Source organism: Bos mutus, chromosome 2 (assembly GCF_027580195.1).
Source record: "Bos mutus isolate GX-2022 chromosome 2, NWIPB_WYAK_1.1, whole genome shotgun sequence".
Taxonomy (NCBI): domain Eukaryota; kingdom Metazoa; phylum Chordata; class Mammalia; order Artiodactyla; family Bovidae; genus Bos; species Bos mutus.
In genome coordinates, this window is record NC_091618.1 from 89,528,049 (window position 1) to 89,600,137 (window position 72,089).

Below are 72,089 nucleotides of genomic sequence, written 5' to 3' on the forward strand. Positions count from 1 at the left end.
AATTAGTATGCTTACTCATGAAACCTAGATTGTAGTAAACCCCAAGATGAAGACTAATGAAACAATTACTTATTTAATCATTATTAAAAATGGGAACAGTGCTCAGATATCTGACAGTAAATGCAGCAAACTGTGGAAGTAGACAAATGAATGTGTTCTCCTTGACTGCTCTTTCATGAAAGCAAGATTATTGTCACCTGCCGGGCATTTTGCTTTCATAGTCAACATTTTCCCTAGGGAAAGAAAATGTCTCTTCTTACTAGGAAAAGGGAAAATCTAATTTCTCCAATAGACTTCTTTCTTTGAAACTTTAGCTATTCTGACTCTGACTTTTCACAATTTAAGATGTATTTAAAAGTGTTCATAAGTCAACGCTGTAGATATTTATTATAGGCATCTATATTAGAAGCATACATATTCACTTTATGTATTTTTTAAAACAAATTGAATTTTTAAATTTAAGTAAAACATGCATTAGAAAGCAAAAGGTACTACAAGACTGATATTGAAAACCCATAATCTTCTCCATGTGTCATTGCAGCCACCTTCCCTGAGCCTTCTGCTAAGCTGCTGCTAAGTCGCTTCAGTCGTGTCCACCATATTCAATCATTCCTGCTTTTAGGTCTTTTGGTGGTTGCCATAATGTTTGACTTCCTTTCTTATTTCCCAACTTTAGAGATGATTAGCATTTTTCTGCTATACTAGCTGAAGATTTTATTCACACTACTTAACTATAAATATTATATTAAAAACTTTCTGTTCTATCAAATTCAAAATACCATCTCTTGATTCTCCATAGAGTGAGGTGGGAAATTCAGGACTCCGAACACTTCTTTACTCTTCTTTCCACCATGTTTGGTTACTGGATAAAATATAATATACCCAGTTTAAATTTGAATTTTAGATAAACAGCTAATGTTTTTAGTAAAATATGTCCAACTCTGTATGAAACATTTATATGGAAAAAGTATTCATTTGGAAAATGGAAAGCTCGGTAAGTATTTTATTAACTAGATGTGAAAAGGAGGAATTTATTGAGGAGATACAAAACCAGGACAACCAGTTTACCTACATAATCCCAGTGTTAGGGGCTTGGGGTACCAGATATGTCTACATTGGGTTTAGGAGATGAGGCCAAAATCATGAAGATTGGTAAGGTAAGTCACTTCAGTCATGTCCGACTCTGTGCGACCCCACAGACGGCAGCCCACCAGGCTCCCCAGTCCCTGGGATTCTCCAGGCAAGAACACTGGAGTGGGTTGCCATTTCCTTCTCCAATGCACGAAAGTGAAAGTGAAGTCCCTCAGTTGTGTCCGACTCTTTGTGACCCCATGGACTGCAGCCTACCAGGCTCCTCCGCCCATGGGATTTTCCAGGCAAGAGTACTGGAGTGGGGTGCCATTGCCTTCTCCGATGAAGATTGGTGGAAAGTTCTATTTAAGGACCAGGCTAAATCCCAAGTCCCATTCAGCAGAGGAAATGAAGTTTTTGTTTTGGCAGATCTCATGTAGGGAGACTCTTAACTCAGGGAGAGCAAGCAAAACTAAGCACAGGGTGTGGCCCTACATAGGGAACAAGATTAAGTGAAAGTCTGTATTCTGTACTGGGAGTCTTCCAGCTCTTTTTTCCTTTTTGGCTCTCAGAAGGCTGATGGCAGCACAATTTATCAATAAAAGTAATGTAGGGAGTTCCTTTTCTGGGCTCAAAAGACTGGTTCAAAACAAGAGATTTACAAAACTCTCATTAGGTCTTCTCAAGTGAAATAGCATGGTCTCCACTTTACCACTCGTGGTAAAAGCCATCAATCCACAGCTTTTTTTTTTTTCCAGAGTGTTAGGCTATTACTCTTAAATATAAATTGCTGGCCATGGGAAACCAAACATTGAAAATCTCCAATGTAGAAGGCAAAGACCAAGAAGAACAAGTAGAAAATGGAGACTCAGAGAAAGCAAATCTGATAAAAGAAAGAGAATACAACTTAAAATATAAAAGAGCTACAAGTAAAGTTCTTGGTAAGATAAGGTATTGCATTTGAAACAAGAACAGGGTACACTCACAAGGGAGCATTACTTGAACATAAATGATTGTGTCTGGGGAGTTTATAATTTCCTTGGTTCTGTCTCACCACAGCAAAAAGTTGAAGTGACAGATGGACTGCTGTTATGGCTCAATTTTATTGGCAAGCAAAGGAAAGGAAACAACATCCTGCAGGCATGAGGATGGGCCGACGCAAGAGACGAGAAGAGAAGCCCCCCCGCTCAATTTTGGCTCCTCTTTTTGTTTCTTCCTCCTCTCCCTGAGCCTGCCCTCTGTAAATTGGCTAGCCAGGAGGGCTGTTATTTTACCTGAGGTCCTCACTCTGGTCCTCAGACTTTCCTTTGTTCTATTTTTGTGGGCTTTTCCCTTCTTTGCCTTTTAGCCACTGCCATTCTGGACTCCTTTTTCCTATTCTAACCACCTAATAATATCATATAATTCAAGTATTGGCATTTTTTCAACAGAAACATTGAAACCTAGAAAACGGTAGAGCGCTGTGCAAAAATCCTGATAGAAAATAATTTCTATCCTAGAACACTGTAAAATAAATAATAGTATAAAACCATATGAATCCAGTTTAAAAAAAAAATGCATCACAGTAGTTGCAAGTATACAGACATGGACATTTAATAAGTTAGAGGAAAGGTAATATATTGGGTTGGCCAAAAATATCATTCATTCAGGTTTTTGCATAACGTCTTATGGAAAAACTTTGAAGGAACTTTTTGCTTAGCCCACTATTTTTCTGGAGCAATTAACAATAGTGCAATTTGAGAGTGGATAAGAAATAGGAAGTAAACCATGAATATGGCAGTTTCTTTGTGCTCACAGCACTGTGGCCTTTATGGGGAGCAGGAGTAGGTCTGTGTGAAGGATTCTTGTTGAGTAGAAAGGCAGAGATACCACCAGGGTTCCTCTAGTTAAAGGAGCCATAGACACTGATGACTCAGAGACTTGATGCAGTGCATCCTTTTTCAACTTGGTTTTCAAAAGCCTGGAAAATGTGTCAACACTGAAATGAAAACAGTTGCTGCCTTTTGCAGACCATGGCAGTTCTTTAGGATTCAACAATTTGGGGTGATTACCAACTGTCACAGAAAGACCTGGTTTTGTTTGGTGGAGTCTTGAGGCAAAGAAAGGAAAAGGAGATGCATGTATATATATATATATATATGCTTGTTATGGGATAGGCCTTAAGACACTTCCACATACTCTTATATAATAAATCTTCCCCAAGGCAATGGGAATTTAATACAATACTGACACATATGGCAAAGAAAAGTAACTCTTAAATTTACTAAGCAATATTATAGTTTTATTAAGCCAGTGCTGAGCTGAGTAGAGGGCTCCCCTGATAGCTCAGTTGGTAAAGAGCTGAGTAAAATTCACTTTTTAAAAATATGGTTAAAAAAAATTAAAAAAAAAATAAAAATATGGTTAGTAGGATACCACTAGCAATGCAAAAATTAAGCTGCACTAATAAAATTATAGGGTCCAGATCAAGGAAGACAATGATTTCATTGTTCTTTGCCTGGGTCATACCACATTTGGAATGTTGTGGGATCTGGTCAAATTGGGGCACAAGCTGTATAAAGGAAAAAGAACTGTGAAGAGAATCAAAATCAGATAGTATTAGGAATATTTAGAAGAACCAAGGTTATGCCTGGAAGAAGGAAGACTGATTGAAACACATTTTTGCTATTTTGCCACATTTAAAGCACTCTTGTGTAAAGAAAGGAATGGATTTTATTCTGAATTACTTCTGAGACTGGAAATGACAAATGGAAAATTTAGGAAGCACTTGAGGAGTGATTTCTAGTAAGTAGAAGTGGTAGAATACCATGTCTCACATGTTACTTACTGACCTTCATGGAATTGTTTAAGGAGCAAATCATATTGATCATCAGTATACACTTTGAGAGAGGATTCCCATGTTGCAATAGAGGTTGGACCAGCTACAACTTAAAATCTGATCTAGGCCTAATATTCTAGGTTTTTATGCATGTAAGTCTTGATACTGTCTCCAAATGCTGATTATTAAATAAATAAATATTGGACATCTGTATGTCAGGGAACAAAATAGACCTTGTCCTACCTTCTGGAATGTTAAATCCAACAGAAGAGCTAGTAATTAAGCAGATAATTTTATAAATAATTTCAATTGTAATGAACATTATGAAGAAGTCAAGAATAGTATAGCAACATATAACACAAGATCTAATCAAGTTTGGAGGGAGGGGAAAGATTTCATTAAAGAAGTTATGTGTAAGCTGAGACCCAAAGGCTGAATTAGCCAGTGGGAAACTGTTGCAGATTCAGAGTCAAGGTCCAGAGGAGTTAGAAAACTGCCCACATTGAAACAAGAAATTCTGTTTTAGCACTCAGCTAATCTTAACAATGTCCCTTAGGACCACCCTTGTCTGTTGATGTGCTATTGATGTTGGCTGAAGGTCACCGTCTCTGCTTTATGGGACGTCCTTTTTTTTCCCAGAGCCTAGTTGACTTCTTTGGGTTCATATTTTGAGTCCTCTTAGTGTGATTGATTTTGTTGTTGTTGGCTCTGATTAATACTAGGATCTACCCCTCTGTACTGTAGGTACTCAAATGAGTCAGATTCTGAATTATAGCCATAGAAGCAGGTGAGATTTTTTTCTTGCTCTTGCTTTAGAGCTAGAAATACTGTGCTTTAAATACCACCTGCAAAACAAAGGAGTGAGTGAGGAATGGCTTTAGGAGTAAATGAACCCGTCCTTCTCCTCAGTGTGTTTCAGAAACCTACAGAATGAAATCTTTCATCTAAATTAAAAATGGACCCTCACGAAACTTCAAAGAATCTGATGGTATGAAAGGAGTAACCAGGGCTTATGAAATGCTGGTGAATAATTACAATCTGAGATTTATTGGTGACCACTCTTGTGTTGTTAAAAGGTTGGCTGATCAGGAAAAACAAAACAAAACAAAACAAAACAAAAAACAGACATTGGCTAGAGAGAGGACTCTTGAGCTACTCAGTCTTTCGAAATTTCTACAGAGTTTTCCAAGGGGAAATTTGGCATTTGGACTTTGTGACATTGGCAGGTTAATTAGAACTGGGGGCTATGATCACTTATCTTAATTGCCTCTGTTTTCTGGTTGATATTAGACTTGTATACCAGGTGGCTGGTGACTTGTAACAGGTAAATAAAGAATGTAGGGGGAAAATCGTGAATGTCGTTTTTAGTAACAATTAGATAATCAAGGTTAGAATTAGGATGAAGACCCCTTTTTAAACAGTCTCTTCTCTGAAATATATCATTCTTCAAGGTCTTGTAGGCTTCCAGGAACATAGTATAATATATTTTCTACTTGTTCTGTTAGATAAGATCAAGAGACTTGAGAGTGATGATGACAGCTATGCTGGGAGACAAGAGAATCTGACAAGAGAGATTAGCCCCAGCAAAGTGGAAATTGGAGCAATAATGTAGTATTTGGCCAAATTACATAAATTATTCAAGTTCTTCATTTTCTGAATGGATTTTTCTTTTCCATCGAATGATTTTACAGTTTTAAGTATTTAATATATTTTTATCCAAGTGGCTTTTATTGGATACTTGCCTATACAAGTCTAATATTGTTGAGTATTTTTTTGTATTTTTGAAGTTCGGTCACCCACTGATAATATCTTCAAACTTAAATGAATGGTTGAAAGAATGAGGCACAGTTATTGTTTCCCCCACCTCACACTCTTATTATGTAGTAATTATAGTATGATGTTCTTGGGCAAGGAAGCAATTTGCCTTGATATTTCACCAGACCAAAATTATTTTTGATTAGGCATTTATTTGCTTCTCAATTCTTTAAGGAATTTAAAATTTCACTCGAATACAAAATGTGTATCTTGAATACAAAAATACTTTGAAATTCTTATATGAATGAGGTTTCTGATTCAAAGACTAGGTTCATGCAAGGGTCATTGTTTTGTTAATTTTTCATTACAGTGTCCAAATTGATGGGTATGTATCAACGTAACAGATTTCAGAGGCAAAATAAGTCTGTATATTTGATTCTAGCCACAATACATTTCAGTAGTTCAGTGTCTGCTGTGTGGCAAGACTGAGAATGTTTCTTAATCAAGTTTTCTACAAATCTTTGATGTCTGCTTATTTATTTTCTGCACAACAGCAGTGTCTTCACGTTTGATGTCCCAGTAGCCAGAGCCGGTCGCTGTTAGTCTGATTCTAGAAAGAGAGGTGTCCTCACAGGGAGCCCAGTTGGGTGTTTCCTGCTTTCTATCTTAGTTTCTCTCATGGTTGGAGAGAAAGGAGGAAGAGCACATGATAGAATTTGTAATTGTTTGCAGTACTGGCAGAGCCTCAAATGATATTTATTCTATCAGAGTCACTTCCAACCAGAGGACTCATTTTTTGCAGCAGATGGAAGGGGGACCACATGCAAATCCTTGGATTAAACATATTTTAGTGCTTTGAAACCCTGTCCATGTAACAGCGTTGTTTTTAGATCTATTTTGCTGCTGTCACATTGGTGCTTTAATTAGAATAATTAGTAAGGAAAAAAAAAAAAAACAACTAAAGTGATTTGTTTGGCTATGGTTCCCTACCAGATATTTGAATAGAAATCAGGTGACTATTAGGATGGAAGGAAAAAATACAGAAGTTTAGGATTTGGGCACGTTTTAAGAATTGTTATGTTTTTATGATTCTGGTTCTATATTCACCTTTTTAAAAGATTATGGGACTGATATTTCTCCATTATTTATGAAAGAGAATTAGATTAATTGTTAGTGGATACCACTGGGGAACCTTTACTTAAAATTTACTTTTGAGTTTATTCCTGGAACGGAATGGAACTGGCAAGAATAAGTCAGTTTTCTATTATATTTGATGACTGTTTCCAGGAAAGTTTGGTTAGCCAAGTCTCATGGATTATTAAGTCTCTATTGTAAATTGCCAAAAGAGATGTCCCCCCATGGAAATTATTAAACTTATTTTTATAATATTGGCATCTGTAAGCTCTTCATGGTACAAGGAATAAACTCTTGAGAGGGAGACTGAAAAGATATATATCCCAAGATCCAACAAATGGAAAACACTCTCTCCCACAATTGGAAGATCTGACCGTCCCCACTGTTGTATACTGGATAGTGGGAAAAATCATTCCACACAACTTTGTGAATCAACTATATTTCAATAAAAAAATTTAAAAAGGACCTAGGGAGTGGAGACACACAAAATAGTGTTAAATGAGAAATCAAGTTACTAAACAGTTTGGATTGCAAGATCCCATATGTGTACATGCAAAGTATATGTGCAAAGAAAAGACTAGAAATAAACTTATCAACTATAAAGAAGTAAAAATAAAAAAATCATGCCAGGATCCTTGCAGTTAGAGGAGCAAGGTCGTGAGGCAAGGAGCGGTAGGTTTGCAGCCGCCATTTCTTCCGCCTCCGGTCTCTGGATCTTTTGTAGAGCGTCCAACAGCGCTGTGTTGGGACAGAGCATCCGGAGGTTCACAACCTCAGTGGTTCGTCGGAGCCACCATGAGGAGGGTCCAGGGAAGAATATACCATTTTCAGTGGAAAACAAGTGGAGATTACTATCTTTTTAAAAAAAAAAAAATCATGCCAGAAGTGAGATAGGCATTTTGTATTCAATGTTTTTCATGATCTCTGATTAGATTTGACTTGACTTTAATTCTTATATTCTAATTTAAAATGATCAAAATCAGTGATTTATCATAATCATTAGACACCTGAGACATTCAAATTAGAATAAGGGTGGATTTTATTCATTTATATAATCATTAATTCAACAGGTATTTATTGAGCATCTGGTAAGGACCAGATGCAGGTATTTATGGGAAAAGTGAGTGAAATAAACATATTTCTACTTTCATGGAACTGAAACTTTTCACTATAATGAATACAAAATCATGGGAACCATCTTTTTAATGTCATGCTTTCTGTTAGAAAAGGAAAACTTTGGGGTAACTCTTAGCAGGTCATGCATTCAAAATATTTTGAGGATTTGATCAAATATGCTAGTATTGATCCATGCACCATTTTAGTTTCTGATTTACTTTGATAACATTTTTTAGACAGGTGCAGACTTTGTTTAATGTTGGGCCCTACAATAATGTTAATTTACTTAAAAAAGATTTAACTTATGTCAGTGACTGTATTGGTTCTGATGCTTAAGGTGCTCAGTTGCAATATTAGCTAAACTCCTTTCATGGCCTTGTAGAACTTAGAATTTACTGAAGATTCATAATCATGAGTCCTGCAAAGCTATATCAGCTTGCTTTTTAAAAATTCACTTAGTAGCTTTTAAGAAGATACAGTCAATGACTTTGCACCCATTCAATGTGGATATTCTTACTAATAAATATGGAACTTTTTGTTTTTTTATTTTTATTTTTTGTTTTTAAACTTATTAATTTTATTTATTTATTTTATTTATTTTTAATTTATTTTTTTAAATTTTATTTTATTTAACTTTATAATATTGTATTGGTTTTGCCATATATCAAAATGAATCTGCCACAGGTATACATGTGTTCCCCATCCTAAACCCTCCTCCCTCCTCCCTCCCCATACCATCCCTCTGGGTCGTCCCAGTGCACCAGCCCCAAGCATCCAGTATCGTGCATTGAACCTGGACTGGCGACTCGTTTCATATATGATATTATACATGTTTCAATGCCATTCTCCCAAATCATCCCACCCTCTCCCTCTCCCACAGAGTCCAAAAGACTGTTCTATACATCTGTGTCTCTTTTGCTGTCTCGTACACAGGGTTATTGTTACCATCTTTCTAAATTCCATATATATGCGTTAGTATACTGTATTGGTGTTTTTCTTTTGGGCTTACTTCACTCTGTATAATAGGCTCCAGTTTCATCCACCTCATTAGAACTGATTCAAATGTATTCTTTTTAATGGCTGAGTAATACTCTGTTGTGTATATGTACCACAGCTTTCTTATCCATTCATCTGCTGATGGACATCTAGGTTGCTTCCATGTCCTGGCTATTATAAACAGAGCTGTGATGAACATTGGGGTACACGTGTCTCTTTCAATTCTGGTTTCCTCAGTGTGTATGCCCAGCAGTGGGATTGCTGGGTTGTATGGCAGTTCTATTTCCAGTTTTTTAAGGAATCTCCACACTGTTCTCCATAGTGGCTGTACTAGTTTGCATTCCCACCAACAGTGTAAGAGGGTTCCCTTTTCTCCACACCCTCTCCAGCATTTATTGCTTGTAGACTTTTGGATCGCAGCCATTCTGACTGGTGTGAAATGGTACCTCATAGTGGTTTTGATTTGCATTTCTCTGATAATGAGTGATGTTGAGCATCTTTTCATGTGTTTGTTAGCCATCTGGATGTCTTCTTTGGAGAAATGTCTATTTAGTTCTTTGGCCCATTTTTTGATCGGGTCATTTATTTTTCTGGAATTGAGCTGTAGGAGTTGCTTGTATATTTTTGAGATTAGTTGTTTGTCTGTTGCTTCATTTGCTATTATTTTCTCCCATTCTGAAGGCTGTCTTTTCATCTTGCTTATAGTTTCCTTTGTTGTGCAGAAGCGTTTAAGTTTAATTAGGTCCCATTTGTTTATTTTTGCTTTTATTTCCAATATTCTGGGAGGTGGGTCATAGAGGATCCTGCTGTGATGTATGTCGGAGTGTTTTACCTATGTTCCCCTCTGGGAGTTTTACAGTTTCTGGTCTTAGGTTTAGATCTTTAATCCATTTTGAGTTTATTTTTGTGTATGGTGTTAGAAAGTGCTCTAGTTTCATTCTTTTTACAAGTGGTTGACCAGTTTTCCCAGCACCACTTGTTAAAGAGATTGTCTTTAATCCATTGTATATTCTTGCTTCCTTTGTCAAAGATAAGGTGTCCATAGGTGCGTGGATTTATCTCTGGGCTTTCTATTTTGTTCCATTGATCTATATTTCTGTCTTTGTGCCAGTACCATACTGTCTTGATGACTATGGCTTTGTAGTAGAGCCTGAAGTCAGGCAGGTTGATTCCTCCAGTTCCATTCTTCTTTCTCAAGATTGCTTTGGCTATTCGAGGTTTTCTGTATTTCCATACAAATTGTGAAATTATTTGTTCTAGCTCTGTGAAGAATACTGTTGGTAGCTTGATAGGGATTGCATTCAATCTATAAATTGCTTTGGGTAGTATACTCATTTTCACTATATTGATTCTTCCAATCCATGAACATGATATATTTCTCCATCTATTAGTGTCCTCTTTGATTTCTTTCACCAGTGTTTTAAAGTTTTCTATATATAGGTCTTTAGTTTCTTTAGGTGGATATATTCCTAAGTATTTTATTCTTTTTGTTGCAATGGTGAATGGAATTGTTTCCTTAATTTCTCTTTCTGTTTTCTCATTATTAGTGTATAGGAATGCAAGGGATTTATGTGTGTTGATTTTATATCCTGCAACTTTACTATATTCATTGATTAGTTCTAGTAATTTTCTGGTGACGTCTTTAGGGTTTTCTATGTAGAGGATCATGTCATCTGCAAACAGTGAGAGTTTTACTTCTTCTTTTCCAATTTGGATTCCTTTTATTTATTTTTCTGCTCTGATTGCTGTGGCCAAAACTTCCAAAACTATGTTGAATAGTAATGGTGAAAGTGGGAACCCTTATATAGTTAATATGACTAATTTGTTCCAGGTCTCAAATGAGAGACAACATTTGACGGCTTGTAGAGCATGACAACCATATGTTTATTCCATTTCCAGATGATGTTACTGTTTAGAGTACATGTGACCATGGTAATTGGTATATAATATATTGTTCATTCTAGTCTATTTTTTAGGATAATGGTTAAAAAGTATACATATTATGTCTGTGTGTTCAAAGTGAGGTGACAACTCTGACAATTATATGGTTCATGAAATTAGCTTAAGCCATAAATATCCATATGTTACATTATAATATAAATCTTTGATTAGTTGTTAGCTCTGCTGCAACTAATTATTTTACTAAAATAAAATATCTAAAAATTGGAATTATTTAAATTTTAAAATTAATTAGAAAGGATTCAAGGTTATCTTTATAATAATCTTGTTAATTATTATATATTATAAACCTTCTTGAGAAGAAGAGAAAGAAATGGAATTTGCTTATAAACCTGAGTGTTCTTCAGGGAGGGGGTTGAATTTATGACTTGTATTTGTGCAGTGTACATGATGGAAGCATGTGTGATATACTTTGGCCCAGGCAAGCCTGGAACACCAGTACTATCAAGAAGAGATCTGCTTCTCTGACTGCCCAAAGCCCCTTGCTCCACCAATATACTCTCATTTAACATTGTTCTGAAATTTGTATTTAAATAATTTATAAGAGATAGTCACTAACTATACAGACTCAGGAAATGCCTGGGGGAAAATTTTTCATTGCACACAGAAAACATTTAATTTATAATTTTCAAACCTTCTATCTCTTTATTCCTTAACCACCATATTTACATCTTGATTTAGATACATTTTATTGTCTTTTGTTCTAATGGTCCTGTGCCTTTATTATGGACTATCTCAAGTCCTTTTTGGGAATAGGTTACTTATTCAAAGTAACCTTAGTTACTTAGTCAAAGAGTAGGCAAAGCTGACTTTGGCAGTAGTGGGGTCCAAACCTACACCCCCAAAGAGATTGGAATTACAACATACTGTGTAAAAATAGAGAAATATATAAAACCTGTCTGAATTTGCAAACTTTAAATATGCAAACTTTAATATGGTGTAGCAGAGCATTAAGTATCTATTCATGTCTGGAGATTTTCAGAATGGAAAGTAGGGAGTTAGAATGATTCTGAGAGTTTATTTATAGAGGAAAAATACTCCCTACTACATTAGAAAGAAAAGTTACATCCTACAGAGTATTTGTAATATGTAGAGTTTTGGTAAAATTCCGTTGATTGACATTGAACTATGGGTGAATGTCATGAAATTCAATGCAAAGCTTTGGAACACATGCAACAATTTTCTCTTTAGATAACTATTATAACTGGCTTAGGAATTTGGTTCAAAATAGAATCCCCAGATTGTTCTCACTTACTAAGGGAAGATTATGCCCTCATGCCTTTAAAAATTGAATAAAGCACGAATACATTCTCCCAGAAGACAGATGTATTTTATTAGAATCAAGCTGGTTTACTAATATTATATTAAAGCAAAATTCCAACCACAATTGACAGAATACAGTGGTTTATTACAAAAAAAGTGGTTTATTTAGAATAAAGGAAAGATAATACTCTTTCATTCTTACATTTTTTCCATCTTCCTTTTTGCAACCCATAGACACTCAAGAAAAAAAAAATGTCTAATTTAAAGGTAGTGGACAGCAACTTTGGTAACTATAGATTTCTTTGCAAAGAAAAGTTATTCTTGACATTTAGACTTTTTCTATTGAATACTAGTCTCATGCAAGATCCTTTACTAGAGGGTATTGAAATTCTTCCATTGTGGTCAGATTGTACTATGCAAAGAGAATGATGATAGTATCTCTCATAATGTTGCTATAACTGTTCATATTTATAAAGAACTCAGACTAGCATTTGGCACATGGTAAATACTAAAGAAGTCCTTGGTCACTCAATCAGTCCCTATTCTTTCTATGGTATATTAATTTCTATTTCCATTCTAGAGTGCATAACATTCTCTCTGCTTGGATTTGCACCCCTCTTTCTGAAAGAGATGGGAGTACCAGACCGCCTGACCTGCCTCTTCAGAAACGTGTATGCAGGACAGGAAGCAACAGAACTGGACATGGAACAACAGACTGGTTCATGATGTATTCTGCATGATGCAGAATACATCATGCAAAATGTCGGGCTCAATGAAAGACAAACTGGAATCAAGATTGCCGGGAGAAATATCAATAACCTCAGGTGTGCAGATGACACCACACTTATGGTAGAAAATGAAGTAGAACTAAAGAGCCTCTTGATGAAAGTGAAAGAGGAGAGTGAAAAAGTTGGCTTAAAGCTCAACATTCAGAAAACAAAGATCATGACATCTGGTCCCATAACTTTATGGCAAATAGATGGGGAAACAGTGGAAACAGTGGCAGACTTTTTTGGGCTCCAAAATCACTGCAGATGGTGATTGCAGCCATGAAGTTAAAAGATGCTTACTTCTTGGAAGAAAAGTTATGACCAACCTAGACAGCATATTAAAAAGCAGAGACATTACTTTGCCAACAAAGGTTCATCTAGTCAGTTCAGTTCAGTCTCTCAGTCGTCTCCAACTCTTTGCGACCCCATGAACCGCAGCAAGCCAGGCCTCCCTCACCATCACCAACTCCTGGAGTTTACCCAAACTCATGTCCATTTCAACCACCTCATCCTCTGTTGTCCCCATATCCTCCTGCTGTCAATCTTTCCCAACATCAGGGTCTTTTCAAATGAATCAGCTCTTCACATTAGGTGGCCAAAATATTGGAGTTTCAGTTTCAACATCACTCTTTCCAATGAACACCAGGACTGATCTGCTTTAGAATGGACTGGTTGGATCTCCTTACAGTCCAAGGGACTCTCAAGAGTCTTCTCCAACACCACAGTTAAAAAGCATCAATTCTTCTGCACTCAGCTTTCTTTATAGTCCAACTCTCACATCCATACATGACCACTGGAAAAACCATAGCCTTGACTAGATGGTGCAGGAGCTACTCCACGTCCAAGGTCGGGGCAGCGGCCGAGAGGAGCTACCCCATATCCAAGGTAAGGAGCAGCGGCTGCACTTTGCTGGAGCAGCCGTGAAGAGATACCCCATGTCCAAAGTAAGAGAAACCTAAGTAAGACTATAGGTGCTGAGAGAGGGCATCAGAGGGCAGACAGACTGAAACCACAGATAACTAGCCAATCTGATCACATGGACCAAAGCTTGTCTAACTAAGCCATGCCGTGTGGGGCCACCCAAGATGGACAGGTCACAGTGGAGAGGTCTGACAGAATGTGGTTCACTGGAGAAGGGAATGCAAACCATTTCAGTATTCTTGCCTTGAGAACCCCATAAACAGTATGAAAAGGCAAAAAGATAGGACACTGAAACATGAACTCCCCAGATTGGTAGGTGCCCAATTATGCTACTGGAGATCAGTGGAGAAATAACTCCAGAAATAATGAAGGGATGGAGCCAAAGCAAAAACAACACCCAGTTGTGGATGTGACTAGTGATAGAAGCAATGTCTGATGCTGTAAAGAGCAATATTGTATATAGGAACATGGAATGTTAGGCCCATGAATCAAGGCAAATTGGAAGTGGTCAAACAGGAGATGGCAAGAGTGAATGTTGACATTCTAGGAATCAGCAAACTCAAATGGACTGGAATGGGTGAATTTAACTCAGATGACCATTATATCTACTACTGTGGGCAGGAATCCCTTAGAAGAAATGGAGTAGCCATCATAGTCCACAGAAGAGTCTGAAATGCAGTACTTGGATGCAATCTCAAAAACAACAGAATGATCTCTGTTTATTTCCAAGGCAAACCATTCAGTATCACAGTAATCCATGTCTATGCCCTGACCAGTAACACTGAAGAAGCTGAAGTTGAATGGTTCTATGAGGACCTACAAGATCTTTTAGAACTAACGCCCAAAAAAAGATGTCCTTTTCATTATAGGGGACTGGAATGTGAAAGTAGGAAGTCAAGAAATACCTGGAGTAACAGGCAAATTTGGCCTTGAAATATGGAATGAAGCAGGGCAAAGACTAATAGAGTTTTGCCAAGAGAACACACTGGTCATAGCAAACACTCTCTTCCAACAACACAAGAGAAGACTCTACACATGGACATCACCAGATGGTCAACACTGAAATCAGATTGATTCTATTCTTTGCAGCCAAAGATGGAGAAGCTCTATACAGTCAGCAAAAACAAGACTGGGAGCTGACTGTGGCTCAGACCATGAACTCCTTATTGCCAAATTCAGACTTAAACTGAAGACAGTGGGGAAAACCACTAGACCATTCAGGTATGACCTAAATCAAATCTGTTATGATTATACAGTGAACATGAGAAATAGATTTAAGGGACTAGATCTGATAGACAGAGTGCCTGATGAACTATGGACGGAGGTTCATGACATTGTACAGGAGACAGGGATCAAGACCATCCCCAAGAAAAATAACGCAAAAAAGCAAACTGGCTGTCTGGGGAGACATTACAAATAGCTGTGAAAAGAAAAGAAGTGAAAAGCAAAGGAGAAAAGGAAAGATATACACATTTTAATGCAGAGTTCCAAAGAATAGCAAGGAGAGATAAGAAAGCCTTCCTCAGTGATCACTGCAAGGAAATAGAGGAAAACAATAGAATAGGAAAGACTAGAGATCTCCTCAAGAAAATGAGAGATACCAAGGGAACATTTCATGCAAAGATGGGCTCACTAAAGGGCAGAAACGGTATCTACCTAACAGAAGCAGAAGATATTAAGAAGAGGTGGCGAGAATACACAGAAGAACTGTACAAAAAAGATCTTCATGACACAGATAATCACGATTGTGTGATCACTCACCTGAGCCAGACATCCTGGAATGTGAAGTCAAGTGGGCCTTACGAAGTATCACTATGAACAAAGCTAGTGGAGGTGATGGAATTCCAGTTGAGCTATTTCAAATCCTAAATGATGATGCTGTGAAAGTGCTGCACTCAATACACCAGAAAATTTGGAAAACTCAGCAGTGGCCACAGGATTGGAAAAGGTCAGTTTTCATTCCAATCTCAAAGAAAGGCAATACCAAAGAATGCTCAAACTACCACACAATTGCATTCATCTCACACACTAGTAAAGTAATGCTCAAAATTCTCCAAGCCAGGCTTCAGCAATACATGAACTGTGAACTTCCAGATATTCAAGCTGGTTTTAGAAAAGGCAGAGGAACCAGAGATCAAATTGCCAACATCTGCTGGACCATGGAAAAAGCAAGAGAGTTCCAGAAAAACATCGATTTCTGCTTTATTGACTATGCCAAAGCCTATGCCTTTGACTGTGTGGATGACAATAAAATGTGCACCAAACCTGCACATTCTGATGAAGGTGTACAGTGAAACTGATATAAGTCCCCAGTCAAGATACACTGATCATAATTATCTCTTGTTGTAAGTATGCGAATTTTATTTCTCAGTGACATTGTAGACTCCTTGAGGACATGGACCATGCATTGTTTTTCCTGTGTATCTTCCCACAATGCTGGGAGCATGTCCACTGCTGAAGAACATTCCTTTTTCTTGTTTGATTACAAGATCTCTCAGAGTGAGGCCCAGGATATGAATTGTTAAAGGATATGGAGGGACTGAGAAATACACAGGTGGATCATTCAACTCTTGCCACAGTCAGTGCTGTGTAATAAATAACCGCAGAGTGACATACAACAATAACCATCTGTTCTTCATGTTTTTTGGAATCAAGAGGGATAGGCCAGGCATCTCTAGTGATCTTACCTGTGCTTACTCCTGTTTGGGGGGTTGAGCTAGGCCCACATAGTTGCCTGCATGTCAGCAGCTCATTAATGTACTGGCAAACTAGCTCTGTTTCATAAGATTTTGATGTTCCTTCTGGGACCATCAGGCTAGTCAATGGAAATACTAAAGAACAAGGGGCAAGACCAGATGCAACAAGTCCATTCCAAGCCTCCATGTGCGATGGATTGGTCAAAGGAGAAGGAGAGTACAGCATAGTTACAGGGGAAAATCTGTGGATACTAAAAAATGGGAAAAAGTGGTGTCATTTTCCCAAACTTCTCCAGTGGAATGTTTGTTTGTGTCTCTTCTGTGCAGAGCCTGCTCTGATGCTTTACTGAAGGTCAGTTCTCCTTGTACATAATCTCGATCAGGATGTCTTTAAAACAGCATTACCACCCTTGAGTAAGCAAGCCAGTAATCTTGTTTGGAGGGGGAAATGTTGCAGGTAAACAATCACATAATGCCACTTCATTTGCCATTAAATAGAAAAATATCACCTTACATTTCACAGACTTGACATCACTCAGATAATATGTCACACTTCATTAAACTAGAAGATCAAATGCAGAAAACAAAATATCTGCTGTTCAATAAGATTATCTACTACCTGAACAAGGTTTGTGGAATTGTCAACATGATGTGTCTGAATTCAAGAGATTAAACCAAGAAGTGTGACTGGAAAAATGTTAAAAACAGCACAAATTTGCTTTGAAATGATACAGCATCTCATTGTCACTTGTGATTTGACCACTGGTTCTGTCTTTATTACTTGTGCTTCTTAGTGAACTGTTGCAAAGCAAACCATGCAGTCTATTGTGGAAGTTTAATTTAGAGAATCATCTTGGGGCTGAAAAAGAGTTTCTGCTAAATTCCTCGGCTTCTAGTAGGCCATCTCTCTGTCTAATGGATCTTATCTCCTAAAGAGGCAGGGAATTAATTATAGCATGTTATAGCAATCATATGATTTATACTTTTATCTGTTTGTCTCTATCTACTTATCCATCTATCATATCTATGTGTGTGTTCATCACCAAAATAATAGCTAAATTTCTATGACTATTTTTTCTAAATTAAGGTGATCTTTTTCCATATTCAATTATTTATTTGCTCTTATGGTAGGTACTTGATTAACTCCTGACAAGTGAGATTGATCAGCAAGACAAATATTACATAAACTATAGTAAAAATTACTTTCCAATCCTGCTTTATTCTTATTCTGTTATGGGATTTTAGGCCAATCCCTTAAGATTCTTATCAATAAAAGTAGACAATTTAGATATTTTAATAACAAGAGTTCTTGCCTATGTAGCCAAATAATAGGTAAAGATCTAAGGTAAACTCTGGGTAAATCAGATATATATTGATGTCTGTATTTGTCTATCTATCTAGATATATAGATACATATTTATTGTTGTTTCTGTTTATACAGGAGAAGGCATTGCATAATCACCCTGTAGGGTAAGTTTATCTTTTATTAAAGGTGTTATGCTAAGCTTTGCTTGATCTTCCTTTCTAAGAGGAAGGACACCGACTTGTAGGATAAAGAAAAGACAGTATAGACACAAACTAAAACGTGGCCTTATGCAAGATACGTTCTAGAGTTCAGTTTCATCACCTTGTATCGATGGACAAAAATACAAATGAGGCAAATTGGGATTTGGATATAGCCAAAAGGTTTCTTTTGAGATTTTTCTACTTGCTAAAGGAGAGAAACACTGAGTGGGGTGTAATAAGCTCATTTTCTGACAAGGGGAGACATTTGAGATTTTTACATGAATGTGATTCTGATGGAACCAGAGAATACAACCGTTTTCCTGGAAAGTCAGGAGTGCTGACATTCCACAGCATTAAGGACCATCTCCCTCTTGCACACATGCAAACATATATGATTGATTTGTCTCTAGGCAACATAACATCAATGGGAGCAGACTGGTTACAAAGCTAGGCCCTCAGGCCAGTGGAGGTTAAAAGCTCAATTTCACTTTCTCAAGTGGAAAATTCTGTGTAACTAACGTCGTAGCCTTTTGTTTAGTCACAAAGAAGGAATAATTGCTTTGGAATTTGGAATTTAGTTCCCCTATGTGCTTTTTGGTAGAGCTTTGTAGCTAGGGCCACTTGCAGCAAAGAAAATATAGCAAACACTTGGACAAGCTAAGCGGGCCTAGGATACCATGTAATTAAGAGAGGGGCAATGAGAGGAACAGCAGGGGGCCTTGCACTTTGGAGTAGCCCATATTAACCTTGGGGGAAGTGGAGATTATAATGGGAGTGATGCTGGTGGTGGGAAATGATCTCAGAATGTTTGTTTTCAACTGAGTTTGAATCCTGGTGCCTTATATGTGGATACACAGGCAATGCTTAGAAAAACACAGTGCTATGAATGTAATAGTCAAATGATATCTTGATGTCAAAGCTGCTTATACGTACATGCATTTTAAACTTGATTTGACTGCTGCAGTGCAACAAGCCAAAATTGAAGCACAGTTGTCTTCAGAACTTGGAAGTTTAAAAATTTGAGCTGCATGGTATTGTCCTAGAATGAAGTCATTCTTACAATGGCAAAAAGGAGAAAGCATGGAAAAATAGATCATTATTGCCTACATTTATAATTTGATGTTCACATATTGCAAAGATCACCAGGATGTATTCAACAAGAAAAGGGAATAACATATTTTTCAGGGGACATTCTATGTAAGAGGAATAGTGTTCTGTTTAATTTGCATATAGAAACATTGGTGTCCTTGTTTCCATAAAAAGAGAAATTGTGCCTAAATATAGGCTAATTGGTGGTGTTTACTGAGAACATTTGATTGTGTGACTCATGATTTGGAACACCATTTCCCTATCAGAAAACTAGCTTGAGACCCTCCTATCGCTGAGAATGTGTTTAATTAGATGACAGGTTTTAATTAGATAGGACTATTTCAGCCTGCTTACTCTCGGTCTTTATCTCTCCATGAGCCATTTCCCTACAGAAGGATGCTGTAGCCATAATTATTCCAGTCATCTTAAAGAAAATGTTTTGAAGTACAGTAGTTAGCTGTCAAAAAGAGAAGGCTAATTTCCAGTTATGAGAGCATTTTCCCAATGGAAATCTTCCTTTCATTCTGGGTAGACATATTTGTGTTTGTTTTTTAGCTTTATTAGGCTCCATTTTCTCCTTCCTAGACAGATAATTTCTCTTGTAGCTGTTCAGAATTAAAGGAATTCCTCAATTCCAGAAATGTTTCCAGCTGTTTTTAGCTCCAACTATAGTCTACATTACCTAAACAAGTACCTAAGAGCATGGCACATAAAAATCACCCAGCAAAAGCATAATGGAAATAAATAATTTGAAGAATTTCCCATAATATATGGAATTTTAATAGATGTAAAGGAAAAAATGGTCAAATATTTGGACAATTATGGATGAAATGAGCAAACTACTTTAGGATCCATCAGGTTGTTTATGCTATTGATAGGTATAAGCTGTTTGGCACCAAACTCCCAGATCTTCCTATCTCCATGATATTTTCACAGGAAAAGGAGGCAAGGGGGTTTTCATCTGGTAATATCACACTTTTGTTTTGTTTTCTTTGAAACCAGCCTATGACAACATCCTCCCTCTATATCCCTTATTAAAAAGTTTAAAGTCTCTGTGGGTTCCACTGTAAAGGAGAAAGAAGACTTGGGGACGTGCTTGGGCATGTGGGGATGTACTATCTTTGCATTTTGACCCCTTAGCCTTTATCTTTTAGATGGAAATAGTCATAGCCCAATGGGGTTATTGGGCTAGACAGTTGAAATGGTGAAATTTTAGCATTAAAAATTATACAAATACAGTCTTTATTTGACATTATGTTAAAATTAGAGCATATATTGTTGAACTGATTATTTAGTGGGCTTCCCAAGTGGCACGAGTGGTAAAGAACACTCCTGCCAATGCAGGAGACATAAGATACGTGGGTTTGACCCCTAGGTCAAAAAGACCGCTGGAAGAAGGCATAACAACCCACTCCAATATTCTTTTTTCTGTTGTTGTTTTTAAAAAGAACTGTTTATTTACTGAACCTGGGGCAGATCAGATACACAACCAATTTTAAATTTGCATATTTTAACTCAGTTTTGAAGTGTTTGGACACACACATGCACACAATTGGCATGCAACCATTGTCCTAGGGTAAAGTCCAGTCACCTTAAACTTGCAAATATTTTGACCCAAGGTTGAAAAATTGTTTATCCTGAACATGAAAACCTGTAACAAGTTTAAATTAATTATACAAAACTCGTTACTTATAGTTTTCCCCTTGCAAAGATTAAAAAAAAAAAAAAAGAAAAGTACAAATAACCAGTATATATCAGTCACAACATAATCCTGGATCATCCCCACACCAAAACCAGATGCTCCTTGAATTTTAAACCCATCATCAGAGACCAAAAGAAAGTCATTTCATTTTATACAAAACAAAATTCACATGTGCCAAAAAAGAAAGACCCAAGAAAAACAAAAACAAAAACCCTAGTACTGACAGTGATATTCAGTACCCTAATTAAACAGTGACCAAAATGCCACTGATCAAAAATAAATAGTGGCTGTATATCACTGCAAAGAAATCCAAGAGGCTTTAACCCTTAGGCATTGGAAATCCAGATTTTTCCAATTACGTGAATGCATATCTTCTACATGCCAAGAGTAGAGAAAGTGGATGCGCCAGCATAGAAACAAAAAGAGCTGCCATTTGCTGAAACATGCAGAGAACTGGCTTTAATAGACTTCTTATAAGGTTAGGCAGAAACCAAAAAATGGTTATTAGTTGCTTGTGGCAACAATTTTAAGTGGAGATGATTGAGTTCTAAGGTTCAAAGTGAAACTTTGGGGGTGGGGGGTAAAGGTTGTTGGTTTAAGTCTTATCTTTAAGGCAAAAACAAGAGAGACAAAATGTAAAAGTACCAATCTGGTCACATACTCTAGTTCACAGAGCTCTGCCATCAAGCTGGGTAGAAAATGTCAAGATTCGGATTGTTGTTTCTCAACAGAATGAATCTTTCTAATGACTTGAACTGCAGGATAAGGGATCCCAAGAATGCAGTCATTTTAGTAAAGTACTATCAGTAAAGTACTATCCTGAACAAACTGCATTTTATCATGAAAACAAAAGGAAAGAAAACTAAGGACTCTACACTTATATTCAGCTTACAGTGTTTGAGTTTTGGAAGGGCCTGAATAATGGAGGCAGAATTCAAATATGAATTTATGCCAAACAAATGTCAAATTTTCACTATAGCTTTCCTAAAAAAGTGTTTTCCCCCAGTATCTATTAATCACAAAGAAACAAAAGCTGTGAAGATACAGTTCAGAAAATAAAAACACAGAAACTAATGACATTATTATGACCAAGATGTTTGGTAAACAGTGAATTATGAATTTGGGATTATGGGGAAAAGGCTTTTAAACAACCCTCCAGACTTCAAAGACTCTTTTCAGGTAGCAGATGTGTCCCAATGTCGTGGTAACTAGAACAAGAACTTCAAAGAAGGACCAAAGGACCACTCTGTAGCTTGTGTTGTCATTGATTGCTCTGTGTATTCTCTCTCCAACTTCCATGGATTCCTGTTCATGCTTCACAGTGTCATCTCCACTGCCAGCTCATTAATCATTTCTTCTAGCTTGTTCTTGTGAGCTACTGTTTCCATGTCTTGTCCTTTGGGGTCTTCCCCAATATCAGTGGTGAACATCACTATCTTTGGGAGTCATGGTGGCCATCCTATTGCTAAAAGAAAACTTGTATGTTCCGTCCATGTAAGCAGCAAATGTGTATTTCCCACTGGACTCCCTGTCTCCTTTATAAATTACTTTATTATCAGGCTCTGTAATCTCCACGTCGATGTTCAGGAAGCCGCCCTTGGCCACCTCAAAGATGAGACCCATCTTAGTGCCCGAGGCAACCCGCTTGAGGAAGCATTCCTCTGCATGCGTGTCAATGCTGACGAAGTAGCCCAAGGCTGTGGCCAGGAGGGAGGCCAGGAGCACCAGCAGCTCAGCGAGTGTCACCATGGTGGGGATGGGGCCAAAGCGAGGACCGGGACTGCGGCCTCCAGAGCCACCATGGTTGTTGCCACCACCACCGCTGGCTTCTCAGCCACTGCCGCCTCAGCTCCGCCCCTTCCAGCTGTGCCACCTGAGGGGACGTCAATATTCTTGCCTAGAGAATTTCATGGACGTAGAAGCCTGGCGGGCTACAGTCCATAGGGTCGGGAAGAGTCGGTCACAACTGAAGTGACTTAATACGCAGGCGTGCATATTATCATCTCATTTGCTAACCTGAAATCATCACAACATTGTTAATCAGCTATACCCCAATACAAAATAAAAAGTTTAAAGTTTGAAAAACAAGAGTAAAACATAAGTCAGATAGTGTCCTTCTCCCTTCTCTGCTTCAAATCATCATCAAATTGCTCCCTGTGGTAGGCAGAATTCAGAGCTGGCCCCCCAAAGTCTTACCTCCTCATGTGTACACTCTGTATGATTATTTGGAAGAATAAGCCCTTGAATATGAGCAGGATTGTAAATAGGATGGGATTTCTAGCATTTATTTCCTTCCATCTCTCTGCTTACAGTATACATCTGTTCTTGCATATTGTAGAATTTTTGTATTATACTTCCCTTATTGTTGTTCAGTCACTAAGTCATGTCTGATCTTTTCAACCCCATGAACTGCAGCATGCCAGGCTTTCCTGTCCTTCATTATCTCCTGAAGTTTGCTCAAATTTATAACCATTGAGTCAGTGATGCTGTCTAACCATCTCATCCTCTACCGCCCTCTTCTCCTTTTGACTTCAATCATTCCCAGCATTAGGGTCTTTTCCAAAGAGTTGACTCTTCACATCAGGTGGCCAAAGTATTGGCGCTTCAGCTTCATCGTCAGTCCTCCCAATGAATATTCAGGGTTGATTTCCTTTAGGATTGACTGGTTTGATCTGCTTGCTGTCCAAGACTCTCAAGAGAGTCTTCTCTAATATCACAATTCCCTTAACATTTTAATAATAGCTGCTTTAAACTCTGGTCTAATATTCTAATATTTCTGCCATGTCTGTTTCTGTTCTGATGCTTTCTTTGTCTCTTCAAACTATATATATTTTTTGTCTTTTAGTATGCCCTATGATTTTCTCTTGTAAACCAGACATGATGTACTAGATAAAAGGTACTGAGGTAAATAGCTTTTACTGTGAGTTTTGTGTGTAGCTGTTTAAAAGCTGGACTGTCTCTTGTTTGCTCTAGCTGTTGGTGTCAGAAGCTAAAATTTCCTCTGTTGCCCTTGTTTTAGTCTCTCCTGTTGTCTTTGGGTTTCACTGGGGACTTTTTCTTAAATAGATTCTGAGGCCTGTAGTTCTTTCCATAGTATCTACCTATTACCCAGGAACCCTATTGATATTGTGGTAAGGGGCAGGGGGAGAAAAAGCATACAATTGTTCTATACTTTGACTTCCAGGTTTTAATGAGTCTGTGCCTGTGCCCTTGGGCTGTGACCTTCACTAGTGCTTTTCAATCCCCATCACCATTAATTTAGGCAGAAAGGCTAGAGGGAGCTGGAATTGGGCATTTCCTTTATTCCAGCTCAGTTAGGTTCTGATAAACTCAAGTTGATTAACTATGAGTTAAAATAATTTTTACTAATAATTAAACTATTAGTAAAATGGCTTCTCTTGAGGACATGTCTTGCTAATAAAAACGGAGTACTCTGGGTTTACTTCAAAATAGTTACTTTTCCCTCTTCCCATGCTGGAAGCATCAGGGAATTTTTCTGTGATTTTCACTGTGAGAAGCTGGTAGGGCTCCTAGAGGTATAGGGGTCATCCTCCTAAGACTAAACCCGGACTTTTTCATTTGTCCATATTGAGCAATTCCATCAATTACTATTTAGGTTTTCTCAGCTGACTCCAGTATTCTCCCCTGGATAATTCCATGGGTAGAGAAGACTGGCAGGCTATAAGGGGTTGCAAAAAGTAAGACATGTCTGAGAAAATGATCCTAATATTGGTTCCTGTGGATGTTTCTACTTGCAGGTTTTTATTCTCATAAGTTGTGATTCTATCCACCTGTCTGTCTCTCCAACTTTGGGGGCAATTTTTTTTTTCCTGTGACCTGATTTCTCTGTTAGATCTAAGAAAAGTTGTTGATTTTTCATTTTTTCCAACTTGTTTTCTTGCATGGAAAGGACTGGTGGCTTCCAAAGTTCTTAGATATGAGACCCGAAACTAGAAGTTGTAATGCCACTTTCAACATGAGACCTAAAGCACAGCCACAGCAGGGGGAAACACCTCAGAGAACTGCACGCTGGCTCCCCAGATCTTCAGCCTAACAGTGACATGTCATTTCTAGTCATATTTCTTGGGCCAAAGTAAGTCATATCGTCAATTTTTGAAATCTGAGCAAGTGTAACATTCTAGTGTTCCTGGAAAAAGAGGGCAACCAGCAGTACTGGGGAACGTTATTAATGTTGACTGGAGCACTCTATGTAACATGGTATTTCCAGCTCCACTGACTACCCTGCTCTCTTATCACATCATGTTTTCACCCTAGCACTTTATCATACCATATTATATTTCATTATAACGAAACCTATTATACTAGATGTTCTGTTTATTGTTTATCTTTCCCCTTCTACTCCCACTAATGTGAGAATCAGGGGAACAGAGACCTGGTCTATTCTATTTGTCTCTTTTTATCCCCAGAGCCTGGGATATTCCGGTGCTTAATTTGTATTTGATGAATGAATTAGTGAATGGATTTTGTTTAATAAAACTTGGTAACCCAGAAAAATAAACCCTTTACATCAGCCAAATCTGGCTCAGAAATTCTTTCCAACAGGGATGAAGCTGCACAACCCTCGTGCAGACCCTTTGTCAGACTAGCTGGGTACATCCTTTACTATCAGACAGCAAAGAGAGAATGAAAGAGCCTCAGAAGTTCCCAGGAATGTGGTGCTATTTTAAGGCAAGTGTATGCACAGCTTGAGGGAAAATGAATTTGAAAATGAGCTTGTGAATTTAAGAACCTTCCCATCTTAGGTTTATGTTTATAATTAAGGATATTCAGCTCTCACTCCTCACTTTTTGAAAACCAAAAAGTTAAATCACCTCTTGAGCACGAAATGTAGGTACAATGCTTGGAACATGCTCCTTTTCAGGGGTTAGACCTGCCAGATTCTGGGGTGGTTGAAATGTAGACTTCCTGCTGGTTCAGGTGCACCATCTTTGTGCTTTTTTAGGCTTATTGTTCACTCTGAACTTAACGAGTGCATTCAGGCATGTAATGAAGAACAACACCATCACACAAACAATTCACTGTAGTCCAAAGATAAGGTGATTTTATCAATTATATTATTCAGTAGAGTACACTTGCAATTTATTAGATAATACATAGATTGAGTGGCATCTGGAACACTGTGGTGTTAACACTCATGATATTAGCATATGTATGTGCTGTAAAAGGAAATCTTGAATTGCTGGCATTTGTTAAAGTGGGTATAAAGCTTTTGTTTTTCTACTTATTAGAGGAAAGAGATGAGAGCAATGCAGTTGTGAAGCAAAGGTCCTTCTGGTGTGGAATTCATCCCAACTAAGCCTAAAATATTTGATGACCAAAAGTATCGGTTCCTATAGCAAATGATTTTTATTTTCACCTCCATTAACCTTGGCTAATGGGATAAACACAGACTGGAAAATAGGTGAATACCCCCACTTATCCAAGAGTTACATGAGCTAAGCAAAGTACTTTCTTTTCTTCTCTTTCTTTTCTACTTCGTTTTATAAAGTATGTTACAGAGTTTTCAGAGTGTGCTCAGTCATGTCCAACTCTTTGTGACCCCATAGACTGTAGCCTACCAGGCTCCTCTGTCCATGTGATTTTCCAGGCAATAGTACTGGAGTGGATTGCCATTTCCTTCTCCAGGGGATCTTCCCAACCCAGGGCTCAAACCCAGCCCTATATATATATATATATATATATAATTTGATCTTACAACAAACATTCCAGTGAGATTAGCTTGGTCAGGGATTCTCACTTCTGTTTCCAGATAAGGGACACTGTTGCTTGGAGTCTTGAGTGGGAAAAAGATAGGGGATTTTGACTCTAACTTCAATGGCTTTTAAAAAATTATACAACAATGATGCTCTGGGCCTCAGTTTCCTCATTTCAAACAAACTAAAAGATAATTATAATTAATTTGCCAACTTTAGTTGTGTGTATGATGAGATAGTTAAATTTTAAAATATTTTGATAAGTCAAAGCCTTATGTAATCGTAAAATAATCGTCTTGCTTTTGTTTTAAGTCCAAGGGCTCTGTCCTTAGACCATAAAGTCTTCTTCTCCACATTCTTCTACAGAAAAAAAATATCCAGTATGAATATATGTGTTCAGACCTGGAATTTTCCATCTGGAAATTTTTAGAAATGAGCCTTCTTAATAGACACATAAAAAGTCATTAAAAAGCAGCCATGGTAACTCTAATTTGGCTCTCTGTCAGAAGTGAAGTGAAAGTCGTTTGGTCATGTTCGACTCTTTGCAACTCCATGGACTGTAGCTTGCCAGGCTTCTCTGTCCATGGAATTCTCCCGGCTAGAATACTGGAGTGGGTTGCCATTCCCTTCTCCAGGGGATCTTCCCAACCCAGGGATCAAACCCAGGTTTCCCACACTGTAGGTGGATTCTTTACTGTCTGAGCTACTGGGGAAGCCATCTCTCAGAACTGTATCAAATTAATTTTTCTATGTGACGATTTGTTGGTTTGTTTCAATGTTGTTCTGTTTTCTAGCTCATTGATAAAGACAGTCCTCGTACTTTTGACTAGGTTTTGCTACATAGGGTTATGATCTTCAAGGACAGAAGTATTAATACAATAATGAATGACTGTTTTATATTCCAAATTATGTTCTGACTCTTTCTTCAAGTATATAGAGCAGGGGTTAGCAAAAACTTTTTCTGTAAAGGACCAGCATCTGCAGGGCATATGATCTCTGTCACGAATACTCTACTCTGCTGCTGAATAGTACAAACGTAGCCATAGGCAACGTGTAAATAAATGGATGAGCATGTCCCAATAAAACTTTATTTTTGGATATTGAAATGTGAATTTCATATAATTTTCCCACATCATGAAATATTCTTCTTTCTATTTTTTCAATTATTTAGACATGGAAAAACCAGTTTTAGCTTGTGGGCCAGGCAATAACAAGTGATGGGCTGGATTGATCCATGGACCATGTTAAGCACTGACCTAGAATACAAAAGAAACAGTCATTGCTACTGTACACACTACTCTGTTCAAGTAATTCTTTGAGCTAGAAAATGTTTCTAGGGAGTCTATTCTTACAACACAAACTTCCAGCACTGTTCGCAAAGGCAATATTAAACAGCAGATGTCTAGAAGTTAGTCATCTTTGCATAGGAAAATAGAAATGTTTCCTCATCAGAAATTTAGAGACCCCTGCTTTATATTCAAAGGGAAGAAATTAATCAGCACAATTTGGTACAGAGCTTGCAAAATCTTGGGGCAAAGATATTCTCACAGGGCTAAGTACATTACCAGTCTCAATTTGGTGCTCCATAAATATATGTTGAGTTAATTGAAATTCCTGTGAAGCTCCTAAGTTCTCGCTTATTATGTAGAATGAAGTGAACATAGCCTATAAGTGTCTATTTAGAAGAAAAGGGGTTAATACAATGAACCTTTAAGTAGCACTCTTCATTGCTATTTATGAAGGGTGATTACAAAAGACTTAAATAACTGAAATTTTACAAAACTGTTAGGCAGTATGACAAGGTGTACACAATATCTAAATGATTAGCTATTACAAGCTTGTTAATACCTGTGACTAAGCTAGATAGTATATTCAAAAGCAGAGACATTACTTTGCCAACAAAGGTTCGTCTAGTCAAGGCTATGGTTTTTCCTGTGGTCATGTATGGATGTGAGAGTTGGACTGTGAAGAAGGCTGAGTGCTGAAGAATTGATGCTTTTGAACTGTGGTGTTGGAGAAGACTCTTGAGAGTCCCTTGGACTGCAAGGAGATCCAACCAGTCCATTCTGAAGGAGATCAGCCCTGGGATTTCTTTGGAAGGAATGATGCTAAAGCTGAAATTCCAGTACTTTGGCCACCTCATGCGAAGGGTTGACTCATTGGGAAAGACTCTGATGCTGGGAGGGACTGGGGGCAAGAGGAGAAGGGGACGACAGAGGATGAGATGGCTGGATGGCATCACTGACTCGATGGACGTGAGTCTGAGTGGACTCCGGGAGTTGGTGATAGACAGGGAGGCCTGGTGTGCTGCGATTCATGGAGTCGCAAAGAGTCGGACACAACTGAGCGACTGATCTGATCTGATCTGAAGCTAATCTATGACTATAAACTGGATATCTATGGAACCTGCAAAATTCTTTCAGATCACCATTGTGTAATTTAATCAGAATGAAGCAGCTAATTACTGCTGTGTTCCATTGCCTTGGAAGTTCACACATATTCTCAACTCCTTTGCCTCATAGTCAGTGCCAAAATAGGTTAGTACCTAATTAATCTTTAGTGTGTTTTCATGTGTGCTACTTTTATTTCTGTAAGTTGTAAGATTCTTTTCAGCAGGAACATATCACATATTTGAGTAGCGTAATGGTTAATAGCAAGACTGTGGATTAAGACTGCTGGGGTTCAAATTCTGCTTTGACATTTACTAGCAATGCAGCTTGGGACACATTACGTAGTCTCTCTTTGCTCTCAGTTTATTTATAAAGAATGATAATAAAAGCATTTATTTGCCTGATTGGATTGAATTGCTGTTAGAGTTAAATGAATCAATGCATGCAAGGCACTCAGAACAGTTGCTGGCACACAGTAAAGATTCAAGAGATGCCAGCTAAAATTAGACCTTTGGGTACCAGTCTGATGCTATAAGATTCTATTTATAAGCTGATGACTTTTCCAGTTCTGATCCCTCCATGGGACGCCACCTCAGTTATCCACTTGGAATACTTACACACCTCCACTTTGAAATAGAATACTCATCTCAAAATTATCATGCCCACAAAACACACTTGTCTTCTTTCCTCTTCCAAGTCTATTCTCCCTTAGTCTTTCCCTGCAATATGCAGGACAACTTCACTCTTCTAGTTTTTTGGGCTAAAATACAAATACGATCCTGAGGTCATTTTGATCTTTAAAAAATCTTTCTTTTTTAATGAAATTCTTTTTTAAAAAGTTATTTTTAAATGAAATTCTTTCTTTCTTTCTTTTTTCTTTGGCTGTACCATACAGCATGTGGGATCTTAGTTCCCTGAGCAGGGATGGGAACTGTGCCTCCTGCAGTGGAAGCAGGGAGTACTAACCACTAAGTTGTCTGGAAATTCCCTTGACTTCTTTCTTTTTCTTACATTCAACATCCCATCCATAAGGATATTCTGTGAGTTCTAAAAGAAATATATCTAAATTCAACTAACACTCCACCTTACTTATTCTCCTAGTTCACAATTACCTTTCGCAAAAGCTGTTATCGTAATAGCCTACAAACTGGTATCCCTGCTCTGTCCATGATCCCCTGCCATCTAATCTCCATGCACCAGCCAGGCTTCCACATCCACAGCACCTACATTTATTTATTGATGCTTGCAGATGGTCACCCATCAATAAATAAACTAAAGGAACACTTGATTGAAATATGTCAATGCTAAAGGACTTATATTGTTAAAGTAAAGGAAAGATATACCCATCTAAATGCAGAGTTCCAAAAAATAGCGAGGAGAGATAAAATGTTCCTAACTGATCAGTACAAAGAAATAGAGGAAAACAATAGAATAGGAAAGACTAGAGATCTCTTCGAGAAAAACCAAGGGAACATTTCATGCAAAGATGGGTACAATAAAGGACAGAAATGGGATGGACCTAACAGAAACAGAAGATTAAGAAGAAGTGGCAAGAATACACAGGAAAACTAGACAAAAAAGATTTTAATGATTCAGATAACCGTATGGTGTGATCCCTCACCTAGAGCCAGACATCCTGGAGTATGAAGTCAAGTGGCCCTTAGGAAGCATCACTACAAACAAAGCTAGTGGAGGTGATGGAATTCCAGTTGAGCTATTTCAAATCCTAAAAGATGATGCTGTGAAAGTGCTGCACTCAATATGTCAGCAAATTTGGAAAATTCAGCAGAGGCCACAGGCCTAGAAAAGGTCAGTTTTCATTCCAATCCCAAAAAAGGGCAGTGCCAAGGAATATTCAAACTACTGCACAATTGTATTCATTTCACATGCTAGCAAAGTAATGCTCAAAATGCTCCTAGCCAGGTTTCAACAGTAAATGAACAACTTCCAGATGTTAAAGCTGGATTTAGAAAAGGCAGAGGAACCAAGATCAAATTGGAAACATTTGTTGGATCATAGAAAAACCCAGAGAATTCCAGAAAAACATCTATTTCTGCTTCATTGATTATTCCAAAGCCTTTGACTGTGTGGATCACAACAAACTGTGGAGGATTCTTAAAGAGATGGGAATATCAGACCATCTCACCTGCCTCGTGAGAAACCTGTATGCAGGTCAAGAGGCAACAGTTAACACTGGACATGGAACAATGGACTGGTTCAAAATTGAGAAAGGAGTCCATCGAGGCTGCATATTGTCACCCTGCTTATTTATATGCAGAGTACATCGTGCAAAATGCTGGGCTGAATGAAGCACAAGCTGGAATCAAGACTGAGTGCTAGGAGAAATATCAATAACCTCAGATATGCAGATAACACCACCCCTTTTGGCAGAGAGTGAAGAGGAACTAAAGAGCCTCTTGATGAAGGTGAAAGAGGAGAGTGAAACAGCTGGCTTAAAACTCAACATTCAAAAATCTAAGATCATGGCATCTGCTCCCATCACTTCATGGCATTCAGTCCCATCTCTTCATAGCAAATAGATGGGGAAACAGTGGAAACAGTGAGAGACTTTATTTTCTTGGGCTCCAAAATCACTGCAGTTGGTGACTGCAGCCACAAAATTCAAAGACGCTTGCTCCTTGGAAGTAAAGCTATGAAAAACCTAGACAGTGTATTAAAAAGCAGAGATTACTTTGCTGACAAAGGTCCATCTAGTCAAAGCTATGGTTTTTCCAGTAGTCATGTTTGGATGTGAGAGTTGGACTATAAGAAAGCTGAGCACTGATGAATTGATGCTTTTGAACTGTGGTGTTGGATAAGACTCCTGAGAGTCCCTTAGACTGCAAGGAGATCAAATCAGTCAATCCTAAAGGAAATCAATCATGGATATTCATTGAAAGGACTGATGCTGAAGCTGAAACTCCAACACTTCGCCACCTGATGCGAAGAACTGACTCATTGAAAAAGACTATGATGCTAGGAAAGATTGAAGGTGGGAGGAGAAGGGGATGACAGAGGATGAAATATTTGAATGGCATCACCAACTCAATGGACATGAGTTTGAGCAAGCTCCAGGAGTTGGTGATGAACAGGGAAGTCTGGCGTGTTGCAGTCCATGGAGTCGCAAAGAGTCTGACATGACTGAGCGGCTGAACTAAACTAAACTGTACAAAGATATGACCGGCTGGTTTGAGGTGATTCATAAAAGGATCAGGATGTTTCCCTTTCTTCTTTAGCATTGACAACAGAATCCACTATTTCCTATTTGAGATTTTTCAGAAAGTCATGGCAGGTGAGGAACTTTGACTGTTATCTCAAAGCACAATTGATTCATCACTATTGATCTAAAAAGAAATATATATACAAGTACACATGTAGCTGAATATAGGCAACAATCTGGTTTTCCTCCTTTATTGTAGTCTTTGGCTACTGGTGATCCTTCTGCCTTTCCGTTAGGGAATGGGAAAGACAGAGACGGACAAGAATCAGTATAACATTTAAACAGCAGTGCTATCGTATCTGTGATAGCCATCTCGACGTGATGTCATGAGTAGTTGCCGTTTCCTTGGCAACACTACAGTGGTAAACAAAGATGTTTTCTGAATGGCTAGAGGAAATGTGGCTTTTATGCCGTCTCACACACTCCTGTCACCAACCCCCTACCATGGGTAGAAAAGATTTTATTTCCTTTTGCTATGAATTTTCCGCCTGGAGGTAGAATAAGTGAGGTGAGCCACTGTTTTCTTTGTCTGTTTATTATTATGCTCCACAATTTTACAATGCTGGAAATTCTGTTGAAACTCCCACTCAATTTAGAGACTATGATGTTGCATAACAGATGCTAAAATCCCCTGTTGTGTGGAATTGCTAAGAATGCACGAAAGGAAATTCTGTGATGTGAGAGCTCAGGGTCATAACAAGTTTGACAAGATGAGCTTGAATGACCTTACCTTGTGTGGCCACACAGCCGAATCTACTAGTAAGGTTCTCAGAAACAGATAAGGCAGCTGAAGAATGGCTCTCTTGAGACAAATGCTTAGCTGTAACCGGAGTAGAAAAAGTAAATCTAGGACGTTTTAAAGTATTGCTTAACGAGTAAAATAATGTAATGTGAAGAATGATGGAGGACAAACATGGGTTTTTATAATTTCTCTAAAAGCTGCATAACAAAAGATGACAGGCAAATCATTTTGTTTTATAAAAACAAATAAGTCTTTTAAAATTCAACTGGGAAATGAGAATGGAAGGAAATATAATATGCCCTCCCCCCAAAAAAGCATTCATTAGAGTGTTTATTGGTGAACTGTGGCTGTTTTTCATGAGATAGTGACATCCACTCTAATATACAGAGAGATGGAAAATTTTCAAAGGTGTATTTGCTTGAGATATTTGCAGTATTTCTCACTTAAGAAAGACTAACTCCTGTGAAAGGAATGTTTTTTATTAATCAAAATATAAATGTAGATAAGGTGTAAATGTCCTTATCGGGCACATCAGCCTGGATAGCTTATTTCCTATTCCTGGGAGGAAATTAGATCTTGGTGGGATGTAGAAGCAGGTGAGCACATTTTCACTGGGGTCAAGATTGGGAATCAGTGGTTGGGACCTAGGATTTGGGTGAAGTTGAGCCTAAATGGTCCTCGGCTAACAAGCCTGGGTCAAAGCCTGTGATCTGGAGAGAAAAAGTCCAAAGAGCAAGGAACTGGGGACCAGTGTTGTAAAGGAAACACTTCTGTCCAGAGATAAAGCCGATTTCTCTGTTAGCTGAACCATAGCCCCCAAAAAGCAATGTTTGGTGTTTATGAGCTCTGTTTCTCAGTCTACTGAGAGCAAGTTCCATGACTGTAAAGAGAGGAAGAGAGAAAGAGATTGACTTTTGGCCTCTGAAAATACATGTCCCTCACTAACTCAATTGTGATTGTCTGCCAGAGAGCAGAGCTCTCTGTCTATGGCAACTGAGAGGTTACAGGAAAAATAATATAGTGATGGGCAGCAGTAATGGCAGAGGGGAGATGAGAGGACCAAGGAGATGAGAAGAGAAAAGGGGAAAGAGAGACAAGAAATGAATGCTTTCTAAGTTTCTCATGTGTTTCTTCCTTTGTTTCCTTTCTACTTACTACTTCATGATTGCTGTAGGTATGTACATGGAGTACCTTGATTTGTGAGCATCTGTGCATACGATTTGAATTTAGTATTCTCTAGGGGAAATTCTGTAATGCAATGAGCATAAAATGAGCAGAACCATTAGTTGCGGCAGAGGTGGGGAGGGGGTCTTTTACCTGAGGTGCCGCTTTGAAAATGTCCTTTGGTACGCATGGCTTTCCTAATTAAATGCTATCAACCCTACAGATGGTAAAATGATGTATGTATTTTGCTCAATTCCCTAAACAAGGAAACTTTCCGTAGAGGAGTGCAATAAGAATATTCTTTGAAAAAAGAGAGAGCCCCCACTGGGATTGTATAAACTTAAATCAAAGTAAATGAAACCTGAACATTATTTTTAAAAGACTGTATGAATCTTTGATTTATGTTAAAAGATTGAAAATTACAAAAAAAAAACTTGTTTTTAAGGAGATTTTAAAAGTTTTCCAATCCAACTCCCAACTCCCATCTTTTCCTTAATCAGTGAATTTAGGAAAAACCAGACATGTTCATAATTCCTAATGATTTTTAGGGAAAAAATTAAAACCTATAGTACAGTTATTATTACTACAGCTATTGGATAATTAATCATCCAAAGTGGGGCATTTCAAAAGGTGTAAGGAGGCATTTTAAAAATAATTATATTAAGACAGCTTGCATAACCTATGACTGTCTTAAGCAAACCAGACAACTGAAGTATGACCACCTAAGCCTTCATCCTGCAGAAGTGCACACTTAGTTCTGGAATCATTGCTGCAAATTTTTCTACAGATTGGAGGAGAGGTCACCATGTCATTAATTGGGTTCCCCACATTTTCAGAACAGAAAGTTGAGACCCAGGAAAGTTAACTTTCTTGTGGCCTCGTAGCATCCTCTGCACCATTTTTCTCTTATCTCTTAGAAGTATCCTTTCTATAGTTTCTAGAAACTCAAGATCTTATCACCTCCCTGAGACTAATTACAACCACAGCAGTAACACCCCTGGGACACAGTTTCAAGGCTGCAATTGTTTCCATAGCACTGTGCCCTTAATACATTTTTATAGGCCTCAAGGCCTGATTGTCTGGAGCACTGTCATATTCAGAGCGGTATTCAGTATGAGGTTATATTTCTTTCTCAATAATAGGAGATAAACTAAATGTACCTTTTAGTATATCCATGGGGATGAAGTCTTTGAACAGGTTAAGGGATTATAGTTGCCATTGTTTATTTGGTTGGTTAAAAGAAAAATTGGTTAATAACATTTTAACTCTTGAAAGGACTTTGCCTGAGTGCTGCCTTTTTCTTAGGTTAATGCCTTTCATGATAGCTGTATTTCAACAAGTGTCTTCATTAAGAAATTGCATAAATCCTGCTTTTGGAGTAAAGTTCCATACGGAAGATGACACATCTCTGTGATGTCATAAGTTCCTGAGGGGGTTTTCTAAAGGCTTTTGCTGAAGGCAATAATATTCAGTCTGGGTGTCCCCATTTCCTCTTTTTGTTTTATTCTGTGCAGCTGTGCTGGAAGCAAGCAGAGGAAGTAACCAAAAGTGGATCTGGATTAGAATGGTTCTTGAACTTCCCTTTCCAGCATCTGTCTTACTATGGGGCAATTCAAACAGGAGGCAGCCTCACAAACAGGCCTTTGTCAGAACTAACAGCATGTTTTTCTTCTGAGAAATGCCCTTTTGCCTAAAGTGAGTTTTAAAAGCTGTGGCTCATCTAAAGTAGAAGTCTTTGACCTTCATTGGAGTACACTGGTGGTGGTAATGTCCCCAGTTCCTCAAAGTGAAAACAGATGTTTGCAGTGAGAGGTTGACACTGCAAAAAGTATTTTAGATTCACGTAAAAATATCCTTAATAAAAGAATAGTTTTTTTGAAGAAGAAACAAAAAGCCCATGGCCCATGTTTTCACTATTTTCACAGACTTTTCCATCTTTTTGATTCCAGTGTGATAATTATTTAAACTTATGTTGACTCAGTGAAGCATCTTCGGTTGTTTTAGTGTTTGAAGGTTGTTTGAAGATGACAACATCTTGAGATGTTATGTTAAATTTTAGTCAGTCATCTAGTTTTTCCCCATAATCTCATTTTCTTAACTCACACAGAATTCTTTTGATATTTAGGTTGATTTCTTATTGTGACTTTGTTCAACCTGGATTAGCCAGACAAGATTTCACATTTTAGAATGCTCATTATGACTTTTACCTTGTAAGTCTCTTTACCTCTGTTTTCTTATGTGCATTCAATTCAGTCGCTCAGCAGTGTCCAACTCTGCGACCCTATGGACCACAACACGCCAGGCCTCCCTGTCGATCACCAACTCCTGGAGCTTGCTCAAACTCACGTCCATCGAGTCGGTGATGCCATTCAAACATCTCATCCTCTGTTGTCCCCTTCTCCTCCTGCCTTCACTCTTTCCCAGCATCAGGGTCTTTTCCAATGAGTCAGTTCTTTGCATCAGGTGGCCACAGTGTTGGAGTTTCAGCTTCAGCATAAATGCTTCCAATGAATATCCATGACTGATTTCCTTTAGGATTGATTGATTTGATCTCCCTGCAGTCCAAGGGACTTCTCCAACACCACAGTTCAAAAGCATCAATTCATCAGAGCTCAGCTTTCTTATAGTCCACTTCTCACATCCATGCATGACTACTGGAAAAACCATAGCTTTGACTAGATGGACCTTTGTTGACAAAGTAATGTCTCTGCGTTTTAATATGCCATCTAGGTTGGTCATAGCTTTTCTTCCAAGGAGCAAGTGTCTTTTAATTTTGTGGTTGCAGTTATAAAGCCTGTCACTGTTTCCATTGTTTCCCCATCTATTTGCCATGAAGTGATGGGACCAGATGCCATGATCTTATTAGTTTTTTTTTAAATTTTATTTTATTTTTAAACTTTACATAATTGTATTAGTTTTGCCAAATATCAAAATGAATCCGCCACAGGTATACATGTGTTCCCCATCCTGAACCCTTCTCCCTCCTCCCTCCCCATACCATCCCTCTGGGTCGTCCCAGTGCACTAGCCCCAAGCATCCAGTATCGTGCATCGAACATGGACTGGCAACTTGTTTCTTACATGATATTTTACATGTTTCAATGTCATTCTCCCAAATCTTCCCACCCTCTCCCTCTCCCACAGAGTCCATAAGACTGTTCTATACATCAGTGTCTCTTTTGCTGTCTCGTACACCGGATTATTGTTACCATCTTTCTAAATTCCATATTTATACGTTAGTATACTGTATTGGTGTTTTTCCTTCTGGCTTACTTCACTCTGTATAATAGGCTCCAGTTTCATCCACCTCATTAGAACTGATTCAAATGTATTCTTTTTAATGGCTGAGTAATACTCCATTGTGTATATGTACCACAGCTTTCTTATCCATTCATCTGCTGATGGACATCTAGGTTGCTTCCATGTCCTGGCTATTATAAACAGTGCTGCGATGAACATTGGGGTACATGTGTCTCTTTCCCTTCTGGTTTCCTCAGTGTGTATGCCCAGCAGTGGGATTGCTGGGTTGTATGGCAGTTCTATTTCCAGTTTTTTAAGGAATCTCCACACTGTTCTCCATAGTGGCTGTACTAGTTTGCTTATTAGTTTTTTGAATGTTGAATTTTAAGCCAACTGTTTAATGCTCCTCCTTTCACTTTCATCAAGAGGCTGTTTAGTTCTTCTTTGCTTACTTATCTCTGACTCCTAATTCAGAAATTACTGCTTTGCCAAAAAATTATGTTTTATTTTTTGGTTGTTTTTGTTTGGTTTTGCTTTGTTTCATTGACTATAGTTAAGGCAATGATAGATGTTTATTTTTTCCATGTCTTTGTTGTCTTTGGGCAAATTCTGTAGCTGAACCCCACCAAACATGCATATACATAGATGATGGCCCTGAAGCATGTCTCTACTTCAGGGAGATATAGTTTTAACCTGTAACAAATCTTCCAACTCAAAACACCCAGGTTATTAGTCCTGAAGTCACTTTAATCAGTGGAGTTTCTCACAATCTGTTTCAGGGCCTAGTGATTGGGATTGTATCTATGTATTAGCCATGCTATGAGTAACATACTTGCTGAAATGTGTATCAGTGACTTTGACTTCCCTGATTGCATGGAGGAAGGGAAGGGAGAGAGAGGGATGAAGCTCTGTGACCATCTGATTCCCATGGAAGTTTTCATTGTTTGCTGCTGGAGCACTATAAGGCAAATGCTACTCCTTTTAAGAAATCCCACCTGCAGACAGAGCTGCTGACCACAATGGAGGCTGTTGCCAAAGCACTCTGTTGGAATGCTGCTATGGCTCAGAAATAGTTGCAAACAAGCAGAAGTTTGCAAAAAAAAGTTGGGGGTGGGTGGTAGAAATTAAAGCTTATGAAAAGTTTTAAGATAAATGGAATTGCACCTATGGTTATGTCTATATAAACACAGTTTGCAGATTTAAAGACGAAGTCTGCACTACTGTTCATATTGTTCAGGCTGGGTTGGGGAAACACGTCCCTTGGCTTTGATGACATCGGGTCTCACTGGTGGCCGTGTGCTATTTTATTTTAAAAAACCCACATACTGTTAAAGAAAAAAGTCATTTATAGTTAGTAATTTGGTTACTTTGTTCAGAGAAGGTAAACTCTGATATTGTAGCTGTGGGCAGGACACACAGGTTGTCAGGTTGCTTTCGTTCCATTTTATGTTGCTAGTCTCTGTGTCTTTGGGGAAATACCTTCACATTCATTGTTTCCAGTTTGCTGTGACTCTAAACATGTCATTAATATCAGACTGTGAACAGAATATGGCAATGGGAGGGGAAAAGCATATGGCTAGATGTCTCAATATCATGCTTCAAGCTGCAGGCATGACCCTGGGGTGATGACACACACTGATGGAGATCAGGATGCAGATCTTCCACTGCAAAATGAGTTAGAAGAGAGAGATTTTTGGTGAATAGCCATTAAGAGGCTTTTAAGGAATCAATAAGTAACACTCCATTTTTTCCCCTCCTGAGATTGGAACCTATTGAAAAAGAAGATAGAAGCCAAACAAAAAAAAGAGACCAAAATACAATTTTTTCTGTAACAAAGTTGCATCAGAGAATACAATTCACTGTGTGGCCAAATGGGCATTTAATATTTTCTTTACTTTCCATAATGGATTTAATCTAGCACTCAAAACTGCTGGAATTCCTTTTGCGGGGATGGGGACAGCCCACATGGCTGAGAGCAAAATACAATGCCCTCTCTGTATAGTCAGCCAGCTCGGTAAGGGAGCACAGCCCACAGGAGGCTTCTCCCAAACTCACATCACACTGACTCACTCATCCTCCCAGAGGGAAGTGTAGGAAAGGACTCAGGAGAGAGGCCCAGGGAAAAAGAGGAGGAAGTTCCTCATAGAAATATGAGGCAAGAAAAGTTGAGACCCCTCCCCCTTAACATCCATAATCAGCATAAAGAGAGGGGAGAGTGTGAATCATAACCGGTGCAGAGAGAAAGGTCAGCACCTTAGAAGTTCTAAGAGGGAGGTAGACAATGAGCCAGGGGTAAAAATAGATAAGGTCAAGAATGTGTGGAGAATAGAAACCAGTGTTTATGGCCATTTTTGATGGTTCACGTGGGCAAGTAAGAGGCTGAATGGCACATTAGATAGGTTTAAAAGGCTAAAAGTGCAAAGAGTCCAAGTTCTGTTGAGGGGCAAATCAGGATGGATCTTGCTTATTTGGAAGCCCAAAGGGCTGCACCCTAAGAAAAAGGGTAAACTAAATATAAATAGGTTCTCAGAGGAACTGCAGCTCATTTTAAGATCCCTTTGAGCGTGATCCCAGAATTCTGGTGATAACAGGCAACTGACAAGTGAACACAAATACTTTCTGATAGAAGGTAACACCATCCTAGTCCTCAATTTATTTATACAAACAATATTACAAATAAAATGTCTTGTACATAGTAAAAAGTATCAATACATATGCAGAGACAAGATAACCTTAATAGAAGTGAATGAAAATACCAAATAAGAGAAACAGATCTTCAGGATTCCAGATATTGATGTTATCAGATATAGGTATTTAAAATAACTATCCTTAACCAGAATTGAAAGAGACACGTGTACCCCAGTGTTCATCACAGCACTGTTTATAATAGCCAGGACATGGAAGCAACCTAGATGTACCATCAGCAGACAAATGGATAAGAAAGCTGTGATACATAACACAATGGAATATTAGCCATTATAAAGAGCACATTTGAATCAGTTCTAATGAGGTGGATGAAACTGGAGCCTATTATACAGAGTGAAGTAAGTCAGAAAGAAAAACACCAATACAGTATACTAATGCATACATATGGAATTGAGAAAGATGGTAATGATAAGCCTATATGCGAGACAGTAAAAGAAACTCAGATGTAGAGAAAAGTCTTTTAGACTCTGTCCAAAGATAGAGAGAGGAGAAGACAGAGAGAAGACAGAGACAGGGAGAAGGCAAGGGTGAAATGATATGAGAGAATAGCACTGAAACATGTACATTATTATATGTGAAACAGATCACCAGTCCAGGTTCAAAGCATGAGACAGGGTGCTCAGGGCTGGTGCACTGGAATGACCCAGAGGGATGGGATGGGGAGGGAGGTGCGACTGGGGTTCAGGATGGGGAACACATGTACACCCATGGCTGATTCATGTCAATGTATGGCAAAAACCACTACAATACTGTAAAGTAATTGGCCTCCAAGTAAAATAAATAAATAAAAAAAAATAACTACCCTTTTTATTGTTCAAGGAGAAAAGAGAGAAGACTGAGGATTCTGGCAGGAAAAAAATAGGAACTTTGAAAAGTAATCATATTGAAGTTCTAAGTTTCAAAATACAGTAACTCAAATTTGGAACTTAATGAATGGGTTTATTTGCAGATTAGATGCAACAAAGGAGGAATTGGTGAGATGGAATATAAGTCAGAATAAATTATACAGAATGACTCATGGAGAGAATAATGAATGGAATAAACAGAAAAGAGAATAAGAGAAGAAACAGTAAGAAAGTGAAAAATATGTAATTGAAATCTCAAAAGAAAAGGAGAGCAAAAACAGGGCAAGAACAGTATTTGAAAAGAGAATAGCTTTTGAAAACTGATGAAAGAGACATCACATAGCCCTGAAAATCCTGGGCAGCATAAATACAAAGAAGGATTATCTTTTTACATAATAATAAAATTGTTGATTAGAAAAGGCAAACAAACTTTACATCAAGTGAGGGCAAGATTCTTGTCAGTTGTGAGAAAGCAAAGTAAACATAAAGGATCAACAGTAGTGCTGAGAGCATATAACAGAATCTTCAAAGTCTTGATATCTGATTGAATAAAAAAAAAAAAAAAAAAAACAACCAATAAATAAACTACCAACCTTGTAGAAGCTATGCTTAGAAAATTAAAGTGAAGTGAAAACATTTTTAGTTAAGCAAAAATAAAAATACTTTTCCACCAGCAGATCCACAATGAAAGAAATATTAGTGAGTATTCTTCTTTAGACAGAAGAAAAATGACTCCACCTGGAAGCTCGGAGAAACTCCCAAGAGAAACAAAAATGGTAAATATATCATTCAATAAATTAGTGTTATCTGTGTAAAAGTAATACTTTTATGTCACTTAATATATAGAGAAAGAATTAAATTATAACAATGTCATGTAAACTGAGAGAATGAAGTAAAGTGTTTTAAGAGTCTCACATTATCTAAGGAGAGGGTAAAATACCAATTAATGTATTTTATAAGTCTCTAGGGTAAGCACTGAAAAAGAAGTAAAAACACATATAACTTCCAAACTAATGGAGAGAGATGATAAAGTAATAGAAAATAATCCAAGAAGAAGGAAAGAAGCAAATAAATAACTAAATAAAACAAAGACATGTGAACAGATAGGATAAATAGTAAAAAGCAAGTAATACAGTAGCTTCAAATTTTACTTGGACAGGTAAAGTTGAACAACTAAAACAATTTTGATAAAGAATAAAGTGAGAGAAATTAGTCCACCTGATTTCAAGACTTACTATATAGCTAGAATAATCAAGACTGTCTGGTATGGGCATAGGGCTGATATTTATATCAATTAAATAGAATAGAGAATCTAGAGACCACACAAATACAGGCAATTGATGTTTAACAAAGACACAGAAGCAATTCAGTACTTGAAGCCTATTTTTTTAACAAATGGTGCTAAATCAGTTGGATTATATGTCCACCCCCACTCCAATAAAAATGAACCTAAACCTTATACAGAAGTTAACCCGATTGATCACAGGTTTAAACGTAAACATAAAACAATATAGAGGGTAGACGTTAACATAGGATAAAATATTTAGGAGTTAGAGCCTTGGGAAGAGTTCTTAGACATGACACCAAAAGGTCATAAAAGAAAAAAAGGCAAAAATCGTTACCTTTCATCACAATTAAAAACTTTTGCTATGCAAAAGACAACATGAAGAGGATGCAAAGACAAGCTGCTGACTGGGAAGAACTATTTGCAAACCATGTATCTTACAAAGAACTCATATCTAGAATACAGAAGAACTCTGGAAACTCAACTGTAAAACAATCTAATTAGAAAATGGGCAATAGATATGAAGAGGCATTTTCACCAAGAGGATATATGAATAGCAAGTGAGCATATGAAAAGATGTTCAACATGACTGGACATTCAGTTCAGATCAGTTCAGTTGCTCAGTCGTGTCCGACTCTTTGCGACCCGTGAATCGCAGCACACCAGGCCTCCCTGTCCATCACCAACTCCTGGAGTTCACCCAGACTCACGTCCATCGAGTCGGTGATGCCATCCAGCCATCTCATCCTCTGTCGTCCCCTTCTCCTCCTGCCCCAATCCCTCCCAGCATCAGAGTCTTTTCCAATGAGTCAACTCTTCGCATGAGGTGGCCAAAGTACTGGAGTTTCAGCTTTAGCATCATTCCTTCCAAAGAAATCCCAGGGCTGATCTCCTTCAGAATGGACTGGTTGGATCTCCTTGCAGTCCAAGAGATTCTCAAGAGTCTTCTCCAACACCACAGTTCAAAAGCATCAATTCTTCGGCGCTCAGCCTTCTTCACAGTCCAACTCTCACATCCATACATGACCACAGGAAAAACCATAGCCTTGACTAGACGAACCTTTGTTGGCAAAGTAATGTCTCTGCTTTTGAATATGCTATCTAGGTTGGTCATAACTTTCCTTCCAAGGAGTAAGCGTCTTTTAATTTCATGGCTGCAGTCACCATCTACAGTGATTTTGGAGCCCAGAAAAATAAAGTCTGACACTGTTTCCACTGTTTCCCCATCTATTTCCCATGAAGTGATGGGACCGGATGCCATGATCTTCGTTTTCTGAATGTTGAGCTTTAAGCCAACTTTTTCACTCTCCTCTTTCACTTTCATCAAGAGGCTTTTTAGTTCCTCTTCACTTTCTGCCATAAGGGTGGTGTCATCTGCATGTCTGAGGTTATTGATATTTCTCCTGGCAATCTTGATTCCAGCTTGTGTTTCTTCCAGTCCAGCATTTCTCATGATGTACTCTGCGTATAAGTTAAATAAGTAGGGTGACAATATACAGCCTTGACGTACTCCTTTTCCTATTTTGGAACCAGTCTGTTGTTCCATGTCCAGTTCTGACTGTTGCTTTCTGACCTGCATACAATTTCTCAAGAGGCAGATCAGGTGGTCTGGTATTCCCATTTCTTGAAGAATTTGCCACAGTTTATTGTGATCCACACAGTCAAAGGCTTTGGCATAGTCAATAAAGCAGAAATAGATGTTTTTCTGGAACTCTCTTGCTTTTTCCATGATCCAGCGGATATTGGCAATTTGATCTCTGGTTCCTCTGACTTTTCTAAAACCAGCTTGAACATCAGGAAGTTCATGGTTCATATATTGCTGAAGGCAAAATGATAGGATACTGAAAGAGGAACTCCCCAGGTCAGTAGGTGCCCAATATGCTACTGGAGATCAGTGGACAAATAACTCCAGAAAGAATGAAGGGATGGAGCCAAAGCAAAAACAATACCCAGCTGTGGATGTGACTGGTGATAGAAGCAAGGTCCGATGCTGTAAAGAGCAATATTGCATAGGAAGCTGGAATGTCAGGTCCATGAATCAAGGCAAATTGGAAGTGGTCAAACAGGAAATGGCAAGAGTGAACGTCAACATTCTAGGAATCACTGAACTCAAATGGACTGGAATGGGTGAATTTAACTCAGATGACCATTATATCTACTACTGCGGGCAGGAATCCCTCAGAAGAAATGGAGTAGCCATCATAGTCAACAAAAGAGTCCGAAATGCAGTGCTTGGATGCAATCTCAAAAACGACAGAATGATCTCTGTTTGTTTCCAAGGCAAACCATTCAATATCACAGTAATCCAAGTCTGTGCCCCAACCAGTAATGCTGAAGAAGCTGAAGTTGAACGGTTCTATGAAGACCTACAAGACCTTTTAGAACTAACACCCCAAAAAGATGTCCTTTTCATTATAGGGGACTGGAATGCAAAAGTAGGAAGTCAAGAAACACCTGGAATAACAGGCAAATTTGGCCTTGGAATACAGAATGAAGCAGGGCAAAGACTAATAGAGTTTTGCCAAGAAAACACACTGGTCATAGCAAACACCCTCTTCCAACAACACAGGAGAAGACTACACATGGACATCACCAGATGGGCAACACTGAATTCAGATTGATTATATTCTTTGCAGCCAAAGATGGAGAAGCTCTATACAGTCAACAAAAACAAGACCAGGAGCTGACTGTGGCTCAGACCATGAACTCCTTATTGCCAAATTCAGACTTAAATTGAAGAAAGTAGGGAAAACGACTAGACCATTCAGGTATGACCTAAATCAAATCCCTTATGATTATACAGTGGAAGTGAAAAATAGATTTAAGGGTCTAGATCTGATAGATAGAGTGCCTGATGAGCTATGGAATGAGGTTTGTGACATTGTATAGGAGACAGGGATCAAGACCATCCCCGTGGATAAGAAATGCAAAAAAGCAAGATGGCTGTCAGGGGAGGCCTTACAAATAGCTGTGAAAAGAAGAGAAGTGAAAAGCAAAAGAGCAAAGGAAAGATATAAACATCTGAATGCAGAGTTCCAAAGAATAGCAAGAAGAGATAAGAAAGCCTTCTTAAGTGATCAATGCAAAGAAATAGAGGAAAACAACAGAATGGGAAAGACTAGAGATCTCTTCAAGAAAATTAGGGATACCAAGGGAACATTTCATGCAAAGATGGGCACAATAAAGGACAGAAATGGTATGGACCTAACAGAAGCAGAAGATATTAAGAAGAGATGGCAAGAACACACAGAAGAAGTGTACAAAAAAGATCTTCATGACCCAGATAATCACGATGGTGTGATCACTGACCTAGAGCCAGACATCCTGGAATGTGAGTCAAGTGGGCCTTAGAAAGCATCACTACGAACAAAGCTAGTGGAGGTGATGGAATTCCAGTTGAGCTATTTCAAATCCTGAAAGATGATGCTGTGAAAGTGCTGCACTCAATATGTCAGCAAATTTGGAAAACTCAGCAGTGGCCACAGGACTGGAAAAGGTCAGTTTTCATTCCAATCCCAAAGAAAGGCAATGCCAAAGAATGCTCAAACTACCGCACAATTGCACTCATCTCACACGCTAGTAAAGTAATGCTCAAAATTCTCCAAGCCAGGCCTCAGCAATATGTGAACCATGGAGTCCTACTCAGCAATAAAAAGAAGAAACTATTGATACATGTAATAATTTGCATGAATCAAGGGGATTATGCTTGTTGAAATAAGATCTCATAAGGGTTACACAGTACATGATTCCACTTATATGACATTCTCAAAATGACAAATGTATAAAGATGGAAAGTAGATTAGTGTTTGCCATGGTTTAAGGTGGCTGTGACTGTAAAAGAGTAGCGAGAAGGAAACCTTTGTGGTCATGGGACAGTTCTGTTTGTTTGAAACTGGTTACATAAACCTATACAGGTGATAAAACTATATATTGTGTACACACATTGCACCAATGTAAAGTTCCTGCTTGGATATTATAGTTTCATTATATAAGGTACAAACTGAATGAAGTGTACAAGAATCCTTTCTGTACTATCTTTGCAACATCTTATGAATCTATAATTATTTCAAAGTGTAAAGTTAAAAAACTGTACACATTTATCAATAATTATATTAAATGAAGTAGATTAAATGCTCCAATTATAAAACAAAAATTACCCGACTAGATTTTTGGTTTTTTAAGCCAAAACTTGTTTACAAGCAGTATTTTAAAAACATTAGGATACAGAAAATTTGACTGTGAAAGGATGGACTCAGTAACTAAAGAAGGGTGGTACAACTATATTATTATGTAAAAATGGTTGAAGCAAATACTGCTTATGAATAATCATATGGTTTTAGGGATCTGTTCTTTTGGGTATTTGTCTGTTTTAAAGAATCTGCCTGCAATGCAGGAGACCCAGGTTTGATCCCTGGGTCAGAAAGATCCCCTGGAGAAGGGAATGGCTACCCACTCCAGTATTATTGCCTGGAGAATTTCATGGACAGAGGAGTCTGGTTGGCTACAGTCCATGGAGTTGCAAACAGTGTGACACGACTGAGCAACTAACACTTTCACTTTTTCTGGTGTTTTAAAATTAGCCAGACTGTAATATTACTATGACTGACATAAAAAAAAGCAACAATTAATGCCTCACTAAAGATGGAATACAACCATGTCTCTCTCTCTCTAACACACACACACACACACATCATGTTATATGAGTTGAACATCAACTTAATTTTTAAGTAACTTAAAAACCAGTACTGCATTATTGTGGTTCATCTCATAACTGTTTTCTAACACTCTAACCTAGTTTATTCTATACAGATGGTTTTGTTTTGTTTTGTTTTCTTTTATTGTCTGGTTCTGTTTCTACCTGCCCTATGGACTAAGTGTTCAACAACCTTTGGGGAATAGTATATATCCTATTGTTTTAAGCTTGCTTGTTTTTTCCTGTTTTATTGGTATCCATGTCTAGATTTCATAAATGCCTCTATTGATTTTGTACTTAACACTCCTGGTATCATAAAACTATTCAGAAAACTGCACTGTTATTAAAATGCAGAAAGTAAATGGATCTCTGGGAAGAGGAATATTCACTGAACATCTAGAGAAGGAACTAAAGAGTCTTTATAACCATACATAAAAACAGCCATTTTGCATGTTAAAATCAGCTTACTCCTGGGCAATCTCTCCCATGAATAATATTGTTTTTCCCCTGAGAAACTCTCTAATAATGATCCATCATGAAGAAACCCTATTTGAAAATGAAAGTGCCAAAAGATCCTCTGAGATTTAAATGCCATATACATTTATCTTTGTACTTCTACTGCTTAAATACTAACTGCTACTTCTCAACTCAGGAGAAGGTGTTTACTGTTATTATTATTATTAATAATAACTTTAAGATAATGATTAATTGGACCATTTTATATTCTTGTTAAGTTTTATATTTCATAAGGCAATTCTCATAAACATTTTTATATTTGATCTTCACAATGTGCTAAGAATTATTCATGGCCATAGTTGTTATTCCCATTTGGAGAAAAGGAAACTAAGGTTCAGGGGTGTTGCCTGCCTTACTCTAAACCACACACTGTATTCAGGGGCAGAACTTGGTCTCAGATCCAGTCTTCATGCCTTCTAGCCCAGGACTGTGTTTCCCTTGTCAGGCTGCCTTCCTTCCTTTAGTGAGACAAGGGCAGTGGGTCCTGCTTTTTTAAGAGGATTACCTCAGGAAGAATGCACATACCCCTCTCTGGCACCTTCTTCATTCTACGCTCCTGCTTCCGGCTTCCTTTCCCCAGGAAGCCCATAGTGCGTGGGGACCACACTGTAATCTGCCTGCTGTGAATTTGTCTTCCTTCAGCACGTTTATATGGCTGTTTCTGCAGCAGCATGTGGTCCCATGGCAAATTCATGGCAGGCTGATTGCTGTTTTTCTTTGCCTCTCAGTGTCAGTTGAAGCCAAATCAATTAAATAAAATCCAAATCAGGCAGAGTGCAGTGCCAAGCACAGCCCAGATGAAAAGCCCTGACTTTGAAAATAAGATTGGCCATGTTATCAGCATTGAATATTCTGATAAAATTTCACTGATGAAATGCAATTAAAGACTGCTGAGGAATAGGAATGAAAACAAAGTGTTGGTTTTATTCTCAGATTTAAAAAGAAGACAGCTTTATTTGGATTCACATCCTAGTCTAATTATTGATTTCATCACCACAAATGAAAAACAGAAGGACTATAAGGAACGTAAGATCCAATAAAAACATAGCAAAAAAAAAAAAAAAAAAGTGGGGAGGGAGTGGAAGGAATGTGGAGAAACTGTATACAAGGGGTATAAAGAAGCGCCACTTTCAGAAGAACTTTTTGTAACTAGGAAAAATAGAGGCTGCAGTCACTTGCATTTCAAAAATTTCTGTGCATTCAAAGCCTAGTGCCTGTCTTAAAATGAAGCTTGAGAGTTTCACAATGACCGGGATGCAGCTAAACTATTTCTGGATGATGGGATTCATCTAGCATCACAGGGTGGCCTTATGCACACAAAACCACTTAAAATCATTTTTTCTCTGACTAATTTATACATTAAAAATAAACTGCCTTAGAAGGGTCTGCTTTTGGGGAGTGACTTTGGAGAGTCTGTACTTCTAACAATTCTATAGAAGAATTTGCTATGTTATATACAAAGTCAGCCTTTGATATGCGTAGAACTTAGACAAAGTCTAACAGAACTCCAAAGCAGATAAATCAGGAAAGCAATTTATGAAAGTAAGGCAACAAGCTTTAATAAAAGAAACTGAGGTTTTTTGAAGGGAAATTTGGAAAGTAGGGAGAGTTAGTCGTAGGACTGTGATAAAGATTAGGTTAGACTAACCACTGAACTGGCCACTGCCCAGATCCCTTCAGTTGGGCTGTGTTTCCAAACTTCAGTCATTCTCAAAACATGTCCTTGATTTTTTCCATATCACCCTTCAAACTGCTCAGTCTTTTTATTTAATCTTTTTATTTGAATTTCTTTAAAGCAATTTTATGTGACATATCATAAATGGAAAACCATTAATACCTGATATAGACAGAAAGAAGTATAAAAGGAAATATAATAACAATTCCATTAAATTCTAGCAGCATATACTATTGTTTGTGGTGAATTCTAAGTTTGAGGCCTCACCTTTATGTTCTTGCCAGAAAAGGAAATAAAGAAGCAGCTGTTGTTGTTCAGTCACTAAGTCGTGTCTGACTCTGCGTCCCCATGGACTACAGCTCTCCAGGCTCCTCTGTCCTGCACTATTTCCCAGAGTTTGCTCAAATTCATGTCCATTGAATTGGTGATGTGGTAGAGGAGTTTTAAACTTATGTCATCATTAAACAGATTCTTTTTCTTTGATGTAGTCTAACGGTTTAAAGGAACACTGTACATTGAATAATAGTCTTTTAATTTGTGAATAAGTACTGTTGTTACTGTTTGGTGGTTTGCTTTTTATTTCAAGCAACAAAAACCATTATTAGGAGAACATGAAGTAAATGACTGTAAGTATTCATGTAAATAATATGAACTGATCACTGTCAAGTCATTTCCAAATATCATTGCTTGGGTGAATCAGGCCCACTTTTCACCCCTCCCGATGTACAATTTGCATCCTACTAATCAAGATTGAAAGATTCAAAGCAGGAAGCCTAATTGGCTTAGAGAATGCTTGCATTTCTTGAATAGTGAGGGCAGGGTTTTGCGCAACTCTTCCCCAGGAATGTGTACAATAAGAGTATGATCCTTAATTTTGTGTGTCAACTTGATTGGACTGTGGGATGCCAAGATAGCTAGTTAAATATTGTTTCTGGGTTTGTCTGTAAGAGTGTTTCAGCAAGGGACTACCATTTGAATTGGTGGAATGAGTAAAGTAGGTGACCTTCCCCAGTGTGGGTGAGCATCATCCAATCTGGTGAAAGCCTGGATAGGGCAAAAGATGGAAGAAGCTTGAGTTTACTCTGCAAATTATGTGATAATGTTTACATTATGACATTTAATGTTTTTTTGCTATAATAGTAACTATTGAATATAACTTCATTGCAATACTCGAAGATGATATATATACACACATATATGTACGTGTATATAAAATTCTTGGTTAAATCTGACAATTAATAATTCCAGTTGCCTTAGTCTCAGTAGAGTAATTCTCCAAATTGAAATTAATTCAAAATCACCTAAGAACTATAATATTTCAATAAAAACTTTAAATTTGTGAGTAGAAAATAAATTATATAACTTCTTAATTATATCAATATAATTAATGATTGTACTGAAAAGAAGTAAAAATTAATTTTTCTGGAAAATGTATAATAATTATGATTTAGACCTTATTTTATTTTTTATCTATTCAAACACTCTCATTCCAACACATACCCAAATATATGCAATGATATTTTAATTTAGGCATCTTTATATTTTAGTAAATTTCAGTCATATAAAACTCACAGATTTATAAATATTCTAAAATATTTGGTTCTATAAGATCATAGAAAAACCCAAATGAATGTTTTGGCTAACCCAATATTATTATTTTAGAGATATAATTTTCCTAAGTAGTATATTTCCATCAATAACTATTTGTGACTTGCAAGTTTTAAATATGTAGCACTTTGAAATATTTGTTGTTGTTCAGTAGCTCAATCTTTTCCAACTCTTTGCAACTCCATGGACTGCAGCATGATGGCTTCCCTGTCCTTCACCATCTCACAGAGCTTGCTCAAACTCATGTCCATTGAGTCAGTGATGCTATCCAACAAACTCGTCCTCTTCGTCTCCTTCTCCTCCTGCCTTCAATCTTTCCCAGCATCAGGGTCTTTTCTAATAAGTTGGTTCCTAGCATCAGGTAGCCAAAGTATTTGAGCTTCAGTTTCAGCATCAGTCCTTCTAATGAATAGTCAGGATTGATTTTCTTTAGGATTCACTAGTTTAATCTCCTTGAAGTCTAAGGGACTCTCAAGAGTCTTCTCCAATACCACAGCTCAAAAACATTCATTCTTCGGCGTTCAGCATTCTTATGGTCCAACTTTCGCATCCATACATGTCTACTGGAAAAACCATAGCTTTGACTAGGTGGACCTTTGTTGGCAAAGTAATGTCTCTGCTTTTTAATGTGCTGTCTAGGTTGGTCATACCTTTTCTTCCAAGGAACAAGGGTCTTTTAATTTCATGGCTGCAGTCACCATCTGCAGTGATTTTGGAGCCCAAGAAAATAAAGTCTGTCACTATTGCCATTGTTTGACATGAAGTGATGGGACTGGATGCCATGATCATGATCTTAGTGTTTTTTTTTTTTTAATTAATTAATTAATTTATTTTTAATTTTATTTTATTTTTAAACTTTACAAATTGTTTTAGTTTTGCCAAATATCAAAATGAATCTGCCACAGGTATACATGTGCTCCCCATCCTGAACCCAAGCCACCTTTTTCACTCTCCTCTTTCAATTTCGTCAAGAGGCTCTTTAGTTCCACTTCACTGTCTGCCATAAGGGGGTGTCATCTGCGTATCTGAGGTTATTGATATATCTCCCAGCAATCTTGATTTCAGCTTGTGCTTCATCCAGTCTGGCATTTTGTATGATGTATTCTGCATATTAGTTACATAAACAGGGTAACAGTATGCAGCCTTGATATAATCCTTTCCCAATTTGGAACCAGTCTGTTATTCCATGTTCTAGTCTAACTGTTGCTTCTTGACCTGCATACAGGACAGAAGTCAGGTGAGATGGTCTGATATTCCCATCTCTTTAAGAATTTTCCAGTTTGTTGTGATCTATACAGTCAAAGGCTTTGGCATAGTCAATGAAGCAGAAGTAGATGTTTTTCTGGAACTCTTTTAGTTTTTCTATGATCCAATGAATGCTGGCAATTTGATCTCTGGTGCCTCTGCTTTTGCTAAATCCAACTTGAACATCTGGAAGTTCTCAGTTCACTTACTGTTGAAGCAAGCCTGGCTTGGAGAATTTTGAGCATTACTTTGCTAGCATGTGAAATGAGTGCAATTGTGTACTAGTTTGAACATTTTTTGATACTGCCCTTCTTTGGAATTGGAATGAAAACTGACCTTTTCCAGTCCTGTGGCCACTGCTGAGTTTTCCAAATTTGCTGACATATTGCATGCAGCACTTTCACAGCATCATCTTTTAGAATTTGAAATAGCTCAACTGGAATTCCATCACCTCCACTAGCTTTGTTTGTAGTGATGGGGCCACTTGACTTCATACTCCAGGATGTCTGGCTCTAGGTGAGGGATCACACCATCGTGGTTATCTGGTCTTGAAGATCTTTTTTATTTAGTTCTTCTGTATATTCTTGCCACCTCTTTTTAATATTTTCTGCTTCTGTTAGGTTCATACTCCTTCTGTCCTTTATCGAGCCCATCTTTGCATGAAATGTTCTGTTGGTATCTCTAATTTTCTTGAAGAGATCTCTAGTCTTTCCCATTCTATTGTTTTCCTCTATTTCTTTGCATTGTTCACTTAGGAAAACTTTCTTATTTCTCCTTGCTATTCTTTGGAACTCTACATTTGATGGGTATATCTTTCCTTTTCTCCTCAAATATTTGGAGCAAGACTACAGAAAGACAATAGCAAATTTAATCTAAAGAAAGCAAGATGAAGGGAAAAATAGATAAAACAAGAAACTAATAAAAGAGAACAAGCCTACCATTGAGAAAACTGAAAAAATTATTCATTTAAAAGGTTATAAAATTGTAAATGCCTCATGTGATTGAGGAAGACAAATGAAAGAAGGCAAAAATGAACAATAACAGACATAAGTGGAGACATCACTATAAATCCTATAAACATTAGAACCACAGTAAGGGAGTATTATGAGCAAATTTAAGATGAAATGTAGAAATTTTTAGGGAAAAAAAAACAAAAGTTTAATCAAGAAGAAATAACTGATTGAATTGTTGTTAACCATTAAATATATTTATTTTGTAATTAAAATTATGCCCCCAAAGGAAGTTATAGGCTTAGTTGACTTCACTCATGAATTTTACCAAATATTTAAGGAATAAATAATATCAATCTTACACAAACTTTTCCATAGAAAAAGAATGTCTTCCCAACTTTTATTATGAAGTTAACATAACCCTGGTTCCAAAACCTAACAAAGATATTACAGAAAAGAACAATAATCAGGCAGTCTGACTCATGAACCAAATCCTGCAGCATATGAAAAGTGTAATATATCACAAGCAATTTAGGCTTATTCCAGTAATGCAAGGGTGATTTAATATTCAAGAGTCAGTCATTGTTATCCATCAAATTAACACAATAAAGAAGAGAAATGATATATATTCATCTCAATAGACATTCCAACATACCATTTGATAGAAATCAGCATCCATTTATGGTTCAAAATGAATAATTCTTACTGTATCAAGAATAGAAAAAAAATTAATTAGTCTAATAAATAATGTTTACAAAATACTTAAAGCAAACATATTTAATGGTGAAATGTTGCAAGCTTTCTCTTAGATAGGCATACAACTTCTATTCAACAAAGTATTGGCAATTCAACCAGCTAATAAAAAGAAATAAAGTATATAGCATTTAGAGCATAAGTTAAGCATACTGATATTTGTATTTGATCTGGCCACATAATTAGGAAAGCCAAAATATCTACACATGAATTATTGGAATATAAATGAATTTAGCAATGTTGATGTGTCAATGTCAATGTATAAAAATGAATTATTTCCATATAAAAGCAAGAAACTCAAAAGAAATTAAATACCTCTTCTTTTCCAATTTGGATTCCTTTTATTTCTTTTTCTGCTCTGATTGCTGTGGCCAAAACTTCCAAAACTATGTTGAAAAGTAATGGTGAAAGTGGTCACCCTTGTCTTGTTCCTGACTTTAGAGGAAATGCTTTCAATTTTTCACCATTGAGGATAATGTTTGCTGTGGGTTTGTCATATATAGCTTTTATTATGTTGACGTATGTTCCTTCTATTCCTGCTTTCTGGAGAGTTTTTATCATAAATGGGTGTTGAATTTTGTCAAAGGCTTTCTCTGCATCTATTGATATAATCATATGGTTTTTATTTTTCAATTTGTTAATGTGGTATATTACATTGATTGATTTGCGAATATTGAAGAATCCTTGCATCCCTGGGATAAAGCCCACTTGGTCATGGTGTATGATCTTTTAAATGTGTTGTTGGATTCTGATTGCTAGAATTTTGTTAAGGATTTTTGCATCTATGTTCATCAGTGATATTGGCCTATAGTTTTTTTTTTTTTGTGGGATCTTTGTCAGGTTTTGGTATTAGGGTGATGGTGGCCTCATAGAATGAGTTTGGAAGTTTACCTTCCTCAACTCCAGAAAAATAAATGACCCAATCAAAAAATGGGCCAAAGAACTAAATAGACATTTCTCCAAAGAAGACATACAGATGGCTAACAAACACATGAAAAGATGCTCAACATCACTCATTATCAGAGAAGTGCAAATCAAAACCACTATGAGGTACCATTTCACACCATTCAGAATGGCTGCGATCCAAAAGTCTACAAATAATCAATGCTGGAGAGGGTGTGGAGAAAAAGGAACCCTCTTACACTGTTGGTGGGAATGCAAACTAGTACAGCCACTATGGAGAACAGTGTGGAGATTCCTTAAAAAACTGGAAATAGAACTGCCATACAACCCAGCAATCCCACTGCTGGGCATACACACTGAGGAAACCAGAAGGGAAAGAGACACGTGTACCCCAATGTTCATCACAGCTCTGTTTATAATAGCCAGGACATGGAAGCAACCTAGATGTCCATCAGCAGATGAATGGATAAGAAAGCTGTGGTACATATACACAATGGAGTATCACTCAGCCATTAAAAAGAATACATTTGAATCAGTTCTAATGAGGTGGATGAAACTGGAGCCTATTATACAGAGTGAAGTAAGCCAGAAAGAAAAACACCAATACAGTATAATAACACATATATATGGAATTTAGGAAGATGGTAACAATAACCCTGTGTATGAGACAGCAAAAGAGACATTGATGTATAGAACAGTCTTATGGACTCTATGGGAGAGGGAGAGGGTGGGAAGATTTGGGAGACTGGCATTGAAACATGTAAAATATCATGTATGAAACGAGATGCCAGTCCATGTTCGATGCACGATACTGGATGCTTGGGGCTAGTGCACTGGGATGACCCAGAGGGATGGTATGGGGAAGGAGGAGGGAGGAAGGTTCAGGATGGGGAACACATGTATACCTGTGGCGGATTCATTTTGATATTTGGCAAAACTAATACAGTTATGTAAAGTTTAAAAATAAAATAAAATTAAAAAAAAAAGAAATTAAATACCTTTACAATAGTCAACCCAATTGCCTAGTAATTTTAACTTATGAAAGATTAATTAATATGAATTACTATGAGACTATTTGGTTTTTATTATATTATCATTATATATATATATAAATATATAATATATCATTATATATTTATTATCAGAGAAGGCAATGGCACCCCACTCCAGTACTCTTGCCTAGAAAATCCCATGGATGGAGAAGCCTGGTGGGCTGCAGTCCATGGGGTTGCTAAGAGTTGGAAATGACTGAGTGACTTCACTTTCACTTTTCACTTTCATGCATGGAGAAGGAAATGGCAACCCACTCCAGTATTCTTGCCTGGAGAATCCCAGGGATGGGGGAGCCTGGTGGGCTGCCGTCTATGGGGTTGCACACAGTCAAACACGACTGAAGCGACTTAGCAGCAGCAGCAGCAGCAGCATAATTATTATATTCAAATTAATATAATTTTATTACATAAAATTTTATTACACAAAATGATATTAATTCATATTATTAATGTAAAAGATTCCCTATACATATGTGTGTATGTATCAGATCATATCAGTCGCTCAGTCATGTCCGACTCTTTGCGACCCCATGAATCGCAGCACGCCAGGCCTCCCTGTCCCTCACCAACTTCCGGAGTTCACTCAGACTCACATCCATCGAGTCAGTGATGCCATCCAGCCATCTCATCCTCTGTCGTCCCCTTCTCCTCCTGCCCCCAATCCCTCCCAGCATCAGAGTCTTTTCCAATGAGTCAACTCTTCGCATGAGGTGGCCAAAGTACTGGAGTTTCAGCTTTAGCATCATTCCTTCCAAAGAACACCCAGGGCTGATCTCCTTTAGAATGGACTGGTTGGATCTCCTTGCAGTGCAAGGGACTCTCAAGAGTCTTCTCCAACACCACAGTTCAAAAGCATCAATTCTTCGCTGCTCAGCCTTCTTCACAGTCCAACTCTCACATCCATACATGACCACAGGAAAAACCATAGCCTTGACTAGACGAACCTTTGTTGGCAAAGTAATGTCTCTGCTTTTGAATATGCTATCTAGGTTGGTCATAACTTTCCTTCCAAGGAGTAAGCGTCTTTTAATTTCATGACTGCAGTCACCATCTGTAGTAATTTTGGAGCCCATAAAAATAAAGTCTGACACTGTTTCCACTGTTTCCCCATCTATTTCCCATGAAGTGGTGAGACCAAATGCCATGATCTTCGTTTTCTGAATGTTGAGCTTTAAGCCAACTTTTTCACTCTCCACTTTCACCTTCATCAAGAGGCTTTTTAGTTCTTCCTCACTTTCTGCCATAAGGGTAGTGTCATCTGCATATCTGAGGTTATTGATATTTCTCCCAGCAATCTTGATTCTAGTTTGTGTTTCTTCCAGTCCAGCGTTTCTCATGATGTACTCTGCATATAAGTTAAATAAACAGGGTGACAATATACAGGCTTGACGAACTCCTTTTCCTATTTGGAACCAGTCTGTTGTTCCATGTCCAGTTCTAACTATTGCTTCCTGACCTGCATACAGATTTCTCAAGAGGCAGATCAGGGTATTCCCATCTCTTTCAGAATTTTATACAGTTTATTGTGATCCACACAGTCAAAGGCTTTGGCAGTGTATGTATATTTATATATTACTGAGAGAAACTTAAGGAAACTTTAAAAATGGAAGGACACATAAAGTTTATGTATAAGAAGATTCAGTATGAAGTCCGGAAAGGACAATGTATGTATGGACACTTAATTTATGATACATGACATATAAGCTGCTGGGGAAGGATAAGCTTTTCAAAAAGTGATATTAGTTTATCTAGATATTTTTCCAAATAAATATACAAATATAAAGGAAAAAAAGGAAAATAGTTAACCCCTATCTCATACTGTACACAAAAATTAATTTAAGGTTCATAAAGATCTAAATATGAAACACGAACTAATGCAGCTTGTGTAGGATAACAAAGGAATGCATTTTAATGTTGTTGGGATCGGAAAAGATATTTTAAACAGGATACAAACATATCAACCAAAAGGGAAATGATCAATGTATTTGACTTAAAAAAAATGATGATTTCTATTCATCAAAAGATGCCATTAAGAAATGAAAAAAGAAGGCAATCAAAATGATAACAAAGATCTTATATTCAGAATATGTAAAGAACTCCTTCAAATGAATAAGAATTTCTGCCTAATAGAATGTTGGGCCAGAATCTTGGACAAGCACTTAGAAGATAGATAAATGACTGTTAAACAATCCTGTCAATAATCAGGAAAATGCAAATTAAAATTACAGCAAATATTGTCCAAGAACTGCTCAATGGATAAACAGATCTCAAATATATTCCTACAGTGAAATACAACTTAGAGATAGAAAGGAGCAAATTACCAGCACATGTGACAGTGTTGGGTGGATATAAAGAGCATCATGCTAGGCGAAATAAGGCAGACATAAAAGACAACATACTATATGATTTTGTTTGTGTGAAATTCTAGAAAAGACAAAATTATAATGGCAGCAGATCAACGTTTGCTCAGGTCTGTGCGTGGAGGAGGGAACTGGCTGTAAAAGGACATGAGAAAGCTTTTCAGGGTGTTGGAAATGTTCTATATTTTGTGTGTGGTGGTGGATACATGATTATTTTGTTAAAAATCACTGAACTCATTCATACCACAAAAATTATAAGCAATAAAAATAAATGAATCAATATACCAATATCAATGCATTTTAAAATGTAATGTTGAGAAATAATAATAATACAGGTAAGCCTGAGGCCAGGGGCAGCGGGCGGGAGGAGCTACCCCATGCACCCACGCCAGAGGCCAGGGGTGGTGGCTGGGAGGACCAACCCCACACCGTGGCTGCACGGGCACAGGAGGGCCTAGAGGAGCTATCCCACGTTGAAGGTCAGGAAGGGCAGTGGTGAGGAGATCCCCTTGTCCAAGGTAAGGAGCATTGGCTGCGCTTTGCTGGAGCAGCCGTGAAGAGATATCCCACACCCAAGGTAAGAGAAATCCAAATAAGATGGTAGGTGTTGCAAGAGGGCAGGCACACTGAAACCATACTCACAGGAAACTAGTCAATCTAATCACACTAGGACCACAGCCTTGTCTAACTCAATGAAACTAAGCCATGCCCATGGGGCAACCCAAGATGGGCGGGTCCGGGTGGAGAGATCTGACAGAATGTGGTCCACTGAAGAAGGGAATGGCAAACCTCTTCAGTATTCTTGCCTTGAGAACCCCATGAACAGTATGAAAAGGCAAAATGATAGGATACTGAAAGAGAAACTCCCCAGGTAGGTAGGTGCCCAATATGCTACTGGAGATCAGTGGACAAATAACTCCAGAAAGAATGAAGGGATGGAGCCAAAGCAAAAGCAATACCCAGCTGTGGATGTGACTGGTGATAGAACCAAGGTCCGATGCTGTAAAGAGCAATATTGCATAGGAACCTGGAATGTCAGGTCCATGAATCAAGGCAAATTGGAAGTGGTCAAACAAGAGCTGGCAAGAGTGAATGTCGACATTCTAGGAATCAGCGAACTGAAATGGACTGGAATGTGTGAATTTAACTCAGATGACCATTATATCTACTACTGCAGGCAGAAATCCCTCAGAAGAAATGCAGTAGCCATCATGGTCAACAAAAGAGTCCAAAATGCAGTACTTGGATGCAATCTCAAACACAACAGAATGATCTCTGTCTGTTTTCAAGGCAAAACATTCAATATCACAGTAATCCAAGTCTGTGCCCCAACCAGTAACGCTGAAGAAGCTGAAGTTGAACGGTTCTATGAAGACCTACAAGACCTTTTAGAACTAACACCCAGAAAAGATGTCCTTTTCATTATAAGGGACTGGAATGCAAAAATATGAAGTCAAGAAACACCTGGAGTAACAGGCAAATTTGGCCTTGGAATACAGAATGAAGCAGGGCAAAGACTAATAGAGTTTTGCCAAGAGAACACACTGGTCATAGCAAACACCCTCTTCCAACAACACAAGAGAAGACTGTACACATGGACATCACCAGATGGCCAACACCGAAATCAGATTGATTATGTTCTTTGCAGCCAAAGATGGAGAAGCTCTATACAATCAGCAAAAACAAGACCAGGAGCTGACTGTGGCTCAGACCATGAACTTCTTATTGCCAAAATCAGACTTAAATTGAAGAAAGTAGGGAAAACCACTAGACTATTCAGGCATGACCTAAATCACATCCCTTATGATTATAAAGTGGAAGTGAAAAATAGATTTAAGGGCCTAGATCTGATAGATAGAGTGCCTGATGAGCTATGGAATGAGGTTCGTGACATTGTACAGGAGACAGGGATCAAGACCACCCCCATGGAAAAGAAATGTAAAAAAGCAAGATGGCTGTCTGGGGAGGCCTTACAAATAGCTGAGAAAAGAAGAGAAGCGAAAAGCAAAGGAGCAAAGGAAAGATATAAGCATCTGAATGCAGAGTTCCAAAGAATAGCAAGAAGAGATAAGAAAGCCTTCTTAAGCGATCAATGCAAAGAAATAGAGGAAAACAACAGAATGGGAAAGACTAGAGATCTCTTCAAGAAAATCAGAGATACCAAAGGAACATTTCATGCAAAGATGGGCACAATAAAGGACAGAAATGATATGGACCTAACAGAAGCAGAAGATATTAAGAAGAGATGGCAAGAATACACAGAAGAAGTGCACAAAAAAGATCTTCATGACCCAGATAATCACGATGGTGTGATCACTGACCTAGAGCCAGACATCCTGGAATGTGAAGTCAAGTGGGCCTTGTAAAGCATCTCTACGAACAAAGCTAGTGGAGGTGATGGAATTCCAGTTGAGCTATTTCAAATCCTGAAAGATGATGCTGTGAAAGTGCTGCACTCAATATGCCAGCAAATTTGGAAAACTCAGCAGTGGCCACAAGACTGGAAAAGGTCAGTTTTCATTCCAATCCCACAGAAGGGCAATGCCAAAGAATGCTCAAACTACCGCACAATTGCACTCATCTCACACGCTAGTAAAGTAATGCTCAAAATTCTCCAAACCAGGCTTCAGCAATATGTGAACCGTGAACTTCCTGATGTTCAAGCTGGTTTTTAGAAAAGGCAGAGGAACCGGAGATCAAATTGCCAACATCCGCTGGATCATAGAAAAGGCAAGAGAGTTCCAGAAAAACATCTGTTTCTGCTTTATTGACTATGCCAAAGCCTTTGACTGTGTGGATCACAATAAACTGTGGAAAATTCTGAAAGAGATGGGAATACCAGACCACCTGATCTGCCTCTTGAGAAATCTGTACGCAGGTCAGGAAGCAACAGTTAGAACTGGACATGGAACAACAGACTGGTTCCAAATAGGAAAAGGAGTTCGTCAAGGCTGTATATTGTCACCCTGTTTATTTAACTTATATGCAAAGTACATCATGAGAAACGCTGGACTGGAAGAAACACAAACTAGAATCAAGGTTGCCGGGAGAAATATCAATAACCTCAGATATGCAGATGACACCACCCTTATGGCAGAAAGTGAAGAGGAACTAAAAAGCCTCTTGATGAAGGTGAAAGTGGAGAGTGACAAAGTTGGCTTAAAGCTCAACATTCAGAAAACGAAGATCATGGCATCCGGTTCCATCACTTCATGGGAAATAAATGGGGAAACAGTGGAAACAGTGTCAGACTTTATTTTTCTGGGCTCCAAAATCACTGCAGATGGTGACTGCAGTCATGAAATTAAAAGATGCTTACTCCTTGGAAGGAAAGTTATGACCAACCTAGATAGCATATTCAAAAGCAGAGACATTACTTTGCCAACAAAGGTCCGCGGTTTTTCCTGTGGTCATGTATGGATGTGAGAGTTGGACTGTGAAGAAGGCTGAGCGCCGAAGAATTGATGCTTTTGAACTGTGGTGTTGGAGAAGACTCTTAAGAGTCCCTTGGACTGCAAGGAGATCCAACCAGTCCATTCTGAAGGAGATCAGCCCTGGGATTTCTTTGGAAGGAATGATGCTAAAGCTGCAACTCCAGTACTTTGGCCACCTCATGTGAAGAGTTGACTCATTGGCAAAGACTCTGATGCTGGGAGGGACTTGGGGCAGGAGGAGAAGGGGACGACAGAGGATGAGATGGCTAGGTGGCATTGCTGACTCGATGGACGACATGAGTCTGAGTGAACTCTGGGAGTTGGTGATGGACAGGGAGGCCTGGCATGCTGCAGTTCATGGGGTCGCAAAGAGTCGGACATGACTGAGCAACACATCTGATCTGATCTGATTTGTATGATAAACTTAAAAAAACTCTACAATATTTTACATCATGGTAGAGGTCACCTTTGTGTTGAGGGAGGAGAGTAAGGATTCGAAAAGGGCATTAATTCAGAGAGGGTCTCCTGGGAACTGGCAGGGTTTAGTCCTTCACCTGGCAGTGACTTCATGAGTGTTCATTTTCTGATGAGTTTATGAATTATGTATTTATGTTTTCAGGACTTTTCTGATGATTATGGCAAGTGTCTGGCTGTTGGAAAGGTGAGAAGTAGAGACATGATTAAATGTGTGGTTTTATTTTATTTTTTTTTTTTTTGAGAGAGGAGATAATTGAGTAATATTACTTTTTCATGAGACTGAATTAATAGAGAAAAATAGAAGGTAAATGATTTGAAGCGATCATTAATACTGCAAAATTTCTGAGGAGAGGGGATTTAGAGTTTAGCTGAAAGAATTGCCCTTTGATTAATCAGAGGAAAGAGGAGAAATGTGCGCATGTAAGTTTGTGGTTGGGAAGCAGGGGGAGTATCTGCCTCATGGCTCTATTCTCTGTAAATTAAAAATAAGGTGACTTTGGGGGAGGAAGTAGAAAGATGAGTAGACTTGCAGTTTGAGAAGTGTAAAGAAGTTTGGAAAAGCATTTGCAGAGAGGAATGTGAGACTGACCTGGAATTCACTTGTTAGTGTTACCGGCCCAAAATGCCTTGGTGAATTGAATATATAGTTGGGGGTCATATGAGAAGAACCTTTGTTCTGGACTCAGACTAGCCGTGTGTAGTTTGGCTTCTTTAACACACTTACCGTGGCTAAATTCCTGGTCTCAAGAGGCACATAGGTCATACATGAAATCACTGTCACTGTAAATAAGCAACTGCCACTGCTTCTGGGAGTAGCACATAGAGATGGAGTCATAAATGAGATCTGCACCTGGTGTGGGCAAGGTGAGTAAAAAAGAGGACCATTTGCCAACAATCACAGATATCTTGACAACAGAATGTTCTTCAAATACAGCCTATGTATAAAAGTAGAAGAAACATCCTCATACCTGAGTTATTTGTCTAAGTCATAGAATTCAAAACCAAAGAACCGCCAAAGTATGAGATTATCAGAAGTGGCTAGATGTGGATATTATTTTGCCTAATACTGATTTTAAATTCCGAGGGAAAATTAGCAAGAAAGTGTGAATGAATCAACAGGAATAGGTCTACTATTTATATCTACTCTTTGAAAGTAATTCAAAGCAGTTGTCACAGAGAGGATTAGCCCGTCTCTTATTCTTGTGTGTATAATCATGTAATCTTGTTCTTAATAATATTTATACTAATCTTGTATATTGGAAGGGATATCATTCCTTTGAGAGTAATTATAGTTACTTTATCAAAATAAAGTGACACCCAGCTCAAACTATTAGGCAACAGTAAAAGAGATGAACATTTACTATAATCTGTTAAAATATATATAAAAGCAAGTAAAAAATTTTAAATAACTTCCCAGCATTGAAACCTTATTACATCTGTATTTCGTTTCATCTACACATTTTCTTAGGGAACTATCGAGAGAAACAAAAATAAAAATAGGTAATCAGACAAATGACAGGCAAAAATTTAAACACATTTTTCTTTTTCACATTAGCTCTTTCTTGTATCAGTTGAGAAATAGATAAGGGAGAAAAAGAGGCTTTGGAGAAATGTAAAGAAAGACTCAATGTCAGGCTCAGATGGAGAGTAAAAACTGGTAGATCCACTTGAAAGTAGATCTTCAGATTTAAGGTTAATTATTAAAAAGAAAGATTATAATAAAAGTTTGTATATAATTAGTGATCAACTATGCAGTCAAAGACCTTAGATGCCCAATGAGAAATTTGAGTTCATTTTGGTAACTGAATTTGCTTTATTTTATGACAGTAATACTTGATTGTTTTTCAAGGTTAAACAAAAAAGTATATATAAATGAAAGTTAATATCTTTAACTCTCTTTATTCCACATTGAGCTGCTGCTGCTGCTAAGTGGCTTCAGTCCGTGTCTGACTCTGTGCGACCCTGTCTGACTCTGTGCGACCCGTAGACGGTAGCCCACCAGGATCCTCCGTCCCTGGAGTTGTCTAGGCAAGAACACTGGAGTGGGTTGCCATTTCCTTCTCCAATGCATGAAAGTGAAAAATGAAAGTGAAGTCATTCAGTCGTGTCTGACTCTTAACGACCCCACGGACTGCAGCCTACCAGGTTCCTTCGTCCATGGGATTTCCCAGGCAGGAGTGCTGGAGTGGGGTGCCATCACCTTCTCCACCACATTGAGCTAATCAGTGTTAATTGTTTGCATCTTTATTTTCAGATATTTCAGTGTTTATTCAACCATATGCAAACAGGTGTACACTCTGTGTGTGTGTGTTTAAAAACAAACATGGAATCTACCTGAACAGATTACTCTGAAATTTGGTTTTATCACTAAAAATATATTATGGCCATCTAGTCCAACAAGTGGGTATAATTTTATTCATTCCCATCAGTATTTGCAGATTACATAATATGCATATGTACAATAAGCTACTACTATCAATATATTCTACTACCACATACATTCAAGTTATTTTATTTTAAGGAATTGACTCCTGTGATTATTGAACATGACAAGTCTGACATCTTGGACAGGGTTATAGGCTGGACACCCAGAGAAGAGCTGATGTTAAAGCTCAAGCCCAAAGTCAGTGTGGAGGCAGAGTTCCTTCTTCCCTGGGGTACCTCAGGGTTTTCTCACAAGGCCTTCAACTGACTGAATGAAGCCCACTCACATTATAGGCTTTTCTCAAAGTCTACTGACTTAAATATTAATACCATCTAAGTATTAATACCACTCATTCATGGCAACATCATGACTGGTGTTTGACCCAAAACTGGGTAGTATGGCCTAGCCAAGTTGGCACATAAAATTAACCCTCACACTATGTATACTCCTCTGGGATTTGCTTTTTTCATTCAGCATTTTGTTTTTCAGATTTTTCCAGACTGTAGTTTTAATTCATTCCATTTTTGTGCTACATAGTATGCCATTGCATGAATGTATTACAATCTATTTATCCACTTATTCCCATTGACAAACATTTGAGTTATTTCCTCTTTTTTTTTGGTCACAGTGTTGCATTGAACATTTTTTATTATAACTCATTGTTCAAGTGCAAGAGTTTCTTTACATTACATACCTAGAAGTAAACTTGCTGGGTTTTAGGATATGCACATATTTAGTTTACACAACAGTGCCAAACTGGGGTTCAGAGTGATACGCCAGTTCACACTCCCACCATCAGTGAGAGTTTTGCCTGTTGTACTTCATCTTGGTCTTGACAAGCTTTTAAATGTTTGCCAGTGTTTCAGTCAAAACTGGGACTCCTGGATTCTCTCATGACATCTGCTAAATACTAGCTGTGTGGCTACTATCACAGTCCTGCCAGCCTTCAATTATACTGATTCCAAACTCTCATCTTAAGCTATTCAGGTAGATAATGTCAGGAATCAAATCAACTTCACACCAACTTACTGTGCGCCAACCCCAAAGACATTTAATTTAACTTGTTTTCAGGATGTTTGCTGGGTTAATGAGCTAGAATATAAATCAAGCCGTTGGGTGTCAGTTTCTTAGTAAGGAGCCTCTATGGCTGTTTTTACGCAAGGCATTTGAGTAGGAATGGAATTACAGTTTGCCTACGGCAATAAATAGAATAGTTGCCACTGAGTTTTTTATGTTAAACAGATGTTATAAAGTCATTTGAAATAGTACCATCCACTACAGGTTTCTTACTCTTTAACATAGTTTCTATTGGTGGACTGTGAATTTAAGGGAGCCAGGGACAGTTGAATGAAGCCTGAAAATTTGAGAGCTTTGTTTTATCAAGTGTTGATTTAAAGAAGCCTTTTTTGGGGAATTTTTAAAAAGCAATTTTCTCAATTTCTTATTTCAAAAGGCGTAATTTCACAAGCTATCTTTTAGAGTGAAAGCCTGTGCTAGTTAAGCACAAAAAAATACAGTAAGAACATTTTTGGACTTCAAGAAGAATCAATGATTCCATTTCAAGCATCTCTTAACTAGTGTCCAATGGAAGGAATCTAGATGAGAAGGTTTCCATATGAGTGATACCCATAGGGATGACCATCAAGAACTTGGTATAAAAGTTGACTGAAAGAAGCCTGTGTGTGCGCGCGCTCAGTTGTGTCCGACTCTTGGCAACCCCAGAGACTGCTGCCTGCCAAGCTTCTCTGTCCATGGGAGCCTGAGTCCCCAGGCAAGAATACTGGAGAGAGCTGCTATTTCTTCCTCCAGGGGATCTTCCCAGCTCAGGAACTGAATCCATGTCTCCTGTATCTCTCATGTTAGCAAGCGGATTCTTTACCACTAAGCCACCCGGGAAGCCCAAAAGAAGACTACTACTCCCTTAAGCTCTGTTTAGAGTTAGACCAGGGTCAGCATACTTCTCTCTAAAGGGCCAGATGATAAATATTTTAGATTTTGTTGGCCATGCAGTTTGTTGCATCTGTTTATCTCTGACATAGTAGCTTGAAAATAGCCAGAAACAATACATAAATAAATGAACATAACTGTGTTCCAGTCAAACTTTACTCAAAAAAATCGATGGTGGACTGGGCTTAGCTTGCAGGTTGTAGTTTTCCAACCCAACTTAGGCCTTGAAGGAAATGATATTATCTTAAGCATAATGCATAAAACATTTGTGCCTATACTCTCTCCTCCTGCCTATAAAGACTCTGATGGTCTCTATCATGAGATAACCCTTGCTGTTCCTTCTTAGGATTATCTTTTCAGAGGATAATTGCACTGGGCTTTGTTTTGAGCTCTTGGAACTACATTTAAAAAGGTTAATGCATTCCTTCTAAGGACATAGTACATTTCATGATTGCCTATAGCAAGTTTTGACTGATTAAATCTGTTTATTCATTGATTGTAACAGTCCTTCCATGAGGTGGAAGAAAGGGCTGCTCAGCTAGGCTGGTTAAAGCTACAGGTTTGGCAGGTGTTTAAGCCAATGGCCCACAGGGAGTGGGTGAGCCTTTCCCCTTGCACGTGTGTCCTACTGGCAGTAAACATTCCTCCCACTGCCTACCACATGCCATCTTTAGGAGGCAAAGTGCACACTTCATGATTTATCACAAGCAGTTCCTCTCCTGCCTCTTTTGAAATCAACCCAGCACAGTATACTACACAGTCTATGAACTTGAACTGGCAAGTCCTAGTTAGAGCTAATAATCACGAGGAGTGATCCCAGACTTTTCATGGATATTCAGCTGGTGAATGAAAGCCAGTGGCTGTATTCTGCTGGACCATGGTGTATATACCTGGGATGTGGTCTGGAAGGAGGGTGATGTGCTCTTATATTTCTCAGGAGCCCATTGTCTTCTTTCCATCTTTGTACCACTGCTCGCCATCTTTCTCTTAGACCCCTAGAAACCTACTCTAAGTCTTCCCACTTCCTTCTAACGTATTCTCTACACAGCAGTGAGAGTGACCATTTAAAAATGCAGTTCTCATCATGCCACTGCTTGACTTAAATTTCTTTTTTTACTTCACATTGCCCTTAGGAGAAAGCCACAATTATCGTGACTTTCTCTCAAGACTATGCATGCTCTGACCCCGGATCCCCTCTGTAACTTCATTCAGCTCTGCTACCTCTGATGCTTCTGTGTTTCAGTCGTACTTGTGTTATTTAGTTCCGTGAGTTAAGTCTTCATACTGGCTCCCACTTCTATATATGCTATTGTCCTATTTATCTTCTGTTTATAGTTTTTATTTCTTAAATGGAGAAGAGGGTACAACCCACTATAATCTGTTCTATCCAAGTCACGTTGTATAGGATCTCAACTTGTTCTACCAGTTACTGCAAGTCTTATATGTGGCTTATTAAATTTAGTAATTATTATTTTTGGCAGTGGTCCAGAAACATAAAGAAGAAATTAAGTGATTTTAATCAACAGGATATATGCACATCATCTTATGAAATATCAATTAAAGAGTACTTGAAGCAAGTGTTGCCAAAGGCAGTGACTTCCAAAATTCGGCAAACCTGGAAATTTCCCTGACAAATTTTGCTGAAAAAAAAAAATTTTCATGTAAAATGTGTAGAGATTTGAGACAAATATAGGTTTATGTTGCCTATAATTTGTCTTGTGCATGGCTTAATTCCCTTATCTGAGAAACAAATAATATTACTTCAGCTCCCCCAATCCCTAAATATGGGGTTCATGCTGCCTTATAGCAAATTTTAAGATCACCATAGGCTTTTATGAAAGCACAGAGATTTCAGCCAACATAGTTTCCAGGATTTCCATCCACAAAGAAGTATGGCATCCAGGTTGTTGTTATTTAGTCACAAAGTCTTGTCTGACTCTTTTTCTACCATGTGAACTATAGCCCACTAGACTCCTCTGTCCATAGGATTTCCCAAGCAAGAATACTAGAGTGGGTTGCCATTTCCTTCTCCAGGGAATCTTCCCTACCCAGGGATTGAACTCACATCTCCTGCATTGGCAGGCAGGTTCTTTACCCCTGAGCCATGGGGTAGTAAAGCCCATGGGATCCAGGTAGGAGATTGTTAAATTCTGATTTAGTCTAAAACTGAGGGGAGCCATTTCAAGAAGGCAGTCTCACACCCAGGTGACTGACTCACCAACAGTGGTCCCACTACAGACCTGAAGATAGCTCTGTACCTGAGAATTTGCCTACAGCTCCATTTGGCCTTGGTCCTGTTACCACCGTTATATGCCTGGGGACCTGGGAGGAGCCAAGCCTACCAATGAATCATGTAACAGGCATACAGACTTAGTCACAGCTATGGATCCTAAAGGGGTCTGTGAACCTTTTCCAGCCCCTTTTAGCTGCAGTCCAGGTGTCCCTAGGGGTGAGCCCACCAAACTTTGTCAGAATGTAGATTATGAAAGGGCTCTTAATTGGTTCCAGTGCTACTCACAGTCAGCCAGCAATCTTGCTAGCAGGAAGACCTGGAAGGAGACACTCCTAAATAAGACTCAGGAAATCCTTAAAGTGTCCTTTAAAGATATTTGACTTCAGTCTCTTGAGTTGCAATCAAGAGCAGTCCAGCCAGCCCAGCCCCATGGAAGAAGACATGCCCATCTCCTCCTCCAGAGCCAAGTCTGCAGACCTCAAGCTTGGCTGTGGAACCTGAAACAGTCCTGAGGCTTTCAGCCACAGTCCAAGGCCAGTCCTACCCACTCAGGGACCCATCCAGTGATCAGCCAGGAACATTCCCAGGGACCTGGCCAGGTCCGCACTCATCCGTATACCTGGTAATAAGGTTAGGCCCACCATCTGAGGACTCATCTTTGGACACTGAAACAGACCCTTGTTCCAGTGCCACCCTACAGAACAAAGTACTGGAGGCAGTATCCTCTGCCCAAGGATGAAGCAGAATCCATGCCTGCCTGGATGCCTGGTAATAAGCCCACCAACAGCAGAACTCACTGTGCACCCAGAGACAGCCTCATAACTGAGTCCAACCCAGTATGACTTCAATTCCAGAGATAATCCCATCAGCCTAGAGAACTGACAGAAGGTCTTTACCTTCTGAAAGCAGTCTTAAAAGATTGGAAGTTTGCTCCTTCAAATGCACAGACACCAGTGCAAGACTATGTGGATCGCAAAGAATCAGACAAGTATGATACCATGATACCACCAAAGGAAACTAACAAAATTCCAGTAACTAACTCTAAAGAAATGGAGGTCTATAATGTGCATGACAAAGATTTTAAAATAATTATTTTAAAGAAACTAAATGAAATGGAAGAGAACACGGATAGACAACAGAATGAAATCAGGAAAGCAACACATGAACAAAATGAGAAGTTTAGTGGAAAAAAACAGAAACCATAAAAAAAAAAAAAAAAAAACCAAACAGAAATCCTGGAGCTGAAGAATACAATGAAAAAACAGAAAAAGTCAATAGACAGATTTAACAACAGACTTGATCATATAGTAGAAAGAATCAGCAAACTCAGAGATCATTTAAATTTAGCCAATTAGAGGAACAAAAAGAAAAAGAATGAAAAAGAGAAAGCCAAAAAACCTATGTGAACTTTGGGATGCAATGAAGTCGATAAAATATATTTAAAAAAATAATAGTTGAAACTTTCCCAAATCTTGGGAGAGATACCAACATCCATATACAGGAAGCTCAAAGGACCCCACCAAGATCAACTCAAAGAACATTAGTCTAAGACACACTATAACCAAAGTGTTAAAAGTCAAAAACAAAGAGAATACTGAAAGAAGCAAAAGAATTCCCTCATCACAAATAAGGGAAAATTGTAAGGCTATCAGTTGATTTCTCTAAAGAAACCTTGCAGGCCAGGAGGGATTGGGATGATATAGTCAAAGTCCAACAAATTGGATAGCCTAGACGAAATGAATAAATTACTAGAAATATATCACTTATCAAGGCTGAATTATGAAGAAATAGGAAATCTAGACAAACCAATAACAATTAAGGAGATCAAAAATCTCCCAAAGAAGAAATGCCCAGGACCAAATGATTTCACTGGTGGACTATACCAGATATTAAAGAAGAATGACTGTTAATTCTTCTCAAAATCTTCCAAGAAATTGAATAAAGAAGAACACTTCCAAACTCATTTTATGAGGCCAGAATTACTCTGACACCAAAGTCAGATAAAGACACTACAAGAAAACTGCAGACCAATATCCCTAGTGAATATAGATGCAAAAACTATTGGCAAAATACTATCAAATTGAATTCAACAGCATATTAAAAGAATCATACACCATAATCAAGTGGGATTTATCCCTAAGATGCAAAGATGGCTCAACACACATAAATCAGTAAACATGATGTGTGTGCTTAGTTGCTCAGTCATATCTGACTCTTTGCAACCCCATGGACTGTGGCCCACCAGGCTCCTCTGTCCTTGGGGGTTCTCCAGGCAAGAATATTGGAGTTGGTTGCCATGCCCTTCTCCAGGGGATCTTCCCAACCCAGGGTTCTAACCCAGGTCTCCCACACTGCAGGTGGATTCTTTACAGTCTGAGCTACCAGGAAAGCCCAATAAGCATGATATACCACACTGAAAGAATGAAGGATAGAAACCATATGATCCTTTTGACAGATTCAGACAGAGAAAGACAAATACTGTATGCTGTCTTTTATATGTGGAATCGTAAAAAAGCTGAATTTCATAGAAACAAAGAATAGAATGATGGTTGTCAGGGCATGGGAAGAGCTGGGGAAATGGGAAGATGTTGGTCAAAGGGTACAAAGTTCCAGTTATAAAATAAGTTCTGGGGATGTAACATATAGCATGGTTAATAAGTATATTTAAAAGCCCCCAACTTCATTAGTCATCAGGAACACACGTATTTAAACTTCTGTGGTTTGGTAATCACATACCCAAAGAATGTCTAAAAATTAAACAGACTGACCTTATTGAGTGTTGGTGAAGAGGTGGAGCAATTAGAACTCTCACTTATTGCTGATAGGAATGTAATTTGTTACACCTACTTGGGAAGACTATTTATCATCATTTACTAAATAGTAAATATGCTCATAGCCCATGATTCAGCATTTTTCCTTTTGGAATGTCTCTATAGAATGTTTGTGTTAAGTGTATCAGAAACATGTACAAGAATATCCATTGCAAAGTTATTTGTATTATCTCCAAACTATCTGAATGCCCTTTAATAGTAGAATGATTAATATCTCTGTGCGTTTATAAATTACTTTTATAAGTAATGTATAATGTTACTTTTCAGCAATGAAAATAAACTGCAAACATATATAAAATGGGCGCTTTTCATACTCTATTGTTGAACAATAGAAACCAGGCACACAATCACATGTATAGTATAATTCAGCATATATAAATTTTGCAGAGTGGCAAAATTAATTGCTGGTGTTAGAAATAAGCCACTGTTACCGTTGAAGAAGGAGGAAAAATAACTGACTCAGAAGGGCCTTAAAGGAGGCTTCTGGGGTGTGTGTGTGGGGTGGGTGATAATATTTTATTTCTTATGGATTCATTTTGTATTTTCACTTTGAGAATTCTTCAAACTGCTTACTTATACTATGTCCTCTTAAAAATACAGGTTAAATTTAACATTCAAATAAAAAGGAAAACCTGTTTCTGATTCCTAAGTTTTGTGTTTTCTATAATGCATGTCTAATTTTATACGAAGTAGGTGGAAGTAATTGATTGACCTTGGATGTTCAGTAAAGTGATGACACATTCCCTGACATTTGTGTTTGAAGGTTAAATTTGAATTTAGATCTGCATTATAAGCTCAAAACACTGAGTGTGTGCAGGTTTTCAGTGTTTTTCTATTATTTATGCCATTTCACTCCTTTTCTATTTCTTTTAATCAATAATTTTAT

At 38.1% G+C, this 72,089-nt stretch overlaps 1 pseudogene; it reads right to left on the minus strand.

Moving 5' to 3' along the window:
- Window positions 1-21,939: 21,939 nt before the first annotated feature.
- LOC102284040 (transmembrane emp24 domain-containing protein 2 pseudogene) lies at window positions 21,940-22,545 on the minus strand (annotated as a pseudogene).
- Between the last annotated feature and the right edge of the window lie 49,544 nt (window positions 22,546-72,089).